At 41.4% G+C, this 55,154-nt stretch overlaps 1 protein-coding gene across 1 annotated transcript; it reads right to left on the bottom strand.

The window, feature by feature from the left end:
• Window positions 1-7,600: 7,600 nt before the first annotated feature.
• On the bottom strand, window positions 7,601-36,326 carry arhgap20 (Rho GTPase activating protein 20). The gene is made up of 15 exons (XM_080477846.1): window positions 36,022-36,326; window positions 33,393-33,478; window positions 26,620-26,796; window positions 25,084-25,233; window positions 24,426-24,467; window positions 24,112-24,196; window positions 23,900-23,977; window positions 23,667-23,733; window positions 22,864-23,073; window positions 18,507-18,697; window positions 18,237-18,401; window positions 17,590-17,699; window positions 16,945-17,134; window positions 11,034-11,145; window positions 7,601-9,830 (listed from the first exon to the last, which is right to left on the bottom strand). The coding sequence occupies exons 1-15, from the start codon at window positions 36,127-36,129 to the stop codon at window positions 8,125-8,127; spliced, it is 3,477 nt and encodes a 1,158-aa protein (XP_080333972.1). The 5' UTR covers window positions 36,130-36,326; the 3' UTR covers window positions 7,601-8,124.
• Window positions 36,327-55,154: the final 18,828 nt, after the last annotated feature.

The following is a 55,154-nucleotide window of genomic DNA, read 5'->3' as shown; positions in this document are numbered from 1 at the left end:
CTGTAATGGAATAAACAAGAAAGCTTATGTAAGGGAGTCGAAGGTCATGGAAATAATGGCCACCCGTGGCGAGCGCGCACGCACGTACGCACGTACGTACGCACGCACGCACGCACGCACGCACGCACGCACGCACGCACGCACGCACGCACGCACGCACGCACGCACGCACGCACGCACGCACCTCTGCTTACAGGGCTTTGAAACTCTTGAAGTCCACATAATCAGCAGATCTTGCCAAATACAAGGCTTTTTTTTTTTTTTTCGGTAGCTTGGATTAACAACTTCAGTTCATATCTGAACGTCAACATTTCCCAAACTAAAATTCATTTCAGTTTAGTTGTTTGTCTGTTTTCTAACCGGCGCTTGCTTTAATTATTAATATGCAATTTTCTGTAATAATGTGCTCAGAGCGTCTACAACAGTTCCTGGGGTCCTTTATGTAAGACTGTGTGTGCAAGTGTGTGCCAAAAAGTGTGTGTGCGGCACATCAGAAGGTTTAATTAGTAATAAGGGATAATAAGGGAGCTCTGTCTCCCTTTTCTTCTGTTTTTGGTTTTGCGGCGTAAATTACACACTCAGTGAACAGAAAAGTGAACAACTGTCTCCCGGTGTGTCGTCCATGACTTTTGATTCTCCTTTAATCTCTGGAAACAAGGGATGACTTAGCAAGAAATGAATATTGATGATAACCGTCTGCAGCATCACAATGGCCCGGGGGATCAAAACGGCGAGGCGACCGACACACGTGCAGCGATCAATGAAAAGGAACAAAAGAGAATATTTTATGCCTTCAACATGATCTGCCGCAAACGTGACTCACATGTGTGTCGGCCATCTGAGGGAGACACGAGGTGTAGGTGTTGAAAGAGGCCTTGATGTTGGGCGGGGGATATCAGCGCTTCCTTCATGTCTTTGGTTTTATTCATAGGTCAGGAAGCAGCCTCAACTCACCTGCCATTAGTTGGCCCTCTCATGTTCCCTCCCATGTTTCACTGTCTGCTGCAAGCCGCAGCCATGTGTCTCTCTAAAGGATGATTTGAAAGTTCACAACAAAAATCAGTCCCTTTTGGGATTTTTGCAGCGTTGACATACTTTGTGTTCTAACCTCTGTATTTCTGCTGATTGCGGTGCGTTTCATCGGCCACGGGTGTTTAAGATAATGGCATCACAGTCGTGTGTTCTTCAGCTCTAATTGATGAATTGGAAAGGGGAACTAGGTTTGCTGTTTTGCCCAATATTGAAAGCAGAAGATGTGGGTTTGGCATGCGAGAACACCACCCTGTGGTGAGCTGATGGCTGATGGAAGGAGGTTGTATGGGGACGCAGGCTCGGCTGAGCGTAACTGGGGGAGCAACGCCTGGAAAGACAAAGACCGACTGCGAAACAAGCTCGGAGGAGGACGGCTGATTGCTGTCCAAAGAATCTGCACAGAACAGGATGATGGACCCTGAAGAGCATTACAATCCGGTTAAAACTGAACGAAAAACACGAGAAGATAAGATATGTAGTGCTTATTGAGGTGCTCGTTTCCTCATGGACAAGAAAGGCTGTGAAATGCTATAACAGTAATGCACATCTTTAAAAACAATGTTCATTCAGACATGCATATTGTGTTATTCATGTGGTGATCTGCTTGTTAAATCTGTGAGGGGTTATATAATGTCGTGCCATTTACATTCCTGTGATGTTAGTTATAATTAAGAGTGGTGAAATGTAAAATGTGATATAGCACTCTCTAGTCAGTTTTCAGTTGTCCTATTGTTTATTTGACCAAACATTAAAGTATAGACCAAGATGCTTCAGTGGGCTTGTTTAACCCACATCTCTTTAGTACTAGAATATTGAGTAAAGTTACAGTTAAAACATTAATAAATTATCATTTAAATTACTTTATATGTTTCAAATAAAACTTACATTCATTCAAGATGATGCACCATGATAAGAAGACCACAATCGCTTTAATGGGGCACAGCTCAACTGGGGTCCCCTCCAATGACGTCCACCTTTGTTTTATACAAGACCTTTATATTTGCTTTGAATGAGATTGAATGTAAATATGACGGCCTCAGACATATCTGGAGCTGAATAAATATCCCCTTCAATTATAATTTGTTTTCACATGAATTATGCAAGAATTTTTATTTTAAATGTTCCCATTGTGCAGGTTTAAAATTTAGATTTAAGACATTGATTAAATTCTGACTGAACACAACATATCACATCTAATATTTCAGGTGTGTTAAAAGTACACACAGTAATAAACATACACTGTTCTACCCTGAGATCCAAGGAAATATTCAGTGGTTCCCCTTCACAGTGGATATATTACAATAAAAGATCTTTAAAGCGTTTCCTTTTTATTGATTTCTTGGCAAACACGGATTGGAGCGTTGGTGTCGGTAACAAAGAGGCCGATGAAAGACACACTAATCTGTTTCTTTTGATGCCAGAAAAGGTCAGACTCGTGCGCCTTTCCGCCCTCCCGCCCACCTTCACAAGGGCACACGAGGGGACATGAATACACAAATGCATTCACACTAGCATGACGGGAATTCTCATCTTTTCACATGTTGCAAACAAAAGAAAGATTTAATAAAAGTGTGAGTTAAAATGTTTGTGTTTGGGACTGTAAAATGTGTTGTTTATCTGTGTGTGCGTGTGTCTGAAGGAGACAGATTAGGGGAGGGAGAAGAAGGATAATTGTTTAAAGGAAGGAATCCAATATGGACACTGTGTCTTTATAGATGAGATGGAAGGTCTGCAGGGTCATTTTTGGCCATTGAAAGCAGGAGGCGTTCATCCAAGGAACCTCTCAGCAGTGTGGGCACATACATTTTTTACATTTTGACATATACTTCAAATCCAGGTCAGCTTTTAAGGAAAATTACTTTTATTTTTTAATTTTTTTAATCACACTGTAATTCTGATGTGATGTAGTCAACCACCCAAGGCTGGTATGTCAGCACAGAAATGAGACACCTAGAAATGAGAGTGAAATTGACCAATCCTGTTTGGATTATACCTTTCAGAGAGTTATTTTAATTCAAAGTTCTTCACAACAAGAGAAATAGATGAAAATGTTTCCAAGCGCACATGTAAGCCTAGTCAGATAAATACGGCCAAATGATCATTTATACTAGTCAATATTGTGAGGCGGCCATTGGGGTGAGAAGAAATCATGAAAGGAGTTACTATGACAAAACAATGAAGTTATAGAATAGACAGTGCGAAGTCACGACAGCTACAGATTACATATAAAGACTTATCAGAAAAAAAGCAACAAGCTTAATAAATAGCATGAGAAGAAATTCATTGCTTTGCTTTTTAGATCGCTATCAAACCTAAACAACAACAACCAAATAAAAAAACACCAGTAAAAAAGTGTGATTCAGATTCACAATGACAGGAAATTGATGTTACGAATTATGTAAAAATAATCCTAAAGCCTGTGTAAGAAGAGTTGAGTGTTTTTCAAGTGGCCCTCACAAAAGAATTAATTGCCCACGCCTGGGGTAAACTGTTAATCTGTTTACCAATGGCTGCCAGATGAAGTTACTTCAAGGGATGTCCGGGATTATAACATTTTTTTTCCAGAAATTTACTTGATTGATTTGTATATCCCCAAATGTAAACAGATACAAATACATTCTCGCACACAGCCAGCCTTTCTTCGCTACCGCTGCTCTAACAGGTGTCCTCGGCTCTGGACTCCACATTTCCATCAGTCCTCAGGGTTCCAGCACATAAACCTTTCCCCTTGTTATGTAACTGTACTTTGTTGGAGGTCCTAAATTCTTTTCGAGCCGCGCCTGCAATTTGTGGTATTTAGATGTAAAAATGTCAAAAAAAACCAAAAAAAAAAACTTGACGTGTTTTTCTCTGCTGGCGTACATCTACCGAGACTCATAAACCACCTCACAACTTTGTCAAATGGGATTCAGCCCGGACAAAACAATGGCATAATACGCTTGGTTTCTCTTTCAGCAACAAATTCCATCGTATGAGCGAAGAATTGTAAAATGGATCAGGAGTTTACAGAAGATAGATCACTGTGCTGGTGCTCTCATTTTGTGATCCTGAGTTCTGCCTGTGGAGAATTAATGCGCATCAGATCCCAGGTCTCGTGGGACTTTTAAAGGGAATTTTACCCAGCATTCTCTGCAACATTACTGTTTTAGCAAAGCTGCAAAATGTGTGTCAGAAAAACAATGTGTAGGAATATCAGCATTCCTGTCCAGGGAGTTGCATGTTTTTCAGAGTGGGTCAACAGTATAGCAAAGGGAGGGAAAACACAACTTATGGCTGTTTTGACTGAAACTCACGAGTGTGATAGATCATATCAGAAATGACCTCATTGCACATTGAGCTACGCATTGGCAGACAAATGTGGACATGAAGCCAAATGGCCTTTCTTATCGCCATTCCTCCAAAAAGTGTCTTTTGCCAAGAGGGCGGCTGAGGTCCTGAGTGTAAACAACACTTTAAAAACCACTGAAAGCATTAATGGCTGAATATTCCATCCTCACAACAGAAATAAACTGGTCGCTGATGCAAAAATGTAACGAGTAAAAACTCCTTTTCGGTGAGGCCGAGAGGGCAGCCTTTACATTTTCACCAAAATACCTCTTGAGAATCGATTAATCTCAAATTAATTTGCGTCAAACCAAACCTGAGCCAAGGAAACATTCCTTCAAAGATTGTTTTTCTGTCTTTGCAATGAGGTGATCTACAAGTTTTGCAGGGCTTTCAATGTGCGACGCCGCGGATGACCTGCTCCAGAGGATCGGTGGCTCATTGTGAGGTTGAAGGTTCAGGTGCTGATGTTCACTGCCGCCGCTGCCTCTGCTTTGCGTTGAGGACGAGAGAAGGGTCGGTCAGAAGCACTCCCTGAAATCTGTCTCGACAGTTGGGGAACATTTTGTACCGTGAGAAACGTGTTGATCGGCCGCAACATGAATCCTGTTTTAAAGCTGGTTATTACACCTGTCAGGAGCTCCAGGACGTCTGCTGGCTGTTGCTTTACGAAAGCCGCACACAGATAGTCAGACCTGCGCAACATCAATCACGACATGACATTTTTATAGAGTTTGACTAAGGGTATGACACTGGATTGCACATCTGGATATTTTGGCCTGTGATCTTCCCAAGACCACATTGCAAATTACGCTCTTTAATTCTAGGAATGTGCGTCCATAGTTTAAATTGTCACGCTGTGTTTGAGATGAAGTGAAAAAGCCATAATATTTATAATGAAGCTTCTTAATTGATATAAACAATTTACTCTAATGATTACTTTGAGCAACAAGATAAATTATTGTGTAAAACCAAATGGATCTTAATTAAAGGAATACGTTTATGTAACTTAATCCACTTGGAAAAAATGCATTCATTCTTATAAGGTTGCATGACTCAGACTTGAACTTTTTGACTTAAAACTCCTCGGTTTTAAGTATCCTTACATTTTGAACTTGTTACTACCTATGAGTCATGTTGATTTACGTGCTCACAAAAATCCAGAAAATGGGCTTATGTTTTAACAAACAGTTTCGTAGGATTTCTTATTTGTTTAATTTCCCATTTTAAACCGTCGTGAATTTTCTTTTTCTAAACAAACATATGAGTTCCAACAATTTTCAGGTGAAGACATTAACTGCTGGTCAGGCAGGAATGTCCTGGTCAGAACTCAAAGTGAGAACATCCCTCTCTTGAGTCTACATGATGCCCTTATGCCTACGTTGCTGTTGGTGTGAATGTGAGTGTGTGTAACTGTGTGTCGGATCGTTGACCTGTCCAGGTTATACCCCTCCTTCATTGACAAGGAAACAAAACGTCGAGTACATTTTAAATCTCAGCTCTTGAGCACTGTGTTCATCAGGAGTCGACTGGTTTTCACAGCACATCTTTGTGGAGTGCCTATGGGCCACAAGGGCGACATAGAAGAGAACAAACAACTTGGATGTGGCTTGAAACCTTCCATGATCCATCTCCAGCACCAAAGGTAGTTTTAATTACTATAACAACAATTACAACCACTAGAATATTTCAGATGAGATTTTGTGTGTGCCTGCCGCTCGCCGCTGACTTGTATCGTCACCATTTTGTTTTTCGATCCACTTTGGCCAATTTTTCAGTTTTTGGGGAGTTTTTGCGGAACGTGTTTGCCGAATCGCTAACAAAATTAATGGCGCACTATTCTTGAATATTACACCTCTTTTGATGTGCTATTTCTGTGCATGCTCCCAAATCGGGCAGAAGAAAAATATGAATGAAGAGAAGAAAAACAGGGCCCTAGGATAGTAATCTTTACACCTTTCCTCTTAAAGAGGCAGGCACATTGCAGGCCTATATTGGGACCGTTTTAGACAGAGGAGAGCAGCTCTTTCCTCCATTGTCCCTCACGCCTCGTCTCTTCTCGTGTGTCCCACCCTACAGATCTCTCTTCTGGTGTCCCATCATGCAGATATTTTCCAAAGAACAAACGACTCACAATCAACCTGCAGAGACAATTCACAAGAGCAACTTTTATTAAAAATCAGAGATATCTTGTTCTCGTGAGCATTGGACATCAAATGTACACAATATACAAATGGTGCGTTTTACAGCAAATATACTTTCTATAAAGACAGCAGCAGCAGAATTGGCATGTACAAAAATACACATTTGATTTTTCTCGCGCAACACATCATACCAAGGTAACAAGATAATATTTATATATATATTTATATCTGTATCATAAATACGCAGGACTGTACACATTTTGCTGTAATGGAGATATCAATAAAATTACTAACACAGGATGAAGTAGCTTTTGAGACCATTAAAAATTGCAGCACTTTTCTGGACAATGACTGCATTGCACTGTGCGGTCCTATAAACACAATGTAGAACAGTCATAAAAGCACTTCTTACACTGTGCTGGCAACTCATGTGCACTTACAAACTTTCCATTGCAGTAATGCACAGTGCAATGAGGTCACTATCTGTCAAGTGTTGCCAAAGATCTGGACACTGCGGCGATAGAGTGAAAAACTCATATTATTATGGACAAAAAACTGAGCAAAAGAGAGTTTTTATGGTGCACCCAGCTCAAAACACACACACATACATACATACATACACACACACACACCCACCCACACACACACACACACAAAGAAATACCAGTGAGCATTATTGATTCAATAATTGAAACCATGTACTTTGTGACATAGCTGGGTTGAAGGATGGAGTCGCTCACAAACATTAAAAGTGCTCTATGGGATTGGAATAATTAGTAAGTGGATTGGACACTAGAACTTTACACCTTCAGGGAAAAAAAAACAACAACACAAGTTGTGAACAGAGATAAAAGCATCTAAAATGCACAAAATTGTAGCAGTCATCATGGCCACATTACTGTTTTATGGAAAAAAAATATCAAGACTAACAATGGTGTCCCTTAAAATGTGTCCTTGGCAAATTGTTTTCTGTACAAAAGGAAAAGATTAAAAGATTAGTTTAATGTTTTTTTTGTATGTTTTAGACATTTTCTGAGATGTCTCCTTATCTTTCTCTTTCATTAGCATATTTGTCCATCTTGACCAGTATTTCTTTTTTTCATATGTTGTAAAAACCTTGAAAGCAAAACAAAGAGAGGAGAAAAAAAGAGTCCCAGAAACTGAAGCTTGGCACTTAATCTATAACACTGACCGACTTTGGCAAAATCTTGAATTATTGTTTATGAATTCAGATGTGAAATTACACTGTTTCTCAACATCTTTCTTTGAAATGACTTCAGTAAATCAGGGCGGATTGCTCAACAGATGATTGGAGGATCTCAGTTGCAATGCTCTGCTGTCAGATCCTGTAACGTGTTCAGTCCAATGTTTGACAGATTTCTGTCACAATACAGTAAGTTTTTGCCCAAACTGAAGTGAACCACCGAAGCAGGAGGTTCATCTGTACCTATAAAAATGTAAAAAATTTCAAACAACCTGGCAGTACCATTACTGTGATCTACGGCAGGAAACGGAGTACACACAGGGATATGATCACATCAATGGTTAACACAGTCAGATAAAAGTGAACATATCAGATAAAAGCCAGTCTCCCACACACAATTTTCCTGTACAAAGCTCGTATTTATACATATGACTCTTCTGCAAAAAATAGCTGTTCAAAGTCCTCCAGCCGTGGGTCGCTGCACCGCCTGGTCTGCCACTCCTTCTTACCCTGCACTATGGCGAGGGCGACCTCCTGACTCCTCCGCAGGCATGCTTCTGCATCTTCCTGACTCTGGGAGGTAAAGTAGTCCCTCACCGCGCGGGTGGCAGAAGCCGACAGACTGGGGTGCGGTTTGGTGTGGTCCAGCTCCGCGTCGGACACTTTTGTGCCGCTTTCCCGCAGCTGGGTTTTAGAAGTAGGAGGTCTGTCCAAAGTGAGGCTGCTGGAGGAGTGAGAGCACGCCGTGACTTTGGCAGGTTCAGACGCTCGGCGGGGGAGCGTCCTCCTCCCTTTATGGCCCTCCGTCACTGGAGTTAGGGAGTGAGACTTTGGCCTTTGGAGGACCAGCGTGGTGGCGCTCTGTCCATAAAAAACACCCTGTGGGGGCTGCACAGAGTCGCTTCCCGCCAGCTGCTGTGTGACCTCAGCCCCTGTGGGTGCTCTGGGGATGTCAGGGGAGGTTGGGATCGTCTCTCTGTAGGTGAAGGTTTGGTCGTGAAGCTGCCTCAGCTCTTTGACTGTCAGAGGTTTCTCAGTCCCCCGGTAGAAAGGAGAGCGGTGACGCTGCAGCTGCATTACAGCCTGCTGGTACGATGGAGGGCTGCTCGATCTCCGCAGGCCATTTTGACTCGTCACCCCGCCCTCCTGGGCCTTGACAGAGGAACCATTAACACTCGAGTAGGATTTCCCATTCACCAAATGCAAGCCCTCTGAGTGTCCGCTTTCGGGCTGCCTCAGTGTCAGGGACCGATCCTTCTTGAGCCACGTATTGGGATGAAGGCCATGTGACTGGGAGGAGGATTGGCTGGTCCGGAGGGGCTGAGGGGGTTGGGGCCAACTAGGCAGGGCTTCCCTCTGAGGCGGAGAGCCTCGGGGTGACTGCTGCGGCCTCCCAGGGAAAAAAGGGGAGAGAGGAGCAGGCTCAGATAATGGAAACGTCCCATTCGTGGCATAGTCAGTGGAGTACTGTGAAAAGGCGGAGTCTAAAGAGCTGAGGGAGGAGCCTGTTGGGGAGGTTGCTGGGGAGGACAGACTGGAGCAGCTCGCATCCAGTTGCAGTGGAGGTGGGGGAGCAAGCTTCGTCTTCCTCCGTCCGCCATTTTGGATTTTGGCTACTCTTTTTTCACATCTCTCCCCTCCCTCCTCTGTCAGCTGCAGCCCGTTCAGTCCCCGCTCCAGAAACACCTCATCCTCCTCTGCCTCGCCCTCCATCGCTGCGTCATAACTCGCTTTCCTCTGTGGCAGGTGGCCGTTATCTGCATGGGCCATGACCATACTGGAAGGCGGTGTGCTGGTCAAGGCCAAGGCCGGCTCTGAACTGCGTCTCAGTCTTCTGGGACCTTGCGACAAGCCGTTGGACTGGCGGGTGCGAGGCTGTCGGACTGCAGGGCTGAACCGCCTGGGTCTGGCCAGAGGAGGGAGCTGCAATAGGAGGTCTGTCTCTGGCTCGGGATCGGGGTCCGGGTCGCCGTCACTGAGCGTGATGACGGAGTCACGGCTGCGGCTGTCAGGCTTGTCTTTGTCCCGAAGCGGCAGCTGCTCCTGGTACGGAGACTCGGGGTCGTCGTTCAGCTCGTTTTCCAGACTGTCATAAGAGGAGTCGTTCATCTGGAAAGACGACACATCTGGGAAGACAAAAACGAAAAATAATTAAAACAAGGATTTAACAGAGAAATGAAACCAATGAGCAAACATTGTTCATTTGTTTTGAAGTCCACACGCTACTCAAATAAAAAACATTTGAAAAAGCAAAGCATTTGTTTTTGTCAGTATAATACCACATGGCATCTGCTTTTTATGAGGTTGATGCATTTTTATCCGAGAAGTCAAAGTTATTTAAATTTTAGTGAGTGCGTGTGACCATCATCGGCCCTCCTGAGAGGTAATGTCCTACATTTTATTAAGTGTGTCCTATTATGACTGGTAAGAATAGTGCCACATCTTAGCGGTAGTGATAAAAAACAGGCCTTAGACTTAGATAGGACAGGGACTATGTACTAGTGGAGCAGTGTTAGGACTTTGGAGGATGGACCAGGACATTTTGGGGAAACTCAAAAGACCCTGAGGTAAATGAAGAAAGTCACAGGTCTCTGATGGTGGTGAGGGGAACAGGGGACAAAGCGCCACCCTGCCGTGTGCCACTTAACCTTTGGTGGTTATATATAACATGAAGGAAAACGTAGAGGTGCACTGTATGAAAGAGGGGATTCAGTGTTGTCTGGTTCAGCACCCGTGACCCCGACAATCTATGAAATTACTGCAGGTCAATCTGCCGACGCCAATCAACGGGACTGAAAGAGTGCAGGCAGTTCACACACAGACACACTCTGAAACCATCCAGCTACAAGGTTTATAGTCAGGTTTTCAAAAAAATTAAAATTAATAAAAAATAGTGCAATGGTACAAAATTGGAAGCAAAAGTTCGCATGATGCTCAAACGTCTTCTTACTAAAGTCAAATCTCAACTTTATTATGTGCAATTCCACATTTCCATTGCAGGCCGATAGCAATGTGGAATTAAATCAAGAGTTTCTTTGTTGTGTGACTTTTTTGGAAAAACCAAGTAACCAACAAAAGCTTCTCCACAAGTTTATGTAACTAAACTGATTTACAAAATGGGTCTGATTATGGGCTGAAAAGTGACGTAATGGAGACTGGGCCTGCCATTTTGGTAGTTTTAATAAAAGAACAGGGAATCCTGGCTATGAATCTAGTCCACAGACTTGGCCTCAATCTCGAAACCGGTTTCTTTTGAGCTCTAACCATCGTTCATTTCTGCCTTGCTCCTATCATTATTCTGGTCTGTTCTCTCGATTCGGCGCTCTCACCAGATCCGTGGTCGCTGCTGCTGCTTTTCTGGCTGAACGCTCTGAACAGCGAGGCGACGTCTCCCAGCACGCTGCTGCAGTTATCTATGAGGAAGCGAACGAGCTCGCACACCTGCAAGACAGAAAACAGCACCTGGTTACATCATGCCGTCACCGACATGTCAGAGCCTTCGCATCGCTCTGCCGCACACGATGACAAGTGATTTTCAGTTACACAACTAGATGGAGGAGTGTTGCTGTTTGTTCAAACTGGGCTGAAGCTGTTACTCAAGGAGGCAAAGCAGCCAAAGTTCAGCAGTAATTTGGCAAACAGTTTGTAAGCGCCTGCGTGAGCTCGGCATGCCGAGTAAACAAACGCGTTGCATGAAACTAAAAGGCACAGGTTTTCTGTGTTATCAAGGTGTATTATGGTACAAGATTATGACACGTAATGCCACGGAATCCTTTATTCACCAAAGTTAAATCAGCTTTCTCTCAACCTTTCAATGTGTATTTAGGAACAGAACAACACTGGTCCATACACCATCGAAAATGAAGGAAAAGTGTGTTTGGTGCCAGTGACTAACCAACACAAGAGGCAGGCTGGAGATCACCATGAGCTATTGCAGCTGAGTATGGATGTTGAACAATCTACAGAGACTCCGGTTTGATAAATGAAAAAAAAAAAAAAAAAAAAGATTAAAATGCCATTATGCCCCATTTTTTTCAGACTTCAATCATCCAATCCACTAAACTACACCAAACAAGTTTTAGCAAAGAAAAGTAGTTCCGCTTCAGGAGAGACAAATTGTTGCTGACCTCACATGTGTTTCTTACAAATGTGGCAATGATTCTAAAGTGAATTAAAAAGGAACGGTATAAGATTTCAGGCCAAAAAGCTGGGTCACAACAAAGAAATAGTCCCCCCAAACACCAAAATCCTGACTTTTAATGCATGATATAAACGTTTTAAGATAAGAGGCAGGTAAGAGGCATTTATATGAATAATACAGTTACACATTTGTCTGTTTGCATTAGGGAAGGAAAGTCTCTAACAAAAACATCTAAAATGCCTGCTGGTGAATTTAGAAAATGAGGAACTGAACTGTGAGATCAAAAAGCTCTACGTTTTTACCAAAGACTCCTGGTCTGAAGTCATTAGACGGGATATTTTTAAGGGGAGATTAAATTAAATGTCATTATTTTCATGGCCTGTATTGATTTTGACTTAAGTCTTCAGTTCTGAAACAAAAAAAAACAATAGTTTGCCTTCCATCTTTTTATTTTTTTAATCATGAAAAATAACAAGGAAAGCTTATCTTGTTAGTTATTGCAAAGTCTAAGCACATTTTCAAAACGCTAATGTTTTCAAAATGGATTTGAAGCAGAAGTGTGGTGGTTTGATGAAAGGCATGATTTAGACTGCTGCTACAGTCTTCTTCAGTCTGCGCAACTGTGACCCAAACAACATTCTGTTTTCAGTTTCAAACAGTTGTCAAAATTTCAGTTTCATACTATCATTCAGAGAAATCTTGGAAGTCCACATGTTGGCACGGGTTTCACCCTTCACAGATATAAAGAAGTATTTGCAGATCGCAGCTTCCAAGAAAGCATCAACTCCTTCTTCTCCATCAACTCTTTCTTCCCAGTTTCTGGTTGATGTCACGATAAAGTTACATTACGTCATTTGAAACCTTTGATATGAAGGTTCAGGGAAACACTCATTGAATGTTATCGGTCATAGCAGGAGATTAATTCAATGTGGGAGGATACACCCTCCCCCCCCCAAAAAAAACAACTTTAACACAGCACATGTTCTGTGTCATGCCAAGCAGCTATTTGTTGGTAAATGGCCCAACTTCCAAAAGTTTTTCATACAAAACATATTATTAAACATTATTATTACACCCCTTGATTTGCACCCCTGCTGAAAGTCTCTGGTGCCCCAACACTTTGAAAACCACCAGTCTAATTCAATACATGTGTCCATGTTTATATTGCAAACTAAGCTGAAAAAAACCTCAGAACACAGAGGAAATAGGATTCTGTGAAACTTCCCCAATGTTCGGTAGGTTTCGAAACACTCCAACGGAGTCGGTGTTGCGTATATTATCAGTCTACTTGGAATCCGACTTCAAACAAATCTCCTGGCTGCTGAAATCATCGTCTGTTAAACTAAACAGACGCAATTTACGAAACGCATATGACGTGCAGTGACACAAGTAGTCGGCTGACGCCACTCAGATATGTTGGAGACTCCCCAACTGCGGAACATTTCCAGTAAAATCCCCCTGACGTTTTTATAAATATCCGCCATCATGATCTGGACATCGGTGACTCAATGGAAACACGGTGAAGACACACAGGTTCTGCGTTCGTGTGACTGGATGTCGTCTGTCCAAATGCCTGAATGAATCTACATGCATTTGATGACCCGCGTGTTGAAACAGTGCAGCGGACAATAACTCTTAAAAAAAAAAAAAAAAAGTATTTTCTTGAACTATTTCCAAATAAATCAGACAATGGACGGAGGTTGTATTTCCAGAAGGGTCAGTGATTTCACAACATTCAGGAATTTCTAACCAGCAGAACTTCAGAAAACAGACGTAAGCTTTAGTTCCAATCGTGACAGTTTACTGGACGGACGACTTGATGAGCTCAGTTCAGCAATAAGGAACATCGAATCGCTTGCAGTTGTGACCAGAGCGCAGCTTTTCCTCCTACTTCAATCTGTTTTTACAAGAACACTGCCTCTTTTCAAACAGCACTTTTGCTAATGACTGAAAGCCCACAGGTCACATATCACTTTTATTAGACTATGACTAATTTTCAGCTATGTTTTCCACATTTTACTGCAGGAAAACTGAACTTATACATACACAGCAGACTCATACTGATGGACAAACACTTCTCCTGTCTGTGATCTGTACTCGTTTCCCTTTGCGTGTCACTGCTGAAGTCCACAGGTGGATTACAGCTGCTAAGCTTTAGGATAAACACATTACTCTGGAGGACATACACACACTTCACATCCTTTTCACTATTTGCCCTTTTGCCATTAAATACACTGAAGTATCCGACTGGTTTGCTTTGGGACAGGGGTGTCCAAACAGTTTTCACTGATGACATATTTGATGATGTGAAAGTGTCCAAGGGTCTTCAGCTCCCCAATAGCGGTACATTATTTTACACAATTGAAAAAAAAGAAAGAAAGAGAAGTCTCTTATTGCGACTTCTTTTTGGGGTGAATTGTTGTATTTTAATAGTTCTTCCACATACAACATAATTTGTATGTATGCAACACAATAATTTTACCAACATGAGTTGAAAACAGGGGTTTGCATGTTGGATTTATTCCGATTGTGAAAATAAACACATTTAAGGACAGAGGTTGCAGGCATATAGGATAAAACCTGGTTGCCCTGGAGACATGCTTATACATACTTTTTCAGGGCAAGTGAAATGCTCAATTATCTACAAGTTAAGCTTTTACAGGCAAGTGGTCATATTGGGTGAAATTCATGTTTATATCCAAATAATAATGACGAATGCATGATTAAATAGCCGTGTCAAACTTGAAGATCTGGGCTGCGTGCGTCTGAAATGTGTAAATCCACAACAATTCTCAACACTGATTTATAGTTTTTATTGTTGCATTATGTTTTTCTTCCTCCCAGCCACTGCCTCTGATTCAGGCATGAAAAATATACTGGAACTTACGAACGAGGCACATACAACAAGTACAAATGACTGTATCTAGTACCATTTTTAAACACACACACAATGCATGCGGTATGTCTTGTTTCTTGCAAATAACACATTATATTGTGGTCAATATTATGTACACAGTATATTTACAAAAAAATCATGTGGAAAAAAAGAATTGCCTGATTCAGCTTTTTTTCAATAAACAATGATTATATTCTCTGTTATTTTGGGTGTTTTTACACGTAACAAAAGATTTGATCAGAATCAGATGTGTTTAGGCTCCTTCAGATGGAAAACTCACTAATTTGAAAAGCTTTTGCCCTGGAAAAGGTAGGATTGTTCTGGATTATGGACACTATTAAACACTTAAACTCTGCTGAACAGCAACAGTGTTTTATCTAGACAGTGTTGTGATCACCAATAGCAAGCCAGTCATTATTGCACTTTCTTTTGACTTATCTGTCTAGATTTGCTCCGTCTCCTCTGACCTGCCACCCTCTGGGTTTCATTTTTCACCCTTTCTACTCTGGCACGTCACTCGTCTTTCATTTAATCTCGCTGCTCTCCTTCAATCACTTATTCGGCATTCCTCGCCGCCACTCACAGAGCGCTGCTACGTGATAGAAAGCACTGCTGGAGAAACCCTCTGGGCATCCCAGTCACTTTCACCCGTCCATCCATCACCACCCCATTCACAGTTTCTTTTTTTTTTTTTCCTCTTTAGGATGTTATCTTAAACTCTTCCACTGTTAAAAAAAAAAAAAAAGGAACTTCATAACAACAAGAAACCACGTGTCTGTCTGCTGCGTTGAGACAGGTTCAGTGGCACTGCAGGACATGTCACAAACACACTGCTTGGTGAAAATATTCTAATATTATAAGCTGTATGAAAGAGAAAAATGACACAGGAAAGGACTAAAGCTAAGAATTCATAAGTCTTCTGACGAGCCTGGCAACAAGCTTGTCCACATTCAGGGGCCCACATTAGTTTAAATTGGCCCCTGGCTCTGACAAGCCAGGTGGCAAATGTCAAAAATCTCACTTTGTTATTCTTTTTTTTTTTTTTTTCCTTCTATCCAGAAAGGCCTCCTGCACTCTGAATGAGCATACAAACAGGCTGTGTGTAGAAGGAAAGAGTTATCAGAGGAGCATTTGTGGAACAGATATTTGGGTCCTTGCGGCTGCTGAGGGTATTTGTGCTGACAAGTGTGAATGTGCGTGTGTGAGGAGCGAGAAAGAGGGGGTGTTTCACAATTTTCCACAAAAACACACACTTTGCCTCGGGATTCTGCAGAAAGATTCCTCACATGTTTTCTCAATGAAGCCCCCCGACCAATTTTGAGCCTCATACAGACACACAAACAGGCATTTGAAAAGATTAGCGAGCCACACACAGTGAATTACGCGTAACGTAATAACCAGGACTTTCCAAACAGACCACAAGTCGAAAGCCTTTGCATGCTTTGGTGACTACATGTTGGGTTGTTTTGGATAAGAGGGGCTTCCTCTGTGGGCTCTGGCTGGAGCTACGTCTTCTGAATGAAGCCATTTCAGGCAAGTGGTTTTTATTCTCTAGAAAGTTAACTTTAGATTGACTGAAACAATCGGAAAACCTGTTGAAAAGTTTCACCTTTTTCTGAATGTTATACTGACTCACTGAATTCATTGACCTCCTGCAGGTTACGTCTTACGTGCCTTGCTGATGTGTGTTAGTAGGCCGGGACATTCGGAGGAAAGCCGGCCGTGTGCTGAAAAAGTACTTATTAAATGTGTGTGAACATGCATGTACATGCATACCAGTGTCGGTAAGCCCTCAATATCTTAACTGTCAGTCAAACTCTGGTCCGTCTGTCTGGCCACATGAGTTTCATACCTAACACAGCGGCACATGCGCACCATTATTCCACTGAAATGTTAAATTTCTTTGGGTTTACACATGGTTCCAACCATGTTGATATTTGATTAGATGCACCATTCGAGCTGAATATTTTTAGTTTTTACCATATTTTAAATTTTAGATCTTCCAAGGTCCCACACACAGAATTTATGAAATACACCAAAGCAGGGGATAAAGAATTATTTTTCACCAAGTTTAACATGAACCTGTTAAGACATCCCATCGAATTCTCAGCGAAAATGTACAATTCTGTTGAAGGCTCAAAACTTTCCATCAAATCGGAGGTTCTCCTGATAATACGTTTGTGTCGTCTTATTTGTTTCTCACCTTTTTAGTCGCCTCCCCCTCAATCTCAGGGGTGCTGGGTGCTGGAGCCCAAAGCATGCTGGGAGCAATGCAAACAGACAGGTTGAAGGCGTTCATCTGGTTGTCGTGGGCGTTGCCCTGGATGCAGTGCAGCACGCCGATGACATGTCGCAGCAGAAGCAGATTCTCACTTGGCAGAAGGTGGAGCAACCTGCCAGAGAATACTTGAAAGATCAACTCAATGAGGACAGAAGGAGGAAAGCACGCAAGGAGACGACAGCAGGACATGGGTGTGTGTGTGTTATCCTGTTTGCTGATTTCAGCCTCCACATAAATGCGTCCAAAAATCTTTCCACTGTTGTTTCAACGTTGGTTGTTTATGATTTTCTTAAGCAGAAGGAATTCAGACTGTTGTTGCTGGAAAGACGTTAATACTTGCTCTCTCTTCCCTCGAGACATAAACACTCGTGTAATTAAAAGGAAAAATCAACACAGTGTGAGGTGTTGGTTCACCGTGAGCCATCAGACGACTCGTTTATAAAAAGGTGCTCCTTTAATTTGTCACTCAACTGTTCGACAAACATCGGCGCAAGTTGTTGTGACTCTATGTTTGCTTATGAGGCAGGGACACATCGGAAAGCACCAGTACGATATTTGGTCTTTTACCTCTGGACATCCGACAGTCTCTCCTCTTCTCCTTCACCCTCCATCGCATCCATCCACTGGTGGTACAGATCCGCACTCAGTATACTGCCCGGGATATTTCTCAGGAAGTCCTGAAGGCAAAAACTATGTTAGTTAATCAAGATTTCTGAATACAGTACAGGCTACCACTTAATTATGTGCATTAAACCTGTTTTGACCAATTTACTGGCATTACATTTTAGGTACGATGTCATTTGGTACATAGAAAGTTTCAAAGCTGCAGTGTCAAATCCTGGTGCTGGAGAGCTTTAGTGGATTACACATTCATTAGAGGAAGTACAGTCCCATTCCCCTGTGTAAAAGAATGCCTAAAATGAAATCAAGACGGGAGATGAACTATCTCTGTAAAAAAAAAAAAAAAAAAACCTAAAACAAAAAAAACACCTGGGCAGCTGACTGGATGTCCAACACAGCAGCAGCTGTTTTGCCTGGATACTGAACAATGCTGCACCTTGTGTTTGTGACTGGCCGCCTGCCTGGCTGTGCAGAAACAGATTATCCCGTCTGGACTTGGGTAACTTTGGACAGACTTCAGTCGAAGCTGCTTTCTGTTGTCTGGTTTCAAACAAGTGAGACGGGACAGAGCGGCGTGCGGCGCGGTGAGCTACCTTGAGAACTGCCGCGATGACAAACACCGACTGGTGTGTGATCTCCGGGTCCTCGGTGCCGCTGTCCAGTCTGTCTCGAAGCTCCCTGCAGGCCTTCGCTCCCGCCGAACGCCTGAACACGCCCCTCGTATACGGCCCCTCTAGGTACAGGAATACCAACATGTCCTGAAAAGAGACGATTGAAATGATATAAAGGCAAAAAAGTTTCACGACATTTCTATATCACCACACCTCCATACTCATCCCTCAATCTCTCTCTACGCAGCTCACCATGACAGGCTTGGGCAGTCCATTTTCCGAAGTGCACAGACAGCTCAGGGGTCGTCCGAACAGCTGGCCCTGAGTCGGAGACGGCGAGGACGGAGACAGGGGCAAGCCGTCCAGCTGTGAGCTGGAGCCTCTCCAAAACGGCCAGTTGATCAGAGACCTCTTTCTCTTGAAGGTCTTCTGTGAACCGGGCTCTGAGGAAGGAGGAGAGAGGAAGAGGTAAGCTGTGGTTCCCTATATGATCAACATGATGTTGCTTTACACACTGGATGTTGAATTTACTTGGAGGAAACCGTTTGATCTTTTTTCCACCTACAGCATAACACACCACAGCGAATCTTTAAAATAACTGAAAGCGTCCTATTACATCATATTGCCAATATCTTACAGAATCTGTAAACAGATGTGTTTTTCATGCGTCTGATGTAAATGTACGCAGACGTGCTCACGCCTGAGAACATTTAATATGGAGAATGTGTGAGTGTATGCGTGATAGTTCGCTGATTATCCATGCGAGCGTGTGAAAAAATGACATGCATAAGGGTCTCTATGTGTGTCCGTTGGGGCGCTCCTTGTCAAGTGTTTGCTCGGCGGTGCAAAGTCACAATGTCTGTCTGTGGTGTTTAAGGTCTCGTCTGCTTGTCAGCCCTGCATCCGTCTACACGCTCTCGGTGACATAACAGCTTAGCGTGTCTCTACAGTTACGAAACTGCATTCTGCGCGTGCATCCAAGTGTATCTTAATCTGAATGTACAGCAGACAAACTCTTGCGATGTCTTTGCAAAACAAGGACTCGTATGTCTTGCAGGAAGCAGTTCACTGAAGACGTTATTTATCGCTCAGTTATAAACAAAATGTGAGCAAAAAGTTTAGATAGTTTCAGCATTCGAAATGTATTGGCTCTGCTTTTATCACTGTGTTTTGGACAAGAACAAAACAAAACAAAAAACAAAACAAGCATGACGAAGATGGTTTTTCTTGTTATATGGAGGCCTGAAATAATCAATCAAACAAAAACCAGTCAGCAGCAAAAATTTACAAGGGACATAACTCAATGACGCAAGCACCGCCTTTCTGAACTACGTGTGACGTCTCGACCGCAGTAAATCATCTGGAGGGCCATTATAGTGAAACATTGCAACTTCAAATTGGCAACAGCCCTGAAATGATAACATTTATTTTATTAGGCAGTTGTAACCAGGGGTGGGACTCTACCAACAAAACAAAAGATTCTTTTAGTGGGTGGAGGACGCAGCGGCCCAAAAGGCCCCACAACGTACATGGCATACTTCGCATAGAATTCATTATTTAACAATCTGCTGTGGCATCACGCCCAAATACACTTGCACAGTAAGTTCAGCAGCAACAGAAATACGGGGCCTGTTCTGGCTCCTCTCAGCCTGGCCTCACCATCAGTGAGGAAATATGACCTTCGGTAAATCAGCTGTAATATCATTACAGCTCGCTGGAAACTAAAAAGATGAGGGGGATCTGGAAACAGAAACAGGCAACTTTTCGACTCTGTCAGTTTAATTTTCTACTGGTACCAACAGGTAGATGCTGTTTTTTTGTTTTTTTTCTCCATCAGCATGGATCTGTAATTGTTGATTTAACATTGTCAGTATTTTCATCTCAACTTTGGGCAAGTTAACCTTGTTCTAACTGCATCGCCAAATATAAACAAATCGTTTAAAGTTAAACCCTAACAGGACCAAGTGACCTGTTTTTTTTTTGTTTTGTTTCAGATGCCAATAATGAACAGTGGCCTGATTAAAAAGACACCACTTTGGAAAGTTTTGTTCTCAGAAGAAGTTGGCTTGGGAGCCATACTTCTTCCACTTCTAACAAAATGAGACAGGTTTAGACCATCTTCATGTAAATAAACAAAGTCGGACAGTTCATCATTCTAACTTAATTTTATCAGCACTGCAGTCCAGAATGGAAACTTTTTAATTGGTAGGTTTGAAAATGAGGACTGTTCTTTTGTGAAATGTAGTGCGCGGAAAATATTGCTTTGGATGGAATATATTTCATAACAGTGGTGAGTAATTAAATTGTTACGAGGAGTTGCATTAAAAAAAAATAAAACAAAAACAAAGATTAGTGAAGAGGGCATAAAAGCAGTGTGTTGAGCATCTTTACTCTTGACTACAGTAAATGGATACTATTACACCCATAGTAATAAACTAAATATATTTGAAGAAAAAAAGCATCACCTTACTAAAAGGCCAAATAAATTATATTATAGTTTTATTTGGCTCAAAATGTCTCACTGACTTAATTTGTGTGGGTCAGGGGGGAAACCAAAGGGGCTGAGTGTCGCCAGGCCATGCCCAGGTCTGCTTTGGAAATTGATAAGACTTTAATTTGAACAGCTCACGTGATCATAGGTTTTCAGTAGGGTAGGCCTCCAGCTGAACAGTCAGAATCTGCACTGACCTCTAGTCTGCCAAAGTCAAGCGATGGACAATTGACATGGAATGAAGCAGTGCAGTGTAATTCATGTTTATGTGTGCGGTTGTCTTTCCTATGAATTCTCTTCAGCCCGAGCTGAATTAAAGCATGCATGTCTGAGAATTTTCCTGGCAGTTTTTCGTTGAGACAGATCAACTCAAGACTTTCACATGTGACAAGAACACATTTTGGGGGTAAGAGGATTGAGCATTTTAGTTGACATTTGAGGATTGTTTTTAACATTCAGGGCCATACTGCCTCCAGGATTAATAGATAATTAGTAGATGAAGATAAGCTTTTGTTGAGGCTACCATCCAGTGCATGCACAGTTTAGCTTGTTTTCAAGTTTGGTGGGAGTAATTAGGCCTGTATGGCGGCACGGCTGGTACACGGTGATTATGTAAGGCTTCTGTTATGCCTAAAGCAAAGGAATCTGAAGCGAAGCTTGTGGTTGGCAAACTGGAGCCTCCACGACTGGAAAACACACGGTTTCATCCTAACTTGTTTTCCTCCAGACCTCGTCTCCTCCTTTTTCCATCCCGCTCTCTGTATCCACAGTTCATCCTCACTGCTGTCCACCAGTGTCTTGTTTTTCTTTCCCTGCCGCCCCGTTTCTCTGTCGCTCTCACTTTTGAGGTCCTCCTTTTCAGTCTCCGTAGATTCCGCTTTCTGTGTCGGTCACAGCTGGTTGTTTCTCTTTCCTTCACCTCTGCTGGCCCTCAGACTTACTCAATAGCTGTGTCATCTCTTTTCACTTTCCATCTTCCCATTCTCACACTCTTCCGTCCATTCTGGGGTTTCTTCCTCTTTGTCTGTCTGATGTTTTTCTTATTTTGATACTGCATCGCTGCTCACCCCTGCTGTAACCCTTTATCCGTTAAAAATCTCCTTTCCCACCAATCTAAAATGACTCCTTTTTCCCCTCGTCCACCTATACAGTCACCCTCGGGGCTATCGGCATGACTGGAAGCCTGTCGGTGTCCAGATGGAGCACAAACAAAGAGGAAAGGTTTATGTAAGTGAAGCAAGTTCCAGAAAGTACTTTGTGTTCTCTGATTTTCTACTTTGCATTAATGCTTTGGTATCCTCATATTTGTTATTGTGGCTTAACAGACAATCCGACTGATGGATGGATTCTTGTTACTGGACAAACACGTACTTACAAACCTCAACTGTCATAGTGATTTAAAAAAAAAATATTTGTGAGAGCTCTTTTTTTTTTTTTAAACAGCACCAAATTCATGACTCTTACTTCATAAATCATCTTCTGGGCACAAAAGTACGCAAACAGGAGCAAATATTTACCGGTGGTTATATGTCTGTTTGGCTGTTTTGTTCAATTTCAAACCTCATTCTGCATGGTCATGGTGGTTTGAACACTCCTTTCTCACCGCAGGAATATTAGATTGCAAGCTCAGGGGCGTTTTAGTGCACGGTGTACATGTCATTCCTGGTCGTGGGTTTTCTGTCGGTATTCCAGTTAAATCCAACAGTCCAAAGACTTTGCACACTAGGTGAAGTGGTGTCTATAAATTGGCTTCATGTGTGGGTGAGAGTGTTTATGACAGTGTGTCTCTCTGTGTTTGTCCTCTGGAGGGCTGGAAACTGTCCAGGGTGGAACCTGGAAGCAGGAGTCCGCTTAAGCTGGCCCTTTTAGACAGAACCATGGATGGATGGATGGATGGATGGATGGATGGATGGATGGATGGATGGATGGATGGATGGATGGATGGATGGGTTTGAGAGTACAAATATTTCCCGTGAAAAAAATCGAAATCCAATGGTATCATTTTTCCGTAAAATTGCAAAAAACTATTGATTGTAAAGTTGAAAATCCTTTCAAGGTGCTGCCTCACACAGCTTTTCGAGGCGGCCCTCATACTGAGCCACTCCAATTCTATCTTACCGGAAAGCTGCGGCTGTGCGGGGACCACTTTGCTGGGTTTGAGGATGAACTGACACTGGGTGTCCGGAGGAAGACATTGATCCAGCAGCAACACTCCTGGACAGTCTGCGGGACTCATCGGATCCTTTCCAACTCCTACGCCCAGTCCTCCGCTGCTGCTCCCACCGTCTCGTATGTGGCTCATCTTAATGCTGAAGGGAAACTCGTGGCCTAAGTGGAAGGTCAGAGTTCAAAGGTCAGAGGTGGTGGTGGGGGGTCTGGTATGTGCAATCTGTGCACCTAACACAAAGCCCAAAAATCTGACAGGAATTAGGGCGAAGCTGGTACCCCTCAAGAGTGAATTATACATTTTTCTGATGGGCTACTGAGAGCTTGCTGCGAACTACAGAACAAAAGATTATGGTAACAGAATGTCACGGAAATACCACTGCGACTGGAAAAAGAAAAAAAGAAAAAGAAAAAAAAACTCTGAAATGCTCCCAGATGCTGAGATTTTAATGTACCACTGATGTTTGTACAGGAGTGACGCCCTGACATCAGCGTTTCTTTGATTTTGTGCTGCTTTTTCGAGAATCATGGTGGGTGGAGGCTCAGAGGGAAAGATTGTAATTCAACTGAATCTAGGCAGTTAATTGATTTTTCTGCTAAATAATCAAGTGACTAACAAAACAAAAAGCCCTTTAAAGCAGGGAAACATGGAATCTTAATCCACACAACTGCTTTCTGGAGTTGTTTGAGAAGCATTTCGATTCTCGTTTAGAACTGTTGTGTTTTCTTGCACGGCAGTACAAGGAGGAGCTCACCAATGAGAGGATATGGAGGTTCGTCCTTACTGGAATTCACCCACAACCGATAGTCCTTCACACAACCCTGGAAAAGATACAAAAGAGATTCAGCTTTAACAAGTATTGTTTTCTTACAACTGTTTGGTAGTTTGGTAGCTTAAAACTAGTTGGTAAATCCTTTCTTAGAAAATGCCAAGATAGCATCACACCAAACTACAGTACCACGGAGCCAGTTGTCTTTGGTTACTTACTGAGATACCAAACTGCAGCAGAGCCATGTGGATGACATCAGTGGCGCTGTCAGTGTTATTGACCGCAAGTGTCTTGGCCTGTTGGAAACAGTTTAAAAACATTATGGAAATATGTAGCTATTTGTGCCTTGCTTGAATCGTGTGGCTGCTGCTCGATTTTGCCAAAATAGGTGTTTTTTAAGAAGCAGAGAGAATAAACACGAGATTCTTACATATGCACAGTTTCCAATATCCTTTGCAAATATTTTCAGGGGAATGGTTTTGGGATCGTCTTTCTCTTTTCCCCCACTTATCCGGCTGTGTGGGGCAGAGAAAAACAAAGAGAAGAGGTTAATATAATAATCGTCCTATAACTTTAATTCCACTCGGATTTGGCAGACATTGAGGGCGACTTAATGTCATCGTTTACAACTGGAAAGCACTAGTTAGACTTTACGATGGGCGTCTTAGTTTGGTTTCGTCTTGATGAAATCTTTGTATGATGAATTATTACAAAAGTACTTGAAGGTTATAACCAAAAACTCACTTGCTGACGAGCGCCAACCACTTCTGTTTCTGCTCTTCGGAGCTGAAATTAAGGAGGGAAAGAGATAAAACCATCAGAGGATTGACTCAGTTATGTAACAACTGCTGGTCGAAAACCGCAGACCTCACCTGAAGCAATGACTGGATTCCACATGATGGAATAACATCAGTGAATCGGTAGAAGAGTGTGTATAGCATTGACACAGGTGCAAACATACAGCACATTATGTACTGTGTGAAGGGTTTCGCACGTATCGGATGTTCACGCCTGAGGTGCTCCGCTGGAATTTTACTGAGGTTCAATTGAGCAGCTTTATGAGAAGGAGCTGCTTCTGCTGATGATTTTTTATGGACTTTCCAAATCGCGCATGTTCAATTTTTGGTCCCCATCTTTAACATACTTATGATTCTCTGAACATTGTGTTCTTTCAGAAATATCCTCAAGCGGCTGCAGAGAGGTTATTATTGAGTTAATTGGGCTGGCCCCGAACCACTGCCACGTAGTGCATGATGTGCACGTACGGCTTCATAAGAGGGAAGTGGTTCACGTAAAATAGAACGATTTCCTGTTAAAGTCGGGGGCCAGGAAAAACAAGACTATATTTCATATTTCCACCTATTTATTTCTGAAAGTGGACATCTTGTGCGTGCCAGTTTACCTGAAAGTGGCCACACAGTTGCAGGTGGGCCAGCCCATGACGAAGCTCTTCTCTGGGTTTGTGCTTCCTTCACACACCTCCTCCATGCAGTTGGCTATCCACATCTCCCCCACTCGGACTTGGGCCTTCACTTTGAAGTGAGTGGGAGACCTGAGGGGGGTAAAAAAAAAAGAAAAAGGGCCTGGTAAGTATATTCCACTACTATTTATCATATGTTAAAGTGATACGGGTTCAACTTTAGCCCAGCATTAAATTCCAGTTAAAAAAAAAGTGTGCAATTTTTCTTGAGGTGCCTTAATCTCAAGGTTTCAGGCATCCCTTGAACCAAAGAAGTTGACTTATTGCGCTTCAAATAACATATCTGCATAAACCTCTACCATATGGCAACCCCCCCAAAACAAAAAACTGATTATAGAAGCAAAATATTAAAAGATTTGGGTATTTTCGGAGGTTAAACACAGACACACAAAGCAGATGTGTATTTATTTACCACAACATCTGTAATTACAGAGCTAAATGCACACATTTGGCACACAAACGCACTCTCTCTGCTATTACATGGATATAAATGCATACGAACACACTTACACATCACAGGGGCAGTTTTCCCTTCTTGCGCACGCACCCAACCACGCACTCATGCGCGCGCGCGCACACACACATTCCTCAAACTCACTCTGTGCCGAGCCGCAATGTATTAAACCCAATTATAGCGTACGGTCTGCGTGCTGAAAGGGTCAGCTCCACCCACAGCAGGCACATGACTCCCAGGATGGGCCACAGACATCCTGCTGTGTCTGCACCCAAGTTGGTCGTGCTTACAGTAAGTCAAATAGTACACAGACCTGAAGTCTGTCTTCGTCTCAAAATATCAGTACGTTTCCATGTACGAGCGTGTATAAATATCCACAACTGCAAGTCCACCATTTGTTTTTTTGGGGTTTTTTTTCAGGTCTAATATCTTTATATGTGCAGTTTTTCGATGGATTCATTACAATAGATATGATTGTACAACTAATCTTATCAATTTAACTAGACAAGCAAAGGGATTATGTCAATACATAGGACGCACAAAAATCAACTGGTCCGTGCACGTTTGTGTGTGTGTGTGTGTCTGTGTTTTAAAAATGCCCATGTGCTCTTTAGGTTTCTATTTTTAAAAGGCCCTCTGCGTTGTAGTTTGTGGGTGGAGAGCCCCATTCTGAAGGCCCAAGGCAGGCCGGCAGAGCTTTGATCTGAGCCAGGCTTCATATGGATTTAATTGGCTGGGAAATAATTGCATACTGGGGGAAATTTGAGGGACAGAAAGGGAAAGAAGCAGTGCAGTAAGCAAAGGGAAAATGGAGGGCATGATAAGATGTAAGTCCATCATGCACAAATTGGTTTTCCTGTCCAAAAACAACTCGTGAAAAAATGCCATATGGTTTCTTAAATCAGTCTGAATCTTTGTTTTCCTGTTTACTTTGTCCTGTACCCCTGTGTCCCTCTCACACACACACCCGGTCATTCCACCAGAGGAGCAAAGGAAAAACTTACTTGGCTTTGGCGACGAGCAGCGTGTCAGTGAAGAGGAAGAGGTGTCTCTCCTGGGTCTGCAGGCCGGTCTTCAGCTGCGTCTGGGTGTGACCCAGGAATAGGCGGCCCGGATTTTCAGCCAGGAAAGCCTGGACAAGTGGACAGGATTCTGGGCTGACTGGCGTCAGGCAGCTTTCCCTGGGGGACAAAATTGAGACCAAAATCAAACAATGCGGACACACAAAACTGCATACACTATTTAACCCCAGAGGAGAAATTTGCAGTCCGAAGGCAAGCATTGAAACAACAGGTTTGGAAACCCAGCATTAGCTGCGGCAGAGCTTAAAACTCTCTTTACGTCTCTCAACAAAATAACCAATGACACACCAGGCTGCAGAGAGGTCCAAATCAACAGTTTAGCAAATGCTTTCAGTGAAGATAGCAACAGCCTAAGAATCCCAATCGTCTCCTGTTGCAAGAGCAAACACTGTTTTGTGACTGAATACGTCAATATGATCTAAAGGTTTCACAACAACGTTTTGAAGCATGTCCGCTACGTGCTAATAGAGTTTTAATGCGCATTTTAGTGGCCACAAAACCATTACAGCAGCAATATACTGATATCTGTCATAACAAGCAGGTGTGAATTAAACCTGGAGAAAGTTGTGAAAAAAAGGTGCAGACGTCCAAACAGTTTGGGAATATCATTTAAAACCTAAATGTTGAAGTTCACGCCATCATGTTATTCATGATGACTCTTTCTGCAGCGACACACTTAATCAAGCATTGCTTAGGAAATAAAAAAAAAGATAAATCACTTATTTGACCTCTTTGTGAGGATTTTGCGGGTATTTACATGTTTTAGGTCCAGATGTAAACAGCTCTCATGTCGGAAATAGAGAAAGAAATGTGAAATATTGAAAATAGAAGTCCTTTTTGAAGTAATAATGGAGTTTCTGCAAATAAAACTGTGGTTATTCGTGGATCATTTAAATGTTGTCTTAATTATCCAGTCTCTTTCGCGTTGTTGTCTTTTCTTCATCCCTTCTGTGACATTTCATGTGAAAGGTTACGTTTTAAAAAGAAGAGGTTAATAAAACTTTTATAACACCCTGTGTTGTTTGCTGTCAAAATGTCTCACTGATGGACGGATGTAAACAAGGGAGAATTTTTTTTAAGAGGAAGAGGAAATACTTGCACTGCTCCATCCTTTCCTGTTTATCCAACAGTACCAGATAAAAGCAGCAAATCACCCCTTATATACACACTTTGTATCTCTACCCCTCTCAAACTCTTTCCTGTACACAAACCCGCTCTCCGCTTCGGCATGTGCACGCCGACCTCTTCACAGTTTGAGCTTTTCATTACTTTCTTGCACATATTGGTGCATGCAAAGGCATAAACTACCGCACACTTTTTTTGTGGCAAACCCCAACAGGAATGCAATCAGAAGTTCAGACTTTACTGGAAGCCAGAAAATCTTGAATGAATTCTCTGATACGCCATTGTCCCTCCAGCTGCATTGCATAAGTGATCAGTTACATAATTCATTAACACGGGGCAAATGAGCATACTGGAGTGCCTTTGTTTTTTTTTTTTTCCATTGCTCCTTTGTTTTCTTCTCTTTGTCTTTGTGTTTTATTCAAAAATAAACCAAAAAGGGTCCAAGTGTATTTAATTACATTGAACAAATGCTGCCAATTAAGCAGTGAAACTCAGTTCAACTTTTATTGCAGCAGGACTCGGTTAAGAAAATATATCTATGTCAAGGCAAGTTATTGTCAAAATACTTTTCATGTGAATTATTTTTTTTAACGCAACATTTCCATAACTTTTGCATCTATCCATTGATTCAAAAAATGCACTTTTGCTTTAGGCATTCTCAGAGAGTTACATGTTTCCTCTTATGCATTTGATCAAATTTCCTGAGAGAAATAAAATAAAATCTGAATATTATTGTCAAAGATGAGCTTGTTTTGGATTCTTCCATGTGCCACTATCTGCATAGGTTACTGAGGTTTAAAGGAGCAATGCAGGTGAACACTGGGAGGACTGTTCATTCACTATTTGAGTTTTTTTAAGTGTGTTGCATTCAGTTTGTGCGGTAACACCGATCTGGTAAAAACCAAGTCATGTAAACACTTCTGTCTGATTTGATTGAACATGGTGCGACCCTGTCAGAGGCCATGTAAATGAAATGTTGTCTGTTAATGTTAATGTTGAGAAATATCACTTCCTGATAAGACACTGTGTTTCTGTGTCATGAAAAAAAGAAACGAGCTTGACGAGTTGAGTTAAGAAACCCATCTTCATTTCTGGTGGGTTTTCAGGTTAACCTCAATGTGGGACCATGTGTACATGTCACAATCAGCCAATGTCACAGCTGAGATTGATCCACTGACAGAACTGGATGATATTCTCATTGCATAAAAACCTGATCTCTTAATTGGAATTGATTCATTTGAATTAATAAAAATTCACAGAAAAAGTGGAACAGCAACGTTTTCTTCTGTCCTTGTGATTCAGGGATCCGGGTTCCAAGAAAGCTCCTCTTAGACCAGCACACACACACACACACACACACACACACACGGACAAATGAGCAAACCCTCCTGTAAAGCTGCTTTCACATCTCACTTGTCGTAAAAAAAAGACTACATCTTCTGTATTCACCGCACATCCCGCCCTCCTGAAAATGTAAGATTGACAGCTGAGCCGGCCGCCCTTTGAATCTGAGGGATGAACAGCTAATGGCTCCATTGTAGATGATGTGAAGTTGATAAATTGAGAGCCCACCCTGCGGGCGCATACATGACCATCTTTGTTGAGGCACAGCTTGGTTAGGACAACTGTTGACTTTTTCAGACACAATAAGAGGCCAGTGTACAATGAGCGGCACAACACTGCATACTAATGTCCCAGCATGAATAAATAAGCAGGTGTTTGCATAGAAATGCCTCGTGAGAATGAAACAAGTCAGATTTATTAAAATGAAAATTTAGCTGAAATGTATGCCAATACATCCGATCGCAGATTAAATCTAAATCAAAGAACTACCAAATTGCATCCATACTAAGTGACTGGATCACACAGATACATATACCCCCCCCCCCCCCCCCCCATTTGAATACCGCATGTCCTTTTATCATTGACTCAAACTAATTATTATTCCAACAGCCAACAGAAAAATATGAAGTGAAACAGGACTCAGCATCAACAGACAAATGCTGCATTAGAAATAAAGAAGCACAAGGCCTCACTCCTCGGTTGTTGACTCAGATTTGACTCACTTCTTCAAACACGATTGTTGGATTGAGCTGAGCCAAAAGTTTAGTCATGGACACAAGTCCGATTCAACCTGTGCAAGTATGAGACATCCCAAGGATACCATCTGGAAAAACAGCTGTAACTTCCTCTGTATTATGTTGTTCTCATGTTTGTCTTTGACTACACTCACTTTCAGTTTCATCAAATTATAATACCTATATATATATATTCATACCTCAGATCTGCAATAAGGATCAATGCGACAACAAACAGTGCACCTCAGCTGTCAAACTGACAATCCAGACGGTGCCTCAGGGCAGAAATGACTGCAACTCGTATATCTGCATAACTTTGTGCATCTAAATCCATGTCTCTCATTGTCGCCGAGATCAACAGTTTGTCTGTAGCTGTTATGCCCTTGGTGTCAAATCGTGACTTAAAGTTATTCTCGCATTAATCCAAGACAAGTTTATTGGCTTTCTGGTAACACTTGTAACGAAACAAAACAGGTTACTGCCTCGAGCCTTGAGAAGTGTGGCCAACTTCAGTCTGACGTTTTTCACTTTCACAGATGAATGTCCTTCAACGAAGCAGCAACTGACAAATCAATGATTGTCTGTGTGTGTGTGTGTGTGTGTGTGTGTGTGTGTGTGTGTGTGTGTGTGTGTGTGTGTGTGTGTGTGTGTGTGTGTGTGTGTGTGTGTTTCCCCTGGATTTATAGAGAGGACTGTGTTTCAAATCACATCATGCAGGTAAAACGGTGTTCAGATTCAAACTAACTGCCGCTTTTACTTTCATTGTCGGCCTCTTTCCTGTTCCCATCTGACTCCTTTTCAGCCTCAACGGCCGGGTTCAGCTCATTTCCATAGGCAAACTATAATGTCATCACTCGCTGGCTGACACACACACACATACACAAACACACACAAACACACGCAAACACACACGCACACTGACGATGAGGTCAGAATATTGAAAATCTTCCCCTTTTTCAGGCAGTGAACAAGCCGGCGGGCTCTGATATCTTTAGCAGAGCTCATTATTAAAACCAGGAAACTTGTATTGAATGATGTGTAAGTGAGCGCATGTTCCTGCCTTTGTCATATAGAGCAATAAATGTTTCTGAACAACCAGAAAAACCAGAAGAATCATCAATCCCACTGTATTTTTTACTCTTTTTCTGAAAGAGACTTTTGACAGTTAGGGCTCAGTCAGGATCAAATTGGAAATAAGATAAGGTAAAAATTGTGCTGGTGTGTATGTGCGCATGAGAGTGAGGTCAGGAAGGTCACATGTTTTTACTGAATGTTTTATGGTACTGCCACCTTACTCAATGAAGTTTAGATTTTATTGCCTGAGCAGGAAGGGACTTAAACCCCAGTGTGCACCCATAATCGCCTGTACTGTACGGCTCGGGGGTAAGGTTACACTCCTGGATGAAGTGTGACATTACGTGTGTGGAGGTGATGTAAATGGCTGAGCGAAGGTCCAGAGACCCTTTCAGCACCTCTCTGCCTGATGGGAAAGGCAGAGCAGAGGGAGCAAAATAATGTATTCTCAGAGGCAAAGAGGGGGGAAAAAATGTGCTGAATAAAAGTCTCTTATGAAAAAAGACAGCCTACATGCATTCAGGCAAATTATTGTATTGCCATACACATATTCTTTAAATTCCTCACTGTCTTTGAATCTGCGGTTTTATTAAAGCACATGTAAGCAGGGCCCAGCCGAGGTCAGATATGTTAACACGTGAACCAACACCCAGCATCAAGACTGTTCATTACCTGGAGCCAGTTTAAGATGGAGGGGGGAAAAAACACATGTATTTCTGTCATGTATTTCAATTATTGGACTTTCTGTGGTTTCTGTTCCTCCTGTGCATAACTGAATTTCCTTATGGCACTCTGGGTTTTTTCTCCAATAATTCATAAACATGATTTGAGGCTACTGAATGACTCCAGAATTGCCTGGCGGTGTGAATTTGAGTGTGTTTGTGTGTCTCTGTAGTTGATCAGTGGCCTGTCCAGGATGTACACTGCTATGCGCCTATTGTCAGATAGATAAAAAACAACTGAAGACGGAAGGATGAAATTACTTGTGCTCATAAAAATATGCTGACTACTGTGAATAAGAACTGCTTATTACCACACAGTCAAGATAAAGGAAGCAATGTGGCTTTGTGACTGTCACGACTTCAGTATGGATCCAACAGCCTGAAAAAAAAACATCCCACACAGTCTTGGACGTGGGAGGTTTTGACCTCAGGAGATCTTTACTGGGCCCTAAACCTCCTGATGTGAATCTAAAGGTTGAAGGTGACAGCTGACAGGACCGGATTCTGGTTTCATATCTGATCTTATTAGACCAGATACACAAACACTGGACAGATAAAGTCACTCTGTCGGTTGTCCTCCGTTATCCTCTCACTGGACAGATTGCTTGTATCGCTCTCTTCCTATGTCTGCGTCCGAATAGTGGAGCTGTCTTTCTAACTTACTGGAGCACACTTACACATCCTGCCCCGAGAGCACTGACCCAATTCACAGTGTGAAGTGTTTCCCTCAGAGATTTCAAGGAGAAGACGAGGATAGGCTCTAAAAGTGCCACCATGGAAAGAAGTGCTAACGGGCATGCATCACGCATGCATGACACAATCATGTCAAACAGTCGCAAAACACATCAAATGTCATCCGGCTATTAGGGAAGCTATGAGACTTTAAAAGCTCAAAGTGGTCCAAGGACCAGCTTGCCTTCGTTTTCTTGTTCAATATTCAAAAAGCAGCCGGTGGCACTGTGTCAAACGCGGTATCGAGGCTAAAGTTCCAAGTAAATAAATAGCCTCCCCAAGGGGTTTCTAATGACTTATTTCCGACAGCGTGAAAGGAAAAGGAATGGGCTTGTGTGATAAGACGGTGATGAAAAGCCTGGGAGCTCTTGGGAGAAGTAAGTAGTTAAAACCGCTCAAACATGGAGACCCACAGCATAGTTTGTGACAAATATAGAGGACACATTCATGAAATACTGAGCAAAAAAGTTTCACTTGTAAGCATTGTCCTCTTAAAAGCTTTTTTTTTTTTTATTCTTTTTTTATCCCAGCCTCTTACAATCCAAGATTCAGTAAGCAGCAATAAACATTTCTGGTCAAATGAATGAATCCATAAGAAGAGAAAAAGTGCAACAGCAACACCATCCAAGCCCCTCGTCAATACAACCTCTAGTTGAAATATGATTGAATGCATCTTGAACCAGAAGGCTGAGTAAACAAGACAAAACAAATTTGAGTCATTGTTGAAGAGAATCCACGACACTAAATCTGATTTTGCATGAACAGTATTCAGATTCTATGAATTCTTGAAAAGGCACAGTGATTTTTTCCCCCACTATTTCCTCAAAACAAGCATCTTTTCTGTGGAGTTTGCATGTTCTCTTGAGCCTGTGTGGGGTTTGGTGTGGGCATGCTCGTGTCATCGCGGCTCTTTTTAAAATACAGTAAACACATCGTACAGGGAAGCAGGTTGATTCTCTCATACCTGGACGTGCTCCTTGACCTGGTGAGAGCTTTGCTGATGACCAGAGAAGGAGCCGACTGTCGTCTCTGAGCCAGAGTCTTCATTTTCTACATGGAGATGGAGAGAGAATGAGGATGATGCATTAGTGCGGGCATGCCGTGATGAATAGCATGTACAGATCTACAGAGGAGGAGACGCAACTGCAGCAATGGATCAGGTTTTATGTCGTCAATCTAAGTAAAAGAGGCTTCAAGACAAGGAGGATAACGACACACAGAAAACAAGAAGTAATGGTTAACCGTGGAGGCAGAGAGAAGCGTTAAGGGAGGGCGGCGTTATGAGATTCTCCATTTCAGAGTAGCATAATGTTTATTATTGTTCGTATTTTCGAACTGTAACATGATCAACTGCAAGCTCCCCTCACAGAAGCATGACAGGCATCTCTGTGGATACCACAGCTATTCCATATAACCCCAATCTATTTACAACGCAGCCAAACCTCGTGAGCTCAAAACACCCCTTTCCCTTCAACACACACTCACAGTAGTTCACATTCAGAAAAAAAAAGTCAGGGGAAACAAATCTGCCGTAGCGACACAAATCGAATAAAGCTCGACTTCCTGGATGTATTTTGCAATGACAAACAGGGGAGCATTCCTCTCTTTAAAAAAAAAAAAAAAATAAAGTCATGTCAAGCTTATTGAAATACAGTCAAAAACTTAACCAGGGCCTGAAATGTTACATCATGTACACAGCAGTACACCAGGCAGGAAAAATGAACAATCCATCATTATTAAATAGTTAAATTGGATTGATGGGATTTCTATAAAAGGTTTAGGGCTAGGGGTGTTGAATTTTCAGAATAGATGGAGATTAAAATAAGGATTATATGAGTAAACACTTAAGTGTAAATTTGATTGAGACAAATTCAGGTATTTATGAGCCTAAAAAGGTTTGTCTACCTCAACACAGCAGCCTGACCTCCACGTTAAAAGCACAATTTTCTTATTAGCACATCTATGGTAACGCAATTATATTGCTCATCCCAGCAGCCAGTGAGAAAATCTCTAATTATGAACATCTTGAGGAAGTCTGACGTCCACCAAAATGTGCTATTAAGCATGAGAGCAGTGCTGTATTTAATAATCCTAAGAGTTTCACTTTCGAAGCACGAGAGCTGACAGCTCTGCTTCATTTTGGATTTCAACATACAGTTATTTGATGTGTTGTCCATCTGTTGGGAGAGTAGATCCGCCCATCCCCAAAGCGAAGTACACCATGCTTCTAGTGGAAGCAGGCTTTTCTTACCAGTTCAGCTTCCAAACAAACAACAGAAGTGACCAACTTTTTGGTTTTTTCCAACCTTATCAGTATCACATTTTCAGAGCCCAAAGGTGACAACTTGAGGGTGATTGATGGGACACAGGACACACTGACAGGAAAACTCTCTACAAGGCACGTACACACTCAACAAGTGTGTACAAAAGAGCCCTGATGAATGCCTCAGTTCATTTTTCACATCTCCACAAAAAAAGCTGCAGATCAGGCCAAAGAGTGGCAAAAGTTACAACGTTTGTAGATTCAGGAGATTATTTTTTCATTTAAAAAAAAAAAAAGGAGAGGAAAGAAATCCCAAGCCTTGGACGCTGTGAAAATACTTACAAAAGTATAACATGTTACGATAGGAAAACACAAGTAACTGAGTACTGGTGCCAAACAATGATGAGTTGGGTTGAAAGCAGTGAAGAATAACGTCAGAACAGCAATACTACTACTGCTAGCTGTACTTATAAAAAGTAAATGTGAAACACATGTATTTGCTGTTATACAAATCTTAGGGTTTTTTTTGGCATCTTTTTAGGAGTTTGCGCGCAGTCAGGAAACATTCCGTTTTCGCGGATGGTTGCAGTAACAGGTTCTGGCCTGACGCTGATCGGGGGCGCTGTTTACTGCAAGTTCATTCATCATCTGGACTATTGTCAGTGTCAGGAGGACTCAGGCTGATCTCTTCAAGGTAGAGGACTGAATTCAAGCAAAGTCCTTATTGACAAATCAAATATGAAGTTGTTTACCTTTTTTTTTTCCCCTCAAAAATTGTAATTCCTAATACGGAAGACAAATCAAAATTGTGAGAAACCCAGAAAGTGATGTTTATGAAGTCCAAGAGTTTCTTTGAGAATCATGCGGCGAAAATCCCTTTTAGTTATTTATTTGTTCATTTACTCAGTATTGCCCTATTTACCAAGAGACTAATGGGAGTACTTTTCTTTGTTGTTTACAAAAAACGTAGATCTACGCTGTCTTCCTTGCACTACAGTAAACCATAGTGTCATCTCAAGTGCACTGTGTAATTTATAAAAAAAAGAAATTGTTTTGTTTTTTTCAAATGAACGGTCATCAAACAAATAAAACATGCAAAATCGAACTGCTGTCCAAATACAATGACTTTAAGAGCAGCTTGAAATAGCTGTTTTCAATCAAATAGAGACAATATTCACCCTGATGCCATGCATGCATGAGTCTAACCTGTAAATGAGCGACTGATCTCGCATTGACATTCACCAAACAGCACAATTTAATCAGAAATGAGGGACGTATAATATGAAGAGTTGCTGCCATCAGTTCAGCCCCACGGAGAAGCCACCGGTACCTTTTTGTTGTCATGAAGCGTCTTGGTCTCTGCCGTCAGAGAGTCGGGTCTGTTCTGCCCCATGCTCCCCTGCTGTGGTGACATGCTTTCCATTAAGTCTGCGTACATCCAGGGAGCCGAGCGCACCGGCCGTACGTTCCCATGACACGAGAGTAAGGTCCAAGGTTTATCCGGCTGAGAGGAGAACGCGCGTCCGGAGAGGGTCCATGATGGAGAGGAGTGGAGCGCAGGGAGGAGGAGGAGGAGGAGGAGGAGGAGGAGGTGAATGCGCGCACAAAGACTCCTCCACTGCGTCTCTGACTGTCTGAACTGAGCGCGGCAGGCTCGATCCGCCCCATCTGACTCCAGCACGGTCAAGTTACGGAGACTAAACGCATCACATCCGGCTCCAAAACCTCAAATAAAACAACACTCTTAGGGTTTATATTTATTTTAGTTGTTTTTTTTGTCACGATGCGTAAATATAGGTATTTTAGGGTCACAGATTGACCTCATGTGAATATTTGTGGACTGTGTGAGGAAACAGGAGTAGGCTCGCTGCCCGGAGGAAACCTACACATACACAGACACATACCGGGAGAACATGCAAACTCCACACAGAAATAAAGAGCCGGGAATTTGAAACAAATTTTATCATAATCTTCACAATTATGTTAAGATTTTGCTTTTAATTTTCATATTATAATAACTACAAGCCCAGTACTATATAGAAATGTGTGTATTTATGATTAACAGTCATATTTATGGAGTTTAAAGCATGGCTTCTGGATATTTCACAGAGCCTCTACTGTCAAATGTCAACAACTGTCACTGCCTACTCAATGGTCAAGACCGTATTTTCAAGACTTTAATTTCATGACTTATTTAACCAAATCTTATGAAAATTATATTCCAACGTGAGAAAACTATTCAGCAGAATAGGGAACTTATACACCTCATCCTGTGTATGATCATTACCAGTTTGGTTGTTATATTTGAGCTGCAAAACATAAAATAGGCCAAAGATCTGAGGAGGGGATGAATTTCACAATCTTCTGGGAAATGTAATGTTTCATTTCCTGGGGGTGTTCTTGTGATTCATTTTGCAAACATGCACTTATCACAAGTTAGTGTTCGTCATAGTTGCTCTGAATTGAACTTAGAAACTAGTATATATTGTACAGAAGATGAATGATGGGGTTTATTTGATGTGATCAGATTTCTTAATTCTTGAACACGAGAACTCCTGTTTTTAATGGTCACGCCATTTGAGCGTTGGTTATGATTTCAAACTACTTCTTCTGCTCCTTTTTGTAATCATTAGTTCAGGTGCGATGAGGATTTTGATATTACGTCTGGAGTGCAATTTAAAAGATCCAGACTCTTAAGATTTAACAATTACCGGGAACTCAAACAAACCCATATAACATGTGCACATCCATGTGAGTTCCAAATAAGTGACTTCAACAGAGATTCATCGGAGAATTAGTCATTAAACTGACCCACGCTCTCCGCATACAAATACAAGCACACAACTAAGACATACTAAAGAGGAGACATAGTTTTCTAACTAACTACTATATTTTTACTTGATTCATACTTTAACTGTACTACTTCTTGAAGGAGTAAATAGTAAAACAGTTTTATCTGGATTTCTTACACCTTAGTCCGAAAAGCTGCCTTTTATTTTGAAGGTGAAATCATTTCCGGTGTTCTCTTGGCCTTCTTTAAGCAGCCCAGGCATCTGACAGCACACATCACTTTAACTCTTGAGCTTACCCACTGTAGGTATGTTTTTATTTGGTGGACCCATCATGTGTTTTCTTGGTCTGGCAGTCAGTGCCACATAGAAGCTGATTGTTCTTGTATGACGGGAATGCGGTTTCCAAAGCGTCCCATCCAGGTGTAAGAATGTCCCTCCAAGGCCAAGAATAACATGACTGATGAGGTGGAATGTCTACAGTTATTTTATGTATAGGCACGACAGCATGACCACACTTCACTTATAGCTGCAGCCACAGTTCACCCCACTGTGGGACACCGTCCTGAGTAGGTGAGGGTGTTTACTTTTTCAAAAGTATGAAGGTAATCAGAGAGCACACCCCTCCATCAAAGCTGCGGTTAAACTCAGCCCGTTGAGCCTTTGCAAACAAAATGTTAGGATTTTCTCATAAATCTCTGTGTCCAATGGTTTCACAGTTTTGGACTTGAGCATTACAGAGAAACCCCGAAGTGGATAACCGTGTTCGTTCCACAGAAATCCATTTATGAGTAACTATGATTTCCTGAACCACATACTTTTCGCTAATAAAAAAAAAAGACCCAGTCTTTAAAATGTTTCCGTCTCTCAGAAATATCTCCAACAGCAATGCTGTGCAGGTCCCTCTCAAACACAAAAGGTATGCAACAATTGTTCTGTCTTATCTGTCCCCTGAAAAGTGGCATGGACAGGATGATAAGGACATTGATAGCGCTTGGCCATCCTCTTTGATCATGTGAAAAGCTGCATGACACAACAAAAGAGGAGACTCCTGTCTGGAGAGTTGTTTTACCTCTGCCTTGTAAAAAAAAATATAATAAAAAATACATTCTTAACTCAGCGATTAGATTGTCTTTTCATCATGGATGGATTGTGGCCAGATCATATTTGTTCTTGAACTTAAATTGCACTTCATGTGCCCCAGATGTAAGGGTTAAATGACTGCTTTTGTTTCAAGCTGTTCGGAGGCAGCTGAAGAAAAAAAGAAAAAAAAGAAGAAAAAAAAAAAAAGCAAGACTAAATTGAGGGTGTGTCAGAAATGTGGTTGGAAAGGACATGGGTTGACCATGAATGCTTCTGCATGGCGCTGTTTTGTTTTTACCTCGTAAACGTTCCCCTCTTGTAGTCACTGCTTTGCAACAATAATAAAAAGTGTGTTGGAGAGGGCTTTTTCTTTTGGTTTCCATGGTAAAAACAATACATTTGGACATAATCATTGAAAAGCAGACTTTTTAATTCATCCAAGAAACCCAAAACAGGCTATACCCTGCTCACTGCCAGGCAGAATATGAAAAAAAAAAATAAAAAATCCAAGGTTCTCCTCTTGCTTGAACCAAGCTTGGCCAAGTGACTTTTAGGTCATGAGGAAGTCGGAATCCTAAACCGCACCACGAGTGATTCAACCTTCAAATGAAACACAGAGAATCAATATGCATCCTTGTGAATGTTGTCTGACATTTCCTTTGAAGTGAGTTTGAAAGGGAATGTCTCCGTCACGCCCGGGGGGTCAGCCTATTGAAAACCTGAAGCCAAGAAGACTATCGACTTGGACAGAAAACAGTCGATTCCAGAGAGGAAAAATTAGCTGGAGAGAGTCCAGAGGTTGGACAGGAGGAGAACTGAGGGAGTTATTCTTGCACTCATACACGGAGATATAACTTCACACTCACATTTATATTCCTGGGCGTCTATTTAAAGTGCACATATGCAAACAAACACATGTCCATGTAGAGGGCTCCTGGTTCAAGTTTGTGGCTTCGGGCGCTTTTTTTCTTTTGTGCAGAAACTCCAGTTCCCTCCCACAGTTGGAAAACATTTGTTTGAGGTCGTGACTCAATTGTTTGTAGGTAAAAATGTGATCACAGTCGTGTAAATGGATTTATAGAGCATTTTTTGGCTGCTTTTAGTGTCATCAAAGAGGTTTACATTGTTCATAATATTTACCTTATGCACATACACCCCAATGGTGATGGCTTCCTCACTAGGTAGCAACATCCATCCATCCATCCATCCATCCATCCATCCATCCATCCATCCATCCATCCATCCATCCATCCATCCATCCATCCATCCATCCATCCTAACTGCGTCCATATATACAGTATGTACATATATTTATTTTCCTGCTGTTTTGTTTTATTTGTCCATTGGTTGCTTTGTGAACTGAAAATGTTTGAAAATAAATTGGAAAAATGAAATGAGACAATAAATATTTATACGGTAAATACAGTTTGTTCTCAGGTGAACAGGGCCTAATGCATGCAAAACACATTTGAACGCTTATATTTGCACACGGTGTTACTCCCAGTCATATTCTGAGATGGTCACCTGCAAAACACACGCAAACTGAAAGTGCAATCAATCTAAGTTTAGATTCTAAACGGAACACACTTCAGCACTCTTATACAGGTCGTTAGTCAATCAGGCTCTAAGTGTGCGTGTGTGAACTATCCCCATTAATTTGCCAGAGATGTTCTGGTGTGCTGCACAGATATAGAGCAGAATAGAATAGAAATACTTTATTAATCCCAGAGGGAAATATACTTGAGCCTCATAGAAACTGAAACATTGGTTTCTGTTTGAAAGTAGAGAAAGGCTGTCATATTCTAATGGATACAACCATAAAAAGAAATTAAAACAACAACCAAAAAACAATTACACCCCTAGTTTGATTAAACGTTCATTATTAATTTGCATGGCCAGTTGGTTCATAATAATCCCCCGGATAATTTCACAAAGCTTTCCAACTGTTCAGAGTATATTGCAGCGTTAAAGAGGTTCTGTCTAAAAAATATCAGAAAGTGAAGTTTCATTCTCACGTCTACCGTTCTGGTCTTTACACGCTCAGTCCGTCACGTGTTTATTGTTCTGGAGTTTGCGAATTCAGCCTTTAAAGCCTGTGAGACAAACAGCAGGGTTAGTTACAGACAACGAGAGGGCAGGAATTTCAGCACGAGTGTCTGCCACAGTCAGCATGTCTCTGTCTCCTTCAGTTTGTCTAAACATTGTGGCGCGGGGAGGCCGAGGCGTGTGGAGCCTTGGAGACGTGTGGAGGAGACAGACGGATGCAGCCTGGCTGAGACGAACGCGGACAAAGCGCCTGTGGCGTGAGGGAGTGACTCAGGTAGACACCAGTGAGGGAAGACATCTAAACAATATCGTGTTAAAAATGGTTCTTGTAGTTTAGCTCACAGACCTGAGCCATGGGGGGCGAGGTGTTCAAGCTCCTGTCTACTTTTTTATTTTATCAGAGTAACGTCACTTGGTTAAAGTCTTAACTTTTTCTTTGACCTGACTTACTTACAACCTTAGTTGTTTCAAGTTTTGATAACTATACCAATATTCTCACATTATAGTGGCTGACCAAAGGTTTCATGAACAACATTTTTCAAATATGCCAAAAGATTGTTGTCACATGTTCCCCTTCCAATTTCTTCATTATCAGGATTGTTTATCTTGTTGTTTTTGTCATCTTTTTCATTCTTTCAGGGATTTGTCAGTGTTGCCATACATGTAAAGTCCCTTAGCTTTTCTAGATATGCAAATTACTTTCCATTACTGACCAAATATTTTTAGAAAAATGAAGGTATGAAATATTTTTCCCCCTTTGAGTTGTCTCTGACTTTGTTGAATCAATAAATATTTCTAAAGTTTGTAGAGAGATAATGTCATTGATCTGATGGGCTGAGACCAAAAAGATGGTGACAGAGCTGCTTAACTGTTGGTCAATGAAAAAAAACAAAAAAAAATACAGCATTTCTTTGATCAGCTTCTGATGGGTAGTGTTTTTTTAGTTAAGTGCCTGTCCAACATTTTTCTGACATCGTGGTTTGAACTTCCTCTTCTTGTGGTGGATAACGTTGAGACACACTTCAGTCAGTCAGAGAAACGCCGACAGAAGTCAGAGAAACAGACGGTCTCAGCTTGGTTGTTGGCCTGTTACATCTGCCACACACACACACACACACACACACACACACACACACACACACACACACACACACACACACACACACACACACACACACACTACAGACCCCTCCTCCCACTTCCAGACCCTCAAACGCGACTAATCTGATTAAAACAGTGTCCACACAGAGGGTGGGATGCTGCTGACAGCAGTGTGCGTGTTGGCAAATTGTTGTTGTTGTTGTTGTTGTTGTTGTTTTTGGGATTTGCACTGTTCCACAGATGACCAGTGTGTTGCTGAGATTTTTTTCAATCATTGTTTTATCATTAAAATTTCCCTGTTGACTCTTTGTGGCATCGATCTTTCTCTTTTTGGCACGACTCCGTCAATCAAACGCGTTTGTATGTTTTTGTATCTGAAGGTGAGTACGTGCAACACGTGGAGCGTTAAGGTGGTAAAAGACAGGAGTCATTTTGAGGATGCAGAGAGACAGGTTAAGGTTATTTTCCTGGGGCTGTCAGGGCTCTTTAGGTTTCCGTCCGGGGGTCATGTGGGTATCTACAACACCATTAATCACCTGAGCTTCTGTGTAGAAGCAACGGGGGACCTGTGTGTGCGTGGTGGCATGAATCACCCAAACAAACAATGACTGAGCACTTACAAAGATTTTCAGCAACATTTACACTTTTTTTTTTTCTTTGGATTTAAATACTGTTTTCAAGTGGAACTGAAATAAGCTGTAACACATCTGATAAAAAAAAAAAAAAAAGAAAAAAGAATTTTGCAGATCTCGATAACAACGTGTGTTGAAGCAAAGAAACAACTTAAACATATGATCTCTGTCCGAACCAGGATTGAGAAACACCATTAAAAAGAATGTCATTGTCAAACCACATTCCCCAAATGACTGAATGTGACCAAAAGCTCATTTGCACCTTTGCCAAATATCCTCATGGCATGTGAATAACTTCATGTTGACAAACTATTCAAGATATTTGCGAGCGATGGCGCTTACCTGACACCTGACAGGTTGCAGTAAGCCCATCTATCAGGTACATCTAAACAGCATTCTGAAGAGGCATTGTGAAAAACATGTGCAATTGCCTTTGAATAGTTCCTTTTCTTGACTCTGATATATATAATGGACACATTTCATGCTTCAGTAAATTTCTTGTCTGTATGTATACTGTTGAAAAAAGTATAAATAAAAATTGCCGTTTAATACGAATAGGATGTATCTTATTTGCTTTATGGTTAAATCTGAACTGCAATTACAACCCCGACCCCCCCGCCCCGCTCTTTTGCTTATCCATCATCCATGTTTCTGAAGCTCTGCAGTCTGACACTCATGACCCCGTCTGCTGAATGACATTTTCAAACTCAGGCTGCCTTTTAATACCTAAACAATGCTAACTATTCCACAACCAACATGCAGGTATTTTCTCCCCAAAAGAAAACCCTGTGGGAACTTAGTCCAAACAACTAATTCAACTGGAGCAATGATTTAATCAGAACTTGAATCAGCCATCTGCTTCTAATAAATGTGAATGGATCTCACATGTTTACATAATGTTGTCAAGCTTTCAGGAAGTGTTTCTATCTCGACTGATGCAACTGTCGACTTCAGTTGTGAGGTTTCATGGGAATAACAATCGACTAAAACGTTACAAATGAAAGTTCACATCCAAAGAAAACACAGAATATCGCGTCAAATTTAATTCGTCATCACACGTCTGTCCTTTAAACATGAAATGTCACGATTTAGATAATTATCATCCTCAATCTTAAAAGTTAAATCGTGTTCAAGCATAATTTGCCATGATAGAAAGATTGTTTAGGAGGCTGTACTGTGAAATATTTATAGGTTGTCAGAGGGATTGCCTTTTCTGTCCAACAGCGGGTAAAAGACAGGATGCATCCTGGACAATTTACCATTTCATGTCTTTGCATCATCCATGACAAAAACAACTTTATGTCTCCTACTCGGCTGTGGCTTGTTGTAGCTGGTGTAGTTCTCAGAATTTTGAGTAATTTTGAAAATAAATATGAATTATTTAATCTTTGCATTCGAACAGCCAATCAAATATCCCCCGGCTTGCAGCCAGCAAAGGCAATAACTCCTCTAAGCAGACAAAACATCTAATATATGTTCATATCCGGTCCATCAGCTAAGCCCTCTGAGGGGGCTTTAAGCTGCTGACCTCATCAGACCTGCCAGCAAAGCGTCTGACAGCTTGACAAGGGGAAGCAATGAGTAGAGGCTCATTAAAAACTACCCTCTTTCAGCAACTCAGGGGTCCTCTCCAGTCATAATTGAATGTTTACAACTTCTTCTTTTATGAATAGATTTGCCTCCACTAAAAAAAGCTTGTGATTTTTTGGGAATCTTTGTTTAGATACTAGATTTCCTAGTATGTTTCACAATAAACTCATTAACAGATCTTTCGGATCCATAAGTCTTGACTTGACTGAGCATCTGAGATTATATAAAAAGTAGTTGTATACCGGATTTAGACGACCCGTTGAGGAATGAGAGCGTAATCAATCAGGCCTTTTGAGAGGAGGAAGGGATGAGTGGGTTGTGTACACTTCAATCGGAAGCCTCATCCTTTCATCACTGAGTGTAGACGTGTATGTGTGTGTGTGAGATTTTGAATAAATTTGATGCTGTGTGTATTTGTGTGCGCTACTTGTGTGAGTGTCATCGTGTCAACAGGGCACTGTGTGAGAGTCGCTATCACTGCCAGTCGGGTCTTATCAACACGAATGACGTCAAAGGTCAAGCGAGCAAAACCTGCATTCCACCAGGGGTCACGATTAGGATATCCTGAACTCATAATGAAAAATCCAATCAGATTTTATTTGGCATATATGTTGAATATATATGAATGGTTTCGTTTTTTTCGCCACTGCAAAATTTTAACAGCAGAAACTTTCTTTCCTCAAACAAGCAACACAAAGAGCTAATCGTGGGGTCAAAGGTCAGAGGCCAACTGTAGAAGGCTGTGGACTGACCCAAGAATGTGAAAATGTGAACCAGATATGAGAGCTAATCTAAAATGTGCCACAGGACTACTGAGATGCTTTTTCTTGAATGATTTATAATACTAACAAAAGTACCCATCAAGTATGCAGTGTTGAATTCATCATGAATATTATTTCAGTAGAAACTGGTTACAACTGGTTTCTTCCAGAATTTGATATTTAGTGATTCGAATCTCCTATAAACACATGGTGAATTATTAAAATGGTTATTTAGGGTTACCCTTTAAAGAAGAACAGCTAGAAACATCTAGAATTCTGCAAGCAAAGTAAGTCAACCTTTTGGGTTCTGAAACAAGAAAAACATTTTTGGTTCGGTCAACCTGAAGATTTGAGGCCTGGTGTGGTGTGTTGTGTTGAGTTGTGTTGAGTTGTGTTGTGTTGTGCTGTGTTGTGTTGAGTTGTGTTGAGTTGTGTTGTGTTGTGTTGTGTTGTGTTGTGTTGTGTTGTGTTGAGTTGTGTTGTGTTGTGTTGTGTTGAGTTGAGTTGAGTTGTGTTGTGTTGTGTTGTGTTGTGTTGAGTTGTGTTGAGTTGTGTTGTGTTGTGTTGTGTTGAGTTGTGTTGTGTTGTGTTGAGTTGAGTTGAGTTGTGAAACAAAAGAAACATCAGTATTTAGCATGAGCATTTAGCAAAGAAGTATTGACCAGTCCACAGTTATACAAAGTGTTCTGAAATAAAGTTGTTTTTGTAAATGTATCTGCTCCACCTACTAGTGGATGCCCAGCCAAGCTGACTCCAGAGGCAGAAGGCAGAAGGCAGAGTTCATAAAAACAAACAAAGGTAAAACGTTCTAATTATAGGCACAGGTTGACCCTGACCCCTGGTCCATGACTCTACAGAAAATCGTGATCCGACATTGTGTGCATGGCAGACCGTCAAAGAAGAAGCTGCTTATTTGCGATCAAAGCACAAAGAAATAATCTCACAGCAGTCCGTGAACATTTTACGTTGAGAGTTGAAACATCAGAATAAAGCTCATAGTGTGGTGGTTCCATTTTCCTGCCTAACGAAAGGGGACATTCTACAATAAGATGAAAACACCAAAGTTGTTTCAGTTTCACACCACTTAAGCAGCCTATTCATGACCTGGCTAATTGTACTGTAGGACCGAACATGAGAAGAACAATGTAACCAGGAGGAGATTTTCAGTGTAATATTAACGTTGACAATGGAAAATTAAAAACCCTTACAGATTTATGTGTCTTACAGACATATAATACACGTAGTGGACAAAATCAAGATCATGAAATAACAACACTGAGTGCATAATTTAAACTTCTACGTACACCTTGTAGTTCATATATCCAAGAAATCTATTTGCGATAGCCTTCTTTTTTCTAATCACTTGGTACCATAGATCTGCTCCTGTTGGATTTGAATTATTTACAATCATGATGCAGAAAGTTGATTCTTGCATTAATCAAGGAACATGACATGAACAATTAAAAAAAATACGTTTCCTTTTTAATTACGACTCATAACATATGAATGACCCGATGGCAATCACTTTAAGATTGAGAGTTGTGTGACAGTGTGAGTCTGTGAAAGAAAGAGAAAAGCGGATTGGCGGGTAAGGATCAGTGAAGTTGTAATTTTACTGAGTGTCGTCCCTCTGCGGCTTCAGTCACCCAGCAGAAATTAGCAAGGCATGGTCTGGATTTTGTTAAAAGGCAAGAATGCATGCATGCGTGCGTCTTAATGAGAATAGATGGCACGTCTTGACTATACAGTGCCAAAAATAACCTGGGAGCAGGAGCAGAATTGCAATGTTGAACTTTTTTTTTTCTTTCTTCCATTTCGTAGCCACAATTAAACCGCCTTAATTTCACAGCATATTCACAGACCGTGTCTGTGTGTGTCATGGCACCCAGACACCGACCCGCAACAAACCCATGCTGACTTAGGCACGCTCACGGTCACAAAAATGTGTTAGTTGCTCACAGAAATGCTCACCCAGCTCACTCCTGTTCTGGTTTCAGGGAACGCCTGTTGCTATTTTTATCTGGGCTGTGGAACCTCTGTGGAGCCGTGAGTGCTGTAATCGTTTCTTTTTTCCCCTTTGCTGCACATTCAGTCATGTGCTGTGTCAAAACAAAGCGGTCAGAAAACGTGCAGCTGCAGCCGGGAGCCAACTGTTGATAGGACTCTTGGCCCGGTGCCCCGAAACACGAGCATCCCGCTGTGTCAACATCTGTGCGCATGTTTGACCATGTACTTGTCTTTATGTATGATAAACACCCCCGCCTCTCTGATGAACTTTGCTCACTCAGAAAAACAAATATGAAGTTTTTACAATGTGTGCAGTCGTGACAGAGATTTGGGTACTCCATGTACCTGAATAAACTTGACTACCACGAGAGAGAGAGAGAGAGAGAGAGAGAGAGAGAGAGAGATGAAATCACTTGGTGATGGTCATATAATGGAGACTAATAGACATTTGAGTTTATTTCTTGGCAGTGTGCCATAAATACGCAAAGGGACTCATGCAGGCCACACACACACACACACACACACACACACACACACACACACACACACACACACACACACACACACACACACACACACACACACACACACACACACACGCACACACAGGAAAATGTAGGTTTTCACATACTGTAAGTCATTCAGGCCTTTGTTGCCATAGCAGAGGTCGAGCTACCTTGCAGGAGGAATAGTGGCATCCATCGAGCTCCTGAGTGCTGAGCTCCCATCTCTCTATTTTCATTCTCCCGCTCCCTGTTTGAATTTGACCTGCTTGGATTTACTCACCAATCCATGTCTGAATCAACATGTGAAGAGCCACAATCACTTTCTCTTCCAGCATTTGAAGACCTTGTTGGCTAAAAGGAGCTCTTTCGCACATATTACACTTGGTGGTCTTTCTGTGTACATATTCTCAAGTTTCCCCCACAGCCCCAAAATAAACTTTGAGGTTAATTGGTGACTGGAACTTGCCCATAGGTGTAAAAATGCACCATGGGTAGTCGTTTGGGATTAGCTCCAAAGTTTGAAAGGTGACTTCTTACATTCAATATATGAATTGACAGTTATCCATCATTATAGCCATCAAATAAAAGTATAAATTTGGGTGGGATGAGCATGCTTACGTGACATTGGCATTTCATTTCAAACTGAGCATGCATATGCAAGCAGCTGATTTCAATTTGGCAATCAGATTGCAGGAAATTGTAAAAGCTTTCGACTGCTTTATTAAACATCGACGATAGAAGGCAGAGAGGGAGATTTCATAAATGTAAAGGAGAGGAAAGAAGCAGCAGCCTTGGCAGATACATCTCCCTCAAGACAAAGAAAGGTGAAAGACATTCACCTCTTTGTTCCCTTCTGCCCTTTCAGCAGAAGCATGACGGCCCGTCTCTTTGCAAAAGCTATCAGCATTTTCTAAAGCCTTCCTGTCAGTGGAGCAATCAACCACAAGATTTATCTGCAGCAACAGGCTCCAGCCGTCACCCACAACTCATATCAGCAGCCGCTGTTCTCCGCATCTGCACTGCCTCCAGTGTTCAGCGGGCGGTGACATTTTGATGACAGTGGCGGAGATAGAAGGGCTATCTGTTTGATCGAGTAAGAGGTGGGGGATGTACTGAATTGGCGCAATGATGGTTGATGGTAGTCTCATGGGTTTCATCAAACCAAGACTGATTTAATATCTTAAATCATGCCTTCATCCCACCTCTGACACATGAGAAAATTTTACAGCTGTGGAAATCATCAAAACATTTATATTGTTTTGACAATTGAAATCCATGCAGGTAAATCCAATTCAGTACCTGACATTGACAATGCATTTCTTTACGGTTAAAAAGTGACTTTGATTTTTTTGTTTTCAACCAGCAACACTTACACTTATAACTGAGTACAATTAGTAACTAGAACGTGCACTCGGTGGAGCGCATACCTTTGCCAACGCCACATTTCTTTAGCATCGCTATCATGTTAGCTGTTAGCTCATATCGATGCTAACTAGCCTGTCAGATAGCAACATCACTGTGCGAAACAGTGTTGCCACAGTTACTTAAAAGTAACTAAGTTAGATTACAAGTAAGTGTTTAGTTACTTTCAACATTTTTACAACAATTGCATTCATTTATTTGCTCTGACTGCTCTATTCGATCTTTTCCATATGTATTGATATGAAGACGGCCAGAAATAACCCTATGAATCTGGTTACTGCACAGTACTTGCTAGAAACAATGCGAATCCAACCTAATGCCAAAATCACTTCTTCTTTCTCTCTCTCTCTCTCTCTCTCTCTCTCATGCACACACACATATTTTCCATAAAGACCTTCAACGACAAAGCTGACTCCAGCTGTTGTCTTCCGACTCTCCCGGTGCTCTGGAAACCATCTGTGAAGCTCGTACTACTGCAGCTTGCAGGCTGTCCATCAGACGATCAGCTGCTGATAAGATAACTGTTTTGTTTGATGGCGTTGCTATAGAAATGCAGCGAGTGACATGTTATTTGGCTTGCATGCACACATTCCTCAGTCACATTTCCTTCCCAAGCAACTATGAAATTTTTACAGCTGCTTAGTGAGGGGCCAGGGGTCACACAAGACGTGCCATCTCTGAGCAGGGAGGTTTCCCGTTTGTGTGTCATTTTGTTTTATTGAAGTTTGAAAATTTACTACCAGCTCCCTCCAGGAGTTTACTTTAAATATATCTCACAGGTTGTCCGAAACATTGTTCATTCCTTGTAATCACCTGCGTTTTAGGCTTTAATCTCATAACAAATTTCAACAATCACATATGCCTATCAAGTGACACAAGTGTATACAGTGCACCACGAGTACTTGGATAAATACATACAAATATATAGATAAAACTTTAAACTGTTATATTTATAGTACTTTGTTTTAGAAGGGGAGGATTTCATATAAGAACCATTGGGCTTCTTTCTTTTCCTGCAGTATGCTTTCAGCTTCTTGTAATTCTGCGCAAATAAAGGGGGAAAAAAGAACAAAAATAATAGATAAATACAGCTATGTTGAGTCATGAAAGCCACTTGATTCCGAAACACGGTCTAAATCTCTCACAAAGTGCAGCTGAAGTAAATTTCATTAAGGATGCTGTTTTGAAACCTGGATTCAAACAAGAAGCAGCAGCAATAGATAAAGTGATAAGGACGTGTACATATGAGCAGACAGCTCTTAGGTTAGTTCATTTATGTTTTTGCTAAGTCATCACAAGTTGTGTGTGTGTGTGTGTGTGTGTGTGTGTGTGTGTGTGTGTGTGTGCGTGTGTGTGTGTGTGTGTGTGTGTGTGTGTGTGTGTGTGTGTGTGTGTGTGTGTGTGTGTGTGTGTGTGTGTGTGTGTGTGTATTAGTACAAACATCTATAAGAATGAGTAAGAGATTCTCGGTAAACAGGAACTGATCCAACACCAACACAACAATTTCATATAAACAAAGCTGAAGGCTCAGTGAGCAGAACAGATAGACGGCAGTTCTGTTTCTCTGTGTGACAATCTTACCCACTCAAAACATAAAAAAATGGAGATATTTTCACATTTCATTAAGGGGGTTAAATCCTGGGCTTCGGTTAGATCATAGATGTTTACTGACTGTGCAAAATGAGCGTGTCTCAATAGTTTTGCCTGCCACTTAATGAATTTTCTTTAAAAATGTGGCCAGTTTATTAAAAAACAGCAGAGGGAGCTACCTCTCTCACTGTAGTTGCAAAAGTTATTAGAAAGACTGCCAAGACCTGCCAGATGCCATCTCATCAAAGACTTCATCGCTTTTTCTCCTTGTGCCCACCCCCTGATAAAACCTCTACCCTTGTCCTCCCTCCTTTTTCACCAACACCTCTGTCTCTTCAGTCTAAACTCACTCTCTTCCTCTTCCTCCTCTACACCCTGGGAATGCAGGGTCAGCGGAACATAACAACCCCACAACACTGCTGCTTACCCACCACCCCTCTTAAGGAGCTGGCCTGATACCTCCTGCCGCCACTCCGACTTCTCAGGCTTCACAACCTGCTTTGTCACGACAACCGTCCGCAGCCCAGAAGAGGCGATGGAGACAGACAGATGGCTGTACTGTACCGTTCATGCGAAAACACCAAGACCTAATGATAAATTCACAAAAGGTTTTGTACTGTGAGTCCAAAATGACCTCATATTAAATGATGCAATCAATGTTTAAGGTCTTTGGTGGGATTCCCCTACAAACATTCAGCCAATACATCACTGGATCTCAAAGGAGCATCCCACATAGATCAGAACATTTGTTCTTGTTTTGTGCGTTCACTCCCACCGCAGTCAGACTTCTGACAAAACTAAGCCAAGTATAAAAGTATCTGACAGTAAAAAAACAAAAAAACAATCAAGGCTACTGACTAACATTTATCAATACTGAAAGTTTAACCAGTCCTCAATTTACATCAGCAAATGTTTAATACAAAGACTTTCTGCTTTCATTCAACAACAAAAGGCCTCTTGTGTTGCTCGTGTGTTATTCATTTTAAACAAGAGTTTCAGATTTTAAAAATTATTATACGATTGTACTGTACATTTTTTCTTTCCTTTTTACACTTAAATATGTTGAATGAAAGTATCTGTACTGTAAAGAATGAGAATCTGTTTGCTCACTCTTAACCCCACACAGCCCCTCATCAGCAAGAAATCCCATCTCATCTCACCAATGTCCTCAATCTCGGGTCAAGAAGCAAAATTGTTCTCACACAGGAAAAACCAACACATACTTACAGCACACGCTTTGAATCAGTCACGTGAGAACAATTGCATACCTTCATATAGCATGATTACCCCCCCTCCCCCCAAAACCCTCACACACACTACCTCACAGGGCTGAGTATATACACAGTCACCTTACATATCTGAAAGCATATACAGTGCACATTGCGATGCTCTGATTTGTTTTGACTCAGGGCCAGTAATGATATACCTAGAAGACTCTGAAGATAACTTTAATGATACACTATACTTCATGCGTTATGAACTTCAAACTAACACAATATGCGTGTTTGTGTGTGTGTGTATGTGCGGGTGCACATGTTGATGGAGATATAATTAATACAGCATCAGGCACATGGTCCATGGTGCCATGCTGGGCTCCGTTGAGCACAAACAGACCGCCTTTCTCTCACTGACCTCGGAGTCACTCAGCTTTCTTTCTAGTAAATATGTTGATGTTTTGAAGAAACCTTGCACATGGAGGACCACGTGTTGGAAGGGATTTCACTACAAATTGAGCACTGTTTATTTTATGCGAACAATGAATTTTGCAGAAGTTTACTTGACCAATTGACTGAAGTCATTCACATCAATTGGCAGATTAAGAAAAAATTATTCTGTAATTCATTACCATTAATATTGCCTGTGACTTCTTTATTCACTTACACAGTAACAAAACTGTGATATGCTAATGCCACGTGTGGCTGATTTGATGCATCTGCACCATGTTATCTTACAATAACACATAGGGCACAACTCTTGTAAGTAGTACTGTGATTTAAATTGCAATGAAATTCAACGTTAACATATTGCGACAGTGTTTGTAAAGCTGTTAACGGCAGTGTTAACAAAAGTCATGTGACTTGTAATTACCACGTAAATGTATGTCAAAGCGTTTATATTTCCCTTTCAGCACTCGAGTGTTCGCTGAGAAATAAAACCAGTGAACATTTACACTCTGTAAACAACACAGAGGACAGAATGTTTAGAAATTAGAATTGAAAGGCATTTTCACCATTGTGTTATATACAATGAAATCCTGAGTGCTTCTCATAAACATGACAAAACTCCCTTGTCCTTGCATGTTCTTTTCATTTCTTGATGCATTTTATTGGAGTGGACAGAGTTTTATTGTGTTTGTTATTAGGGCACGGATTGACTCTTAAATTATGATTTTGTTGACGTTAACCAACCTAATTTTTGCATCCTGATTTTTTTGTTTACCCAACCATATATGAGATTTGAATTTTGATATTCTTGTTCGAATATGTTGATGTCAAACTCTACTCCTGAGTTTACAAAGAACATGCCAACAAAATGTGTTTATTCATATGCATATATACCCCAAAGTACAATTTCAATACTTATGACTAACAAACACAATTTGCAATCATATCATACTTTGTGCCTGAGAACAGATGCATATATTTGGCCTGTCGGGATGCTGAGAAATACAGCAGCCTCTGAACAATGCTGGCGGTCTCTTGCAAAAACAGCATTCCTCTCAGTCTGCCCGGTCTGTGGGCCACCTCACGTGATGCCACCTGACTTCCTACTGTACACACTGACTCACATTTACACCTCTGTGATCCCATAAATCCAGCTCCGAAAATCTGTGTGTAACAGCCAGGAACTGACTGTGTTGCCAGCAGAGGAAACGTAGGGTTTTAAATTCTGTGCAGAGAATAAAAGAGACTAAAACAAGAGACGCATAATGACATATCATGGCAGAGTAAAATATCAAAGTGCTCATGAAGCTTAAAATGTGGGCCAAGATTTCCTTGCCGGTGTCATTCGGTTTTGGGACTACACTGTTGAGTCCTAATGATTAAAAATCAGAGCAGCGTAACATGTAACAGTCACTCAATAAGCAGCAAGAGCATTTTTTTTTTGTTTCTCTTTCACAAGAAACTCTTTGGTTGTGGAGGATCAACATCTTTATGATAAGATGAGCTCAGATAAGCTTTATCTATCGGACAAAGATAAAAATCCAATATTTCATCAGCAACATAGTGTTAGATGATAGATAAAAATAAAGGTTAGGTAACACAAAGAATATGAAATATTGTACGAAATAAAAACACACACACAGAAGACTCTATTATAGTACGTCTGTTGTGCAAATGAATTTTTTGTTACATGTTCTGATAATGTGAATATTAGGATCACATTTTGTGAAGACATTAAGATCAGTAGATTCACAGTAAACTGCAAACATAAAGTATCATTCAAAGTTATCACATATTCTATGGTGTGTTGAGGAGATGATGTATTTCGTTGCGTCTATTAAACCAATTTTGGGAAATTACAACACAAATGTAACAATAAAACGTGTGTATATAAAGTAGTCCTTTTCTCAACATAACAGCAACAAAAAATAAAACCATGACGAACTGAAATTATGGTACCATATGCAGCAAATTATGCTACATGATGAAGATCATATTTCAGTTTGAATCCAATTACATACTTAAAGGTCATACTTACAAAAATCTACTTGACTACAATGACTGCAGTGTTTCGGTGGGTATTTGTAAATTGTTTTTCCTCTCCTGCAACTATCTGTATTCAAGAAATAATCTTTATTAAATTGCCCAACACTGATTAAATCAGAGCTGGGGGAACTGATAAACAACGCCAGGCTGAGGAAAGCATCTGGCAGCATGGCTCGGACCCTCCTGGAACAGCTCAGCTCTTTCCAATCACATACAGATCTCTTCTGGTCTGCTGGCTTCAACAGAGGCGCAGAGAAGTGGTTGTAATAATGACTGAACTTATCCCTCTGAATGCCACTGACATTATGTGTACTTTATTGTATTGCAGAGATTTGTATCGGCATAAAAACACCCCGAATCCAAGGTTATGAAACAAAGCACGAGGCAAATAGGACTGTTAAGTTTGCAGCATGTAATGGTTTTTATTCCTCTGTCAGATGTTGTTTGTAAGGAAACACCCTCATGTTGTTGCTTGTAGCTGAAGTTTATCTGCAAAATAATGCACTAAAGCACTAAACTTAAGTTACACATCACAACAAGAAAGCTCCTCTTGATGGCCTCTTGTCTGGAGTTTGCATGTCCTACTTTTTCCATGCACAACACAAACGCATGCTTTAGGTCTCAGTGGAGAGTCCGTATTGGCCGCACAATGGAGCAGGTATTGAAGACAACTGGATATGTGAGCATTATGGAATTTCATTCATTACAGCCTTATCCTCATTATATAATCCACGTCTATCTTTTCTTACCAGAGGAATTCAGTCTTCAACTTCACTACACCATTTCCACTATTCACAGATGGCTTTGATTCTCATGCAGATTTTGACATTAAAATTGACAAGAGATCATGAAATATCTCAGAGCCAGCGCTACATCATTCTTCAGTCTTGCTTTGGCAGGTTTTTCCACTCAGAAATTCAACAAGTGAACGCAACAAGTGTTAAAGCTTGGCCTGGTGTATGACTGTGAAGTGACGTGTGAAATTCCCACATAAGCTTCTCACACAAACTGTACATCACTGAGTGTGAGACATGTGTTTCACATGTGGGACGTTACTGGAAAAGTTGATTAGCTTCCGTCCGAGCCATTCTGTCATCTAGAATCAAACTCGAACCACAAACTTACTTTGATACTGTGAAACTCCACACAGCTCCCGGCCCTGCTCCTGCCTCCTTGGTCGTCTTCCATCCCAACCAGCATCTCCATGTCCGAGAATCTCTGTCCTC

Source organism: Lipophrys pholis (genome assembly GCF_963383615.2).
Source record: "Lipophrys pholis genome assembly, chromosome: 13".
Classification (NCBI taxonomy): domain Eukaryota; kingdom Metazoa; phylum Chordata; class Actinopteri; order Blenniiformes; family Blenniidae; genus Lipophrys; species Lipophrys pholis.
Note: the sequence above shows the minus strand (reverse complement) of the source record. Positions and strands in the feature narration are given on the sequence as shown.

Bases quoted from the DNA above. Each gene is read 5' to 3' on its own strand.
- arhgap20 (XM_080477846.1), bottom strand. From the start codon at position 36,129: ATGTACGCAGACTTAATGGAAAGCATGTCACCACAGCAGGGGAGCATG. The intron at 33,479-36,021 runs GTACCGGTGGCT...ATCTCCATGTAG, and splicing joins CGCTTCATGACAACAAAAAG to AAAATGAAGACTCTGGCTCA. The intron at 24,468-25,083 runs GTAAACTGGCAC...CCTTAATTTCAG, and splicing joins AACTGTGTGGCCACTTTCAG to CTCCGAAGAGCAGAAACAGA.